The following is a 72089-nucleotide window of genomic DNA, read 5'->3' on the forward strand; positions in this document are numbered from 1 at the left end:
GCATGGCATAGGCTTGGTCCCACCAAGCCATGCCTTTATGATATTTTTTTTTCTAAGGCATTTAATTGACAATTTCTGGTATTGTCGTAATGTTTTTATAGTCATTCCCATTGAATTTTTTGACGAGACAAAAACCCATTATAGGTCTTACTATTCTAATTTCAAAAATGTAAATTTTATAGTGTTATTAGTTTATTTTCTATTTTTCCATTATTTATTAATCAAAACTATATCCTAAACGTTGAAAAGTGAGATTCACTAAAACTTTAATAACTTTTTTATTTTATAATTTTTCTTAAATTAATTTATATGTCATCAATCTACATACAATTCTTTTGATGTTAAAAAGAAAAATTGAAAAAAGTGGAATTTTGATCAAATTATGTGGTTCGTACACGAGAGGTTTTAAAATTTACCTTTATAGCCAATTAATAATTAATAATAAAAAATTATTCAATAAAGAATTAAGGAAATATAGTGTCATCAATCTTAGGTGTATTAGGTAACTCCCTTTAAAATGATTTGCAAAAATTCATTTATTTGTGTCAAATTATGGTGTCCGTACATGAGTGCGGTATGGTCCTGAAACAGGCATTTTGAAAAAGTGGTTTTTAAAGATCCACACCAAAAAAAAATCTATCATATGGGTATACAAATAAATTACATATTCAAAAACTAGATTTCGAATACTAAAAATTTTATTTCTAGATTTTTTTTATATTCAATCTCCAAATACCTCAAATTTTGACATCAATTGACAAAAAATTTCAAAAATAGGAAAAAAACTTCCACTTTTTGGCCAAAAGTGAGACCGAACTTCTTGCACTGACCCATTAAAAAAATTCTCACATTTTATGGGTGTATTTCCTTTTTGAGATTCTATTTTTGGCATATCTTTGTTAATAGAAAGTTGTATTTTTAGCTCATCAAGTCTTGAAGAAAGTTTAAGAGGTTTCAACATTGGAGTAGCTTTGAAAAGGAGGAAGTTAGGGAACTATGAACATTGGAAAAAATAATTGGAATTTTGGGAGAAGTTAGATAAAGGTGGTTTAGACCCTTATATGACTAGAATGAAGGATGCAAAGCTGAAAATTACTAAAGTGTTTATGAATGGTTGGGATAGGTGACCGATGAATCTTCTTGTGTAGCACCTCAAAATAGATATTAATATTATGGTTATGATAATGGGTCTCAATATTAAAGGTATGAATTTCTACTAAAACAAATTAGAAATTGTTGAGGAAGTAGTTAATAAATTCCCTAAGGTTGAGGATGGGGATTTGGCTAGACAGGGGGTTGTGATTGTGGCTGCTTCTTCCCTTAAAAATTTGTGGAAAGTCATTCTTAAAGCTATTATTTAGTATGTGACTTATGATGGGATGTATGATAGGGCTCACAATTATCATTTTGTCTTACTTAATCACTTTTGGCATAAAATTAGAGTTCATCTCCAATTCTACCTACTCTATTGGCTAGAATATAAGGAGAAATCCAATAAACCCATTCTTTGTGAAGGGTTCATGAGGTTAATTTTTTACTTCATTATGGATAATGTGAGTGAAACCCTCCCTTCACTTGTCCCTATTGAAAAATAAAAGTGCCCTAAAACCCCAGTTAGTACTAAACGTAAAGGAAAGAGATCGATGGCTAAGCTAGGTGATGTGAAAAGGGAGTTGGTTAAAAAAATAAGAAGAGTGTGAATTATATAGATATGGAGTTAGAATATGAAGAACCCAATGATGATAATGCCAAAAGCTTGGAAATGGAGGAGGAAGCAAAGTGTGATTTCTATGGTCAGTTAATGGAAAAAAAATTAGGCCATCAAGAACATGTCCTTCCCCTATTTATCTTCATTTTGAGGAAGTGAAGGTCAGTTTCTAGAAAAAGGAGGGGATGGGAGGTAAAAATATAGGAATTTATGAAGAAAAGGAGGAAATTAAGAATGTGGAGGGAGAGGAAGAAGAGGATAATTATGATAAAGAGGCCTCATGCCATAAATATTTTGAGAATAATGTGACATGTGATGTGTAAATTGAGACTGAGAATTCCCCTCTCAATGTGGCCTCAAAAGAGATTGAGGAGAATATGAAGAAAATAGAGAGAGTTAGTTCACTATTGCTAGTAGTGTGAGTGTGTAAGAAGTCCATGTATAACTATTGGAGAAAGACTTGAAATGTATTGATATCTAGCCTCTGTTGGGAGTGCTCTAAATGGAAAAATCAATTTCTATGTACAATTTTAGAATGGAGCAATGGAATTTCAACTCCATTAAAAAACTCAACATCAATTACATAGCCTTGAATGCAAAAATAGAGGAAATTGAGAATAAGCTTGCTAGGGAGGTATAGTCAAGTAATGATGGTAATAATGTGGAGGAAAAGATATAAGGACTTGCTAATAGAATAGAGAATTCAAAAGAAACACGTCTACTCATATGAACAATTAGTAGAAGTTGTTGGAAGCCTAATTGGAAAATATGAACCAAATTGTTAGAAATGTAGATATGTAGGTGGATAACATTATGGTTTTAGAATTGAATGAGGCTAAGGGTAAAAAAGAGATACTAGGTAAGAAGTGAACTAGATCTCTAGCACTACCAAGAAGTTGAAGGCCGAGACTAATGAAAAAATTTAAGAGGATGTTAAAGCATCTGCCCAGAAGATTAAGGAAAAGAAGGAGGAGATGGCACAGGAGCAAGCACAATGCTAAGTTGGTTTTTTTTTCCTTGATATTTAGCATTTTTGTGGTTAGTTACATAGGTTAGTAATATGGTTTTTTGGTACTAGTTCTTGTACCTATCGGTTTGCTTGTCCTGTGTTAACATTGCTAGTTGTTGCATGATGTTGGTTGTTTGATCCAACACTGCTAAACTTTAACTCTTATTTTTTAAAGACTTTTGGGGTTTTGGGTCCCCTATAAAAAACTTTCTTTAACCCTTAGTTGAAACCAATAATCCAAGAACACCATGAATTTAAAATAACATATGGAATCTTTACTATTCTATTGGAAATAACTATTCCACCATGTGCAAAAATATGAGCCAAATTGAGTTTTAAATATTAAAATTAAGGCTTACAACCAGACAACTTTGTAAACATGTAATCCTTTCTTCTTATGAATCTTGAAATTCTCAAGAGATCCAATTCCTTCAAAAAATCCAATAACATTATCACAAATTATGTGCTAAAACCTCTATATAGAGGCTCAATTACATTGAATAATCAAGTTTAATTTAAATTCAAGAAACAAGATTGGGCCATATAATACATAATTTAGGTTTTCATAACCATAGCTAAAAATATTAAATACTCACCCAATTATAATTAAAGAACATCGAATGAGCTGAGTAGAAAATTGTATTATGTTTATGTGCTAATAAGAAAATAGATTGGGCTTAACAACTACATATGCTGAAGGTATCTTGCTACAAATATTGAATGCATGGTTTAATTTGATAAATGACAAAATTATTTTCTAAAGTAAGGAACTTTAAAAAAATGTCACCTATACATTGTAAATAAGAAGTTACAAATAATAACATTTTTTTCTTTTAGCATAGTTTTGTCATTTTATCTCCCCTCAAATATTTTTCTTCTCTCTTTATTTTCCTCTTCTTTCTCTCATTTATTTTTTATTATGCAAGATTTCTTTTACACCTAGACTCTATTCCACTAATATCTTAGGGGAAACAAATTTATGTGCACACACAAACACACACACGCGCGCGCGCACACACACACACACACATGTATGTATGTATGTCGATCAATGGAAAAATGGGATAATTTTTAACTCATGTATTTTGTATTCGTTGATATCAAACTTAGTGATTTAAATAGATCATAGTGTATAAATAACTTTATATTATTCCCAAAGGTTTGAAAATTGCTCGTCATAGATCATAGTGTACATACTAGTTGTTTTCAATCTTGATGGTTCTAAAAGTATCATACATAGTTATATCATATTACCATTAATGAAAAGTACAAACACGATAATGAAAGCTAATTATCTCAAAAGTTTTGGAGTGTGAGTTTACTTATAGCTATGCTTTCCAAAACATTCTTGCTCCAAAAACTAATGAATAAAATGTGAGGAGTTAATTCTATTAATGTTTAATTTTTTTCTTTCAATGTAATGGATATTATTTCTCTCTATATTCTCTAGATATTTATACAATAATGATAATGATGATTACAAATTTGAGGATTAGTGTACCCTATAATTTCAAGCTAAAACCAAAGGCATGGAGTTCAAGAATCTTTCATAGTTTTGATGTGTTCATTCAAATGAAATAATTAGTGTGGATATGGAAATAATGACTATGGGTTCCACATTTTTGTACTAATTTATTTTTATCCATACTCTAATTTTCCTTATGGGATTGAGTTGTTGGATTTAGTAGTTTTGTTCATTTTATTTCTAGTTAATCTTGGTTGTTGTGTTTCCTCTTGTGATTTTTTCAGGTAATCTAAACTATAAGAAGGAATCCTATTGATAGAAAAAAAACTAGTAGAAATTTGAGGTGAACATACTGATCATTATAAATAAATATAGAGACAAAAAATTTCTTGGAAAAGTGTTTTTTGCCCAACTTATCGTATAGACGTGTGTGTGTGTGTGTGTGTGTGTGTGTGTGTGTGTGGGTGTGTGTAGCTTGGAAAAAGTCCTTTTGTCCTAGATTACTATATAGACTAGTGATATATGTGTGTGTGTGAAGCTATGAGAAAAATATATGACAAAGATAGTTTGTGAGAAAATAAAATGGGTAGATATAAGTCTAGACAATATAGGTACAAGTTTTTTGAAATAGGAAAGTTTTTAGCAAGTTACTATGAATAGGTTATGCTTAGATCTAAGCCTAATAGTAATTAACTTCATGCATATTTTAATGTAATATTCTCAATTCATATATTTTTTCCCGTGGTAATGATCCATCTAATAGTAAATCCTTTTGTCGTAATAATAGGAATGAACCTTTTAGGGTAGTGAGCATTCTAGCAATAATTACGCTTTTGTAAAAATCCACTTATCCAATTTACCTTAACTCATGTTATATACTTTAGGATAAAAATTCTTCTAAAAATTCTTCACAACTTTTCCCATTTTGTGTTTCTACACAAAAATCTAGTGTTCATTTGTATGTAAATTCATGTTTACATGTATTACACATTTAAAGATTTTATGCACTAGTTTTGTATTTCAAAAATTGATAAAAAAATTTAAATTGCAACTAATTCACCCCCCATCCCAATTGTTTTAGCCATCCAACACAAATTACATGCATCTTTATCTAATTTTTTTGGGTCTTGAAGAGAAATTAGGGTTATATATTTATATGACACTAAAAATTCAAATTGTGTTCACTTCATTAATTGATATTAAAAATAAGTAATACAATACCTTAAAAGTTTTGAATGAAATGATTAAAGATTTTATTTACAAGTTTTATATGTATGAAATTGGTAAAATTTTGAGGTTACATCTAATTCACTCTCCACCCCACTTGTTTGCAACATTCAACATAAATTGCATGTATATTTATGTAGTGTTTTGGAGTCTTCAGTAAAAAAATTATTTTCACTTCATTAGTTAATATCATTATTAAGTAATATAAGACATTAGAAATTTTAATGAAATGGTTTTAAAAGATTAAAAATTATATTTTGAAATGACTAACCAAAATTTTGATGTTCATTTTAAAGTTGTTCTTACATGTAATGTGTAAAATACATATCATTAGTTCTTATCATTTTTTGACTTAAAATACAATGTGTAATTAATATGTAAATCTTTTTAGATGCACATTAAAAAAAACTGGTAGAAGAATATATCTTTATAATCTTACAATGATATGACAATACACACACCCTAAATATTTGATCTTTAATTATTTAACATTATAAAATTTAATCCAAAATATTTGTAAATATACATATAATAAAAAATAAATTTCCTTTCATAGAACATACATAAGACATAACAATATTTCATCATAATGCCAACAAACATTTTGTGGATATTAAACATTATTTTTTCCTAAACTCCATTCATATCATTATATGAACTAATCAATGATTCTTTTTAAATTTATATTTTGAAAGATGGATTTCAATAGTACCTAACCATTGACATCAAAAACATTTACTTTTAAATATTTTAAAGTACTAATCTAAAGCCTTTAACTTTTTAAATACACTAATTCAGTAAAAGGCTGTTTTAATTTCACACAATATAAATGAAAACAATTTTTAACTTATAATCCTAATCATTATGTGCACTAAAAAAGATTGACATTCAAGCATTGTTCCTTTTTGGACCCACACTTACGGAAGGAAATGGCGAAAGTCCTCACTTCTTTTGGGTGACATGGAAATCAAAGCAAATACAAAAGGAAACACTTATACCAATCACAAACATGAGAAACATTCATTCTTTCAACTTTACAATTTATTATTCTTCGACCCTACATTTGTGATGGGTTTAAATTGGATAATAATAATAACCAGCTTTTTCTCTTTTCTCTGAATACTGCTTTCTCATAATCAGCTTCAATCACAACAATGATAAGATTAAATCCGAAAGCTCAATGAAAGAGCCCATTCAAAGCAAAATATTCCCCTCTAGTAATCATTCAGACCAAAAAGATAGAAGATATTCTCATAAGTTGCTACATATGCGGGGATCTCAGTTTTTTCTATGCAGTATGAAAGCAATCTATGTTGTCTTCTCTTATGAATGATGCTTTTTTATATTTTTGTATAAGAGGGTAGTGTTTTGGAAGTTGATCTAAAACAAGTATAGAGGCTCTGCTATCTGTCAAATGTAAAGAGACCAAGGAGACAAATATGAGATTTATAGACTAGCTGGACCCGGTAACCATAATAAATTTATAAACAAAAACCTAATAGACTATAAAACAATACTCAGTCTATGCCATTGTAATGTATTGTATACAGGGACCATGTCTTTTTATTGTATTGTATTGTATTGTGTAGTGGGTCTCTTACATTGTATTCAGTTGTGCATTAGGGATGTCTCATTGGATTGTATTTGTATTGGGTCTGTGTTATTGTTATCTTATTTGGTGTTGGGTATATGTCTTTGTTTGAATTTTTTATTGGGTTTATCTCTTTGAATTATATTTTGTATTGGGTCGGTCTCTTTGTATTCTAGATTGTATTGCATTTTGGGTTTGTGTCTTCTTCTTCTTATTATTATAGTATTTTGTATTGGGTTTATTTGTTTGTATTTAATTCTATATTAGGTATGCTTCTCTGTCATTGTAGGGAAATAATGATTATCATTCTGAGTATTAAGTCCATTCTATCAATTCCCAATATTTGACCATTTACTCAGTCATATTGTTGTTTTAGTCTTTTGATAAAAGTTCTTGTTGTTACTTAGGTTTGCACCCTTGTCCAAGGCCTATGTGCGAGGACAACCTAGTGAAACATGGAAACAACCTCCAAGCTGTGGGACTTGAACTGCGAGGTTGAGTCTTCGGAGAAGGCCGGCTTCCTCTTACTATCAGGGCGCACCCAACTACTCTCAAAAAGAAAAGGGGAAGAAGGAGATGCAGACAACAACTCTACCCTACCTAAACTATGGAGGTGATGCACCAAAATAGAGTGTTCAGACTCATTTCTGCCCATATATGCGCTACAAAACCAAAATAACATTCAAGAGACATACACATTCAGACTTATGTCAATCAATAACCACATACAAATCAAGGAACCAAATTGAATAACACAAGGAAAGGGAGGATTTCACTTATATATTATCTAGTAGGTCAAAAATAGATACAGTATGCAAGCCATAGATCTCAACAATACACCAATGAGACGCAAGATGGATGCGCATGCACATTGATGGCTGAAGGAGATGATACAGAATATTATACAGCTCAGAGACAAAGGGAATTTTACACTGCAGATCTGCAAGCAATAGCAAAGAAATCACAAAGAGTTGACCCTAGAAAAAGATCACAAAATTGCCTTTATAGTTTAGGCATAACTGAGGATTTTTGCATTACATTTACTTCTCACCTACTGGCATTAACTTCTCACCCTAAGAATCCAATCAAAGATCTGATTTGAAAATGGTTTGCGTACCAAAAAATATCTAATATTTCTCTGAGAGAGAGCTTGGAGAAGACAAAAACGGTGCCACAAGATTTCCTGACATAGTAGATAGATCGACTGGATGGATGGAGTGTCTTTCTACACCTGGTATTCATTTTGAGTTGGTGGCAATTAATCACATGATCAGATTCATGGTAAAACTTTGATCTCTTATCGTTCCTGGTCTCATGAATCTATCGAAGTCAAACAGTCAACCAGGCTATACAAGCCAGCTAGGCCATGCAGGCCAATGATACTCCTTATTTTTTGCCACCTTGGAAGTCCTCCTGCAGTTGACCACCTTTATTGAACTGACGGCGCGACCCTTCAAATATTAATACTAACTGTGATGGTTACACTAATTGCCAGTCATCGACCGTCAATCTCGACTGGGCCAGTGAGACATGTGTCATCAGGGCGCTATTTCGCCAACATATACATCATGCAACTTCTTCATGGCGATACAATGCCACCCGTTGATCTCTGCAGATCTGACGATCGTGAAGACTCATCATTTTTCGTACTTGCTTCTCACCCTGGGCCCCTCATACCTGGTGCCACCTCAACAACCGCACCATGCTCGAACGACACCTGGCCATCTTTAGCATACATTCCTTGGTGAGACTTGGTCCCATGAGGAAACGTGTCCACTACGCGCCAACTTGCTATTGTAAATCCTGTGCATCTTCTCCATAGTGCGATGGCGCTTGTCGTTGATCTGACTTGATCTGATGGCCATGAACAATCTACCCCTCTTTACTATGTTGGCTGCATGAAAATATGGTCCCACCGGGACACGTGGTGCCCGGGCGCTATGTTGCCAATGTTATCTCCCGAGTAGTTTCTCATAGCGCAATGGTGCCTGCCCTTGATCTTTGCAGATCTGACGGTGGAGGACTTAACCCTTGACTGCGCTGGCTGCGTTGAAGATCTGGTCCCATGACACATCTGTGTTCTGACCTGGCATATGTGGCAGTTCCTCATTGGTCCAACGAAGCACCACCCTGGCAGACTCAAGACTTGACCCCACGGAGTGACCATGTGTCGACTAAGCGCCATGTCGCTATGAGAAAATCGAGGTTAAATTCCCATAGCCCCCAACTGATGACATGTCCTCTCTCTTGCACATGGCTCCCTTTGATTCATCACCATGGCATTGGACTCCGCCAACTGGGCAGATGAGGTATGAAATGGGACCTAACCACTTGCCTAAAGCTCTCGCCGTTGATGTCTTTCGTTTCCGCGAACCTTGCCGCCGACACTAGGACTCACCATAGAAATGACCTCAGGCTAATTGGGCACTATGTCGCTATCAAAAAACTTGTGAGTTTTTCAATGGCGACATGGTGCCTTGCCGCCTTTTGGACTTTTTAGCCCGTCGTGAAGCTAATAGCCCGCCGCTAACTTTCTCGGTGACGCGACCTGCCCGCTGTCAGACCTTTCCGTCGGGCACTATGTCGCTATGAAGATTTCTCGGCCAACACGCGATAGCGACATAGTGCCAATGGTGCCGTAGAACTTTTTTGACCTGCCCCTCATTGTAACCTGTTCGCTGAATGTGGACCCACCATGGCAACATGTCATCAGGGCGCCATCTTGCTATCGTAAATATCGTGCATCTTTTTCATAGCGCGATGGCGCCATCCGTTGATCTCCTTTGATCTGACGGCAGAGAGCTTACGGGTTGCAAAAAATATGTTATAAGGTTCGAAACTTGGTATTTTCAATATTTCCATGGGTATTAAAATATTACTAATTGGCGAGGTGACCGTTGGGCGGGGTAACATTTGAATTTTGAAATTTGGCAAGGCAAACAAAATGTGGTAACATTCTAGCGACTCACATGGGATGCAAGCCTGATATGCATCAGACCAGTGCCTGCGAAAAAATCCATTGGGCTATGGAGTCAAAAAATGGATCTGGAAGGTACGAATCTGAGGACTGCAAAAACCCTAACCTTTCTGCGAGGAAAACAAAATATTGAAAACCCTAGCTCTGCCTCTGTAACCTCAAAACTGTCAAAACTTTAGAAGCTGGCAACTCAAAGAGAGAACCATGTGCATGCGCACTTATTGAAATGCAGGAAACAATAGAAAGAACTAAACTACTTATGTACATGGATTCTCAAATCTTTAGAAACAGGGCTTTAGATAGATCCCATTGACTGGAATGGGCAAAATCTTTCCATTGGGCCTGCTCAATTGAAACACGTTGGCCTGTTTGCAACTGGCAATTAGATAGGGGCCGCTCCATAGTGGGTCAAACTTGGAATGTCTTCCTGGTTTTTCTCTGTCAGAATCCCACTTTAGAACTAAATCTCCTTCTCTAAAGGTCCTAACCCTAGCCTTCTTGTCAAATCTCCTCTTCATCTGTTGTTGATGTGTCTCTAGGGTTTGCATAGCCTTGTTTCTCTTTTCTTCTAGTTCAATCAACTCTACCATTCTTACTGACATGGCACTATCCTCCATCAATTCTAGCTGATTGGCCAATTCCAAGGATGGGAATTCCAATGAAATTGGGAGTCTGGCCTCTCTACCATATACCAGCACAAAAGGTGAATTCCCAACAGATCTCTTGAGTGTTATCCTATCAACCCACAGAACAATTATTAGTTTCCTATGCCAGACCCTCTGATTGTCTTCTATTGTCCTCTTCATGATTCTGATCAGATTCTTGTTGGAAGACTCAGCCAAACCATTACCTTGGGGATAGTAATTTGATGATGTGCTCAGGTAGATATTGTGATTCATTGCCCATGCACAAATTTGGGTTCCAACAAAAGACCTAGCATTGTCCGAGATGATAGTAGAAGGAGCACCAAACCTAGATACAATTCCATCAAGGAATTCAACAACTGATGGTTCTGTGGCATCCTTCAAGGCAACTGCCTCTGTCCATCTAGTGAAACAATCAGTAGCAGCCAAAATTCATTTATGACCTGCACTAGATAGAGCATTAATGGGGCCTATAAAATCCAACCCCCACTGAGTAAAGGGTTGATCCACCTGAATAGGACGAAGGGGGAGAGCTGCAAGCCTCTATTTGCCTTAGAAGAAAGCACACTTCTCACATTTCCTCACATATCCATAACAATTATGGAACAAAGATGGCCAATAATAACCAGCCCTCATGATCTTCATGGCAGTTGTTCTTGTAGAGAAATGGCCACCATCAGGGCCATCATGAAGTTCCTTAATCATCCTCTTAGCCTGATCTTCTTCAATGCATCTCAACAGGGTCCCATTAAAATCCTTCCTGAATAGGATACCATAAATCACAACATAGGGAATGGACTGGAGTCTATATTGTCTTCTTTTAGCTCTGTCCAATCCCTGAGGGTATCCATTCCCTAATAAGACACTCTTCATATCATTTATCTAGCTCCTTGGACCATTAGCACTTCCTTCCTCCTGCTGCTCTATTATTACCATAGCAGCCTCTTCATCTGAATCCTGGCCTGATAACATTTCTTTGCATAATCCTCTTCCCCTTACTAGCTTGGTAATCTGAATATCAACATCATACTCCATTACCCTAGTGATCCATCCAGCTCTCTTTTCACTGATATCCTTGCTTAACAGGAAATCTTTTACACTGGCATTGGGCACCAAAAAATGGATCCTATTGTGGGATAAGAGGTGCTTGAATTCCTTCAAGGCTCTAATGACTACAAGGGCTTGCTTCTCTAAAAAGTTGTACTTATCTTCATATTCCTTGAGCCCTTCACTAAAGAAAGCTATGGGCTACTCCTCATCCTTGCCATTTTTTTGAGTCAAGACAACAGAGATACTTGACTCACCACCTAGAGTGTAGAGGATGATTTTTTTTTCAAAATTTGGGTTCATGAGAGCAGGGGCTGAGGCTATGACTGTCTTGATCTCTTCAAAACTCTCTTTCCCTTCCTTGGTCCATGAGAAGACCATACCTTTCTTAAGCATAGCTGTAAGAGGTTTCACCATGGTAGCAAGATTAGGAATAAACCTTCTTACAAAATTTATTCTACCAAGGAAACTTTGCAGCCCCTTCTTGTGTTTAGGAAGAGGAAGGGCAAGTATTGCCTTTGTTCTTTCTGGATCAATGGTCAACCCATCCTCAGATACAATGTGTCCCAATAGTTTTCCTTGGCTTGTAGCAAAGACACACTTGGCTGTGTTGAGGGAGACCCCAAACTCTCTACATCTTAGAAATACCTGCCTTAGATGATTAAAATGATCTTCTACATTTTTTGAATATATAGTTATATCATCAAGGTATACCAAGACAAACCTGCCAATTAATTTTTTAAAGGCCATCTCCATTGCCTTCTGAAATGTGGCACCTGCATTTGTTAGTCCAAATGGCATCTTACAATAAGAATAGGTGCCCAACTTAGTAGTAAATGCTATCTTATATCTGTCAAATTCTTTAACCAACACTTGGTTATAACCAGAGAATCCATCAAGAAAAGAGAATCTCCTTGAACCACTGACCTTAGATAGAATCTACTCCATGGAAGGGAGAGGATGGTGATCTTTAAGAGAAGCCTGATTAAGGTCTCTAAAGTGCACGCACAGTCTAATTTCTCCATTCTTCTTCCTTACAGAGACAAGGTTAGCTACCCATGATGAGTGTTTGATAGGAAATATTATATTAGCCTCTGTCAACTTGGATAGTTCTTTTCTCATTAGAGGTTCAATCTTAGGATTCACTGGCCTCTATTTTTTCCTTACTGGTTTGGCCTTATCAACTAAATCTATGGTATGCTGAAACAAACTAGGATCAAATCCTTTTAATTCATCATATGTCCAAGCAAATACATCATTAAATTCTTGACATAACTAAATGAATTTTTCTTGCTCAGTTTCAGAACATACCTTCCCCATATTCAGAGATTTTCCATCAGCAATTGTAACTAGGGCATAATCATCCTTTTCCTATAGCTAGATTCATTCCTTTGCCTCTTGTTTGATCATCAGGATTAAAGACACTTTCCAAGGTAATGAGCCCCTTGGGCAACTTGTTAGAACTGAGATGAATGACCTGATCACCATACTGATCTTGCAGTCTTGACAGGTTTCTATCTGAGAATTCTGCCTCATTCTGCAAGAAACTCACAATTTGCTCATCAGAATCAAACACCTGCCAATGAGTGTTGTTGTCAAGGATGGAAGGCCTCACTACCACCTTTATTTGTTACTTCTTCCTCTCCTCAAGATTCCCTGGTACATCATAAGCTGCACCCACTGCTGCAAGTCTATCAGCATGTCTATTTTCTTTCCTAGGAATGCTCTAAATATTAAATGCATTGAAGCCCTCAAGAAAATCCCAAACTCTGTGTTTGTAAGACTTGAGCAGGCCATTTTTGGTGATATTCTGGTTTCTCACTTGATTAACTACCAACTCACTATCTCCATATACTCTCAAGGCTTGAATTCCTCTCTTTTGGGCAAGTAAGAGACCTTGAATCAAAGATTCATACTCGGCCACATTATTAGTGTAACTGAATTGGAGCCTAAAGGAGAAGTAGTATCTTATTTGTGTAGGAGAGATCAGCATAACACCAGCCCCTAATCCATTTCTATTCCTTGAGCCATCAAAGTACATACTCCATGTTCCATTTATATCATCATTAGTCCCAACAATTTTAGGAACTTGAGTATCTTTCTCTATTATGCAATATGTACTAAGGCCTGTCTCAAGAGTCTCTGACATAGGCTCAAACTAATATGCATTTTCCCACTCATCCAAGAAGAAATCAGGAATCTCTACTATGGAAGTGGTAGGCTCATTTACTATGTCATTTTCATCCATCTCTACAATAGGGCAATTCATGTTGATGGGATTGGGGGTGTAGGATTCAGTGTGATGAAGGGCTTGAGGTTCTGCTCTAATTGAGGCATTGGCTCCATATCTAGTCTTAAATGACATATATGACCAATTAGCAGATATGAATTCACCAATTTGAGAAGTGAAGTCTCTTGAAAGACAGATAGCAAAATAGGGCTTGACTTCAGCAACAGATATGTCTTGAATCACAGTGCAACTAGGGCATGCATGTAGGGCCATCTCCACATTTTTAAGGATACCCATAGTTTTGATAGTACTACCATCTAACTGTAACACATCCCTAACAATGGGCTCATATTTCATTCCTAAAGCATCAGTAACACACCTAGGCATTACTGAGCTACTAGCCCCTGAATCTATCATGCAATTGTGGACTAATTTGTCCCCTATAATCAGAGAAACATAGAATGGAGGAGGTCTAACCTTTTTACTTGTCTCCACATCCCCTGCTGGTTGTACTAGACTTGTGGCACTCTCCATGGTAGATGGCTGATCCTTGGGTTCAATCTTCTCTAATTCTTGCTGCAACATCCTCTTCTGCATTGGTATAGTAGCAACAACATCCCACATAGAAATATTCACATTGGTCTTCTTCATTTTCTCTACCACACTAAAAGGTGTATTAGGAACTTTGGTAGAAACCTTGGGAGCTGCACCTATAAGAGGTTGAGATGGGGCAACATAAGGATCACTTGCATCTTTCTTTCTAGAATCTTTCTTTTTCTGCTGTGAAGTACTTGTTTGTTCATTTGCTACATGCGCATGAGGTGTAGTACTTGAAGTTGAGGCCTGCTTAGGAGAAGGAGGGGCAGCATGTTCCATAGCTCTCTTCTTACTTCTTGTGTTATGAGAAACAAAATCCTGGTTTACATTACAATGCTCCCCAATCTGATGATTCATGAAAGAGCAATCATCACGTCCTTGAATATATGAGGCCTCCTTGGGATGATCTTCCTTGTATGGTTGCTTTGCTGCAGGTTCTTGGTCAATTAGGGCCAAATAAGAATCTACTTTCTGGCACATGCAACAGGTATAAGAATAGTTGCAAGAAGAACAAAAATCTTGACCTTGGGCCAAGTTATTTTGAGGGACTATAGCTTTGTTCTAATTTGAGCTTGAAGTAGAGGCATGACTACTTTGCCTACCCTAATCAAAAGAGCTATTCCACTGATTAGGAGGCCTACCACCATTTGGAGCTTGATATTGCAATTGGGGAGGCTTGCCACCTTGAGCTTGTTGCCTTTCCAAGGCCACCACCTTGTTACTCATTTTTTGTATCAAGGAGAAACTATCCTCTAATCTCTTCCCTTGGTCCTTCAACTCCCTCCCCTGCTCTAGCAATTTTTTATCCAGGGTCTTCTCTCTTTTATCTGTATTCAGCACTAGACCTTGGAGCATTTCTTTGAGTTCATCGATCCCATTTGAGGATGTGGAAGCTTGAGGGACTAGAGGAAGGGCTTGTGATGTAGAAGTTGTAGGAAGAGGGGCCATTGCTGGTTAGTGGTTGGGAACATCAGGAAAGAAAGGCATAGGGGGCCTTGGAGCCAACTTTCCTCCTTGTATCAAGATGTTCTCAGCTTTTGTGGCTATCTCATAAGCATTAGGCAAGGTATCTCCTCCCATAGTTTGGATTGTAGTGGCAATATCACTATTAAAAGCTCTAAGGTAATGTAAGAAGGCATTACCAGGGGTAGGTTTCACTGTAGTAGGTATTCTATCCCATGTCTTTTGAAATCTATAGTTAAAATTGGTCATACACTCATGGGGGGCTCTTTTTATAGTAGTCAGCTGCTCTAAAAGTGACAAATGGTCACTTCTATCCTCAAAATGTTTGCATAATCCTGCTCCTAGTCCATCCTAATCAGTTATAGAACCATGAGCTAAGCCTCTATACCACTGTAATGCTTTTCCTTTTAAAGATGAGGCTAGAAGTCTGACAACAACATCATCCTCTATAATACCATGAATGTTACAAACATTTTCTACTTCTTGAATATGCTCTAAAGGGGAGATGGAAGTTTCACCAGTAAAATCAGGTATACTTTTGAGTGCAGATACTGGTATGTCATGTCTTTGGGCTAACAATAGAGGACTTCCACCATTAAAGGTGGCAAAAGCATGAACTCTTGGCTATGCCATGTAAACAAGTGTCCTGTTGATGAGTGTTGATGGCAATCTAGGCTGAGTTCGAATAGTAGGAGGAGTAGAGACAGATCTCACAGGTATATTAACTGTTATCACACCCCTAACTTGTGATAATGAAGTTCTAGTCCTCCCTCTTCTAGGATTTGAAAGAGAAAGCTCTTGATATTGAAATTTACCTCTAGAAGATGACCTTGTTTCAGCTCTAGGCATGAATCACTGTAACTTTGGCCTGGAACCAGATTTGTTGATGTTCAGAGTCACCAAGTACTTTGAAGGATCAACCTCTTAAAGGATTGAATACTGAAGCCAACACTACCTCTTCAGCATTAATCTCTGAAACTCTTTCTTCTTGACACCAGTAGACTTTAAATTTTTTTTGGAAGATGTCCCACCAAGCGTGCCAAAAACTATTGTCACTTAAGTTTGCATCGTTGTCCAAGGCCTATGCACCATGACAACCTAGTGAAACATGGAAACAACCTCCAAGCTGTGGGACTTGAACTGTGAGGTTGAGTCTCCGGAGAAGGCCGACTTCCTCTTACTATCAAGGTGCACCCAACTACTCTTGAAAGGAAAAGGGGAAGAAGGAGATGCAGACAACAACTCTACCCTACCTAAACTACAGAGGTGATGCACCAAAATAGAGTGTTCAGACTCATTTCTGCCCATATATGCACTACAAAACCAAAATAACATTCAAGAGACATACACATTCAGACTTATGTCAATCAATAACCACATACAGATCAGGGAGCCAAATTGAATAACACAAGGAAAGTGAGGATTTCACTTATATATTATCCAATAGGTCAAAAATAGATACAGTATGCAAGCCACAGATCTCAACAATACACCAATGAGAGGCAAGATGGATGCGCATGCACATTGATGGCTGAAGGAGATGATACAGAATATTATACAGCTCAGAGACAAAGAGAATTTTACACTACAGATCTGCAAGCAATAGTAGAGAAATTAGAAAGAGTCAACCCTAGAAAAAGATCCAAAAATTGCCTTTATAGTTTAGGCATAACTGAGGATTTTTGCATTACATTTACTTCTCACCTACTGGCATTAACTTCTCACCCTGGGAATCCAATCAAAGATCTAATTTGAAAATGGTTTGCGTACCAAAAAATATCTGATATTTCTCTAAGAGAGAGCCTGGAGAAGACATAAATGGTGCCACAACATTTCTTGACATAGTAGATAGATCGACTGGATGGATGGAGTGTCTTTTTGCACCTGGTATTCATTCTGAGTTGGTGGCAATTAATCACACGATCAGATTCATGGCAAAACTTTGATCTCTTATTGTTCCTGGTCTCATGAATCTGTCAAAGTCAAATAGTCAACCAAGCTATATAAGCCAGTTGGGCCATGCGAGCTAATGATACTCCTTATTTTTTGCCACCCTGGAAGTCCTCCCGCGGTTAACCACCTTTATTGAACTGACGGCGCCACCCTTCAAATATTAATACTAATTGTGACGGTTACACTAATTGCCAATCGCCGACCGTCAATCTCGACCAGGCCAATGAGACACGTGTCATCAGGGCACTATGTCACCAACATATACATCGTGCAGCTTCTATATAGAGATACAGTGAAGCCCATTGATCTCTACAGATCTGACGATCATGAAGACTCGTCATGTGTCATACTTGCTTCTTACCCTCGGCCCCTCATACCTAGTGCCACCTCAGCAACTGCACCATGCTCGAATGACACCTGGCCATCTTTAGCATACATTCCTTGGTGAGACCTAGTCCCATGAGGACACGTGTCCACCAGGCGCCAACTCGCTATTGTAAATCTCGTGCATCTTCTCCATAGCGCGATGGCGCCTACCGTCAATCTGACTTAATCTGACGGCCATGAATGATCTACCCCTCTTTATTGTACTGGTTGCATGAAAATATGGTCCCATCAGGACACGTGGCACTTGGGCGCTATGTCGCTAATGTTATCTCCTGAGTAGTTTCTCATAGTGCGATGGCGCCTGCCCTTGATCTCTACAGATCTGACTGTGGAGGACTTAACCCTTGACTACACTGGCTATGTTGAAGATCTAGTCCCACGACACACCTGTGTTCTGACCTGGCATATGTGGTGGTTCCTCATTGGTCCAATGAAGCACCACCCTGGCAGACTCAAGACTTGACCCCATGGAGTGGCCACGTGTTGACTAGGCGCCATGTCAGTATGAGAAAATTGAGGTCAAATTCCCATAGCGCCATAGCGCCCAACTGATGACATGTCCTCTCTCCTGCACATGGCTCCCTTTGATTCACCACCATGGCACCGAACTCCACCAACTAGGAAGATGAGGTATGAAATGGGACCCAACCACTTGCCTGAAGCTCTCACCGTTGATCTCTTCCATTGCCGCGAACCTTGCTGCCGACACTAGGACTCACCATAGAAATAACCTCCAGCTGACCGGGCGCTATGTCGCTATCAAAAATCTCATGAGTTTTCCAATGGTGACATGGTGCCTTGCTACCTTTTGGACTTTCCAGCCCGTCCTGAAGCTAACCGCCCACCGCTAACTTTCCTAGTGACGCGACCTGCCTGCCGTCAGCCCTTTTTGTCAGGCACTATGTCGCTATGAAGATTTCTCGACCAACACACAATAACGACATAGTGTCAACGGTGCCGCAGAAATTTTTCGACCTGCCCCTCATTGTAACCTATTCGCTGAATGTGGACCTACCATGGCAATGTGTCATCAGGGCACCATCTCGCTATCGTAAATATCATGCACTTTTCTAGAGCGCGATGGCGCCATCCATTGATCTCCTTTGATCTAACGGCAGAGAGCTTACGAGTTGCAAAAAATATGTTATAAGGTTTAGAACTTGGTATTTTCAATATTTACATGGGTATTAAAATATTACTAATTGGGGAGGTGACCGTTGGGTGGGGTAACATTTGAATTTTTAAATTTGGCGGGGCAAACAAAATGTGGTAACAGTTCTCGTGCTTAATACAGACATATTCCATTTTTTCCATTGTCATTTGTTTTTGTATGATTTGGCGAGTGATAGTTCAGGTAAGACAAAGGGGACAATGAAAAACAATGATGATAATTTTAATATTAAATTAGACATCATTACGGCCAATATAGACACATTTGCATGGTCCCAGATTTTCATATTCATCTTCATTCTACATCAATTTCTTATGTTTTAGTCTGTATAATGGTTTCTAGGGTGTATATACAAGGAAATGTCCATGCCACCCATGCGCATATTCATATAGATATCTTTGACTTAAATGTTTCTAATAGACCATAAAGAATATATAGATGGATGCAAATGACCATTCTGTTGCATGAGTGATCCAAATTTTCTTTAGTTTGATATTAAATTGATCTTGAACAATTGATTTTCAATTCTTAGTAAAGGAAAATAAAATATATTTTCAAATTGATTTAGAAAGTATAGAGTGATGATAGGTAATAATTGGAGTTAGACATTAATTTAATTTTTGAATTGAGATTTGAGTTTTTTTTTAAAATTGAGTAAAAGTGATAAATGAAAGTGAAAAGAATTACTAGGGTCCCATGTTCAAATGCAACTATGCTAGGGATTGGACCTTTGGGGTTATGAGTGGTCACTATCGAGATCTTCAAATGGATTGAGTCATAGGAGCCCCTTTTGATTGAAGAAATATCTTCTGTTCTAACTTCTAGTTTGTCTTCTAGAGTTTTGGATAGGGAAGATTCAAAGAAAGTGAATTTTTCTTTTCTTAGTTCATTGTAAGATGTGCAATGGTAGCTGTTGAATCATAGAAAGAAGAAAATGAAATTAGTGATAACTTTGGTTAATAATGTTACTCGAAATATCCTTAAGCTTGATGTTGGTGGTAAGAATCTTGGACCTGGTAAGAAATTCAAAAAGGAGACAAGAAAATTTACAAGCAAACACAACATCACAGATGGAAAATAAAAAATCATCTAGGAGATCTTCTCACCAATTTTTTAATTAAGATAATGTCTTGGAACATTAGGGTTTTGTATGCCCAACACAAGAAACATGTGATGAGGAATGTTATTAGAGACCACAAACTAGACATTGTTATGATTTGTGAAATTAAATGTCTAAAGATAAAATGGTAACACTTTCCCTATTCAAAAATGAGAAAGTGGTTGGTTGTGACTTTGAGGGTGCTTCAGGTAGTGGGGTTGTGTTTGAAAATGAACTCCTTAATCAAGGTGAGGTCATTTTTAAAAAAATAACATTATATGTATTAAGTTTACTCATGTGAAAAATGAATTCTCTTAGGTTGTTTCAAATATATATGCTACCTATACTAGAAATAATACCAGGTTCAATTTCTAGTAAAGGTTGGGAGATCTCAGCAAGTCTTTCTCTAATTAGCCTTAGATTGTTCTAGTTGATTTCAACTCTCTTCTTAATGTTAGTGATAAGATGGGAGACATTTCCCTATTCAAGGTGGATGTTGCTATGATTCAGGAAATTAAAATTTCTAAAGATAAAATGACAATTCTTTCCCTATTCAAAAATGGGAAAGTGGTTGGTTGTGACTCTAAGGTTGCTTCAGGTAGTGTGGTTGTGTACAAAAATGATTTCCTTATTCAAGGTGAGGTCATATTTTCTAAAATAAAATTATATGTATTAAGTTTACTCATGTTAAAAATAAATTCCCCTACGTCCTTTCAAATATATATGCTCGGTATACTAACAATGATAGGTTCACTTTCTAGTAAAGGTTGGGAGATCTTAGCACATCTTTCCCTAATGACCCTTGGAATTTTATGGGTGATTTCAACTCTCCTCTTAATGTAAGTGATAAGATGGGAGGAATTTCTACATACGCTCACCTTGATGGGTATTTGTATCTTATGAATTTCGTTAACCAACAAGCAATGCTAGATGTGGACCTTCTCGAGGGTTCTTTACCTACTCTAACCATACAAGGGGTAAGAACCTAATATAGGTAAGGTTGGTAAAAGATTTGTTTTTTCAAGATTTGGAATAAGGAGACATGTGGGGATATTTTCTCTCAGAAAAAGGATATCAAATTTTGGTTGGATGAAGTATAAAAGGCTATTCAAAAGGGATTTTCAAGGGATGAAGAAATAAAGAGAAGACATATCTTGTCAAGTATCATGACAAAAATACCAAAGAATACATTTTTTGACAATAAAGGTCTAGGGCCCTTTGGCTGAAGGCTAGGGACAATAACTCTAGATGAACTTCCATATGATGGCCTCTAAACATAGAAAAACTAGTAGAGTTATTGATATTTCTTTAGAGAATATTTTTTAGCTCAGATACGATATTTCTGAAGATTTTTTCAAATTTTAATTTTCTCTTCTAGCTAAAGATGACTCTCTTGGACAACGTGACCAAGTTCTTTTTTTGGATTCAATTATGCCCATTCTATATGACATCTTGAATAAATTGTGGGTTAGTATACCATCGAATGAGGAAGTTAAAAAAAAAATATTCTTGTTTGAAGGGGAGTTTAGTCTTCTAGTCCTGATGGCTTCCCTATGTTCTTCTTTCAACATTTTTTGGAGTTTGATGGGTTCAAATATCTATGTTCTAGTGAAAGAGTTCTTTAGTTCTAGGCAATTGCTTAAAGTTCTAAACACACAACACATTACATAGATTTTGGAAAAGAAAAATGTTAAAAGCATGGATGAATTTGGGCCTATTTTCTTGTGAAATCCCATCTACAAAGTTTTGACTTCGAGAATCCTATCTAGTTTTCCTATGATAATTTCTCCCCAACAAAATGGTTTTGTTCCTAGGAGACAAATTCTAGATTTTATTGTTTAAGTTCATGAAGTGATCTATTCCACATATAGTTATGAGAATCAAGGTTTTTTTTTTTTTTAATTATATTTTTTGAAGGCTTATGAGAGAGACATTTGTAATTTATTGGTTGAAATTTGGAGGAACTTCAATTTTGGGAATTGTGTTATCTTATAGTCAATCAACTAGTTAGCACTTCTTCTATTGTGGTCACCATTAATGGTTTAAGACAAGGAGACCCCTTATCTCTTAGTCTATTTTGTAGTATGGAAGAGAATCTTGGAAGGTATTTGAATATTTGTGTGGATAGTGGGAAATTGTTTTTTGAAAGTAAAGTCCACCAAGTTAATTGATGGGTGGGGGTGAATTAGTTATGCATTGGAAATAACTCTCATTTACTTTATTAATTTTGAAACATGCAAGTAATAGAAAAAAAATCATAGAAATATAACTATGCACAATAATACTAGATATGTTAGTTATACAAACCCTTGATTAGAATTGGAAAATGCTAATATAAATGATGCCTATGACAAGATGATGTACTAATATAAAATTTCCTTGTGAAATGACAGACCTGGTTAGGAGCCAATGAAATATAATTTTTACATATGAGTCACTATTAGGAGACATTAAATCCTTTTTAGAATATTCCAAACTTATTAGGAGTTGTGCCAATTCTATTAGGAGTTGAAAGAAGGACAACTAAACCCATTATTCATATAGCCTTGGATTGTTTTCACTAAAGAATATTCAAGATAACATATTTAAGTTGTGAACCAACTAAAAGAAAAATTCTTTTCCAATATAATTTCTTTGAAGGTCATTGTACATTCTCAATATCAATATCTTCTTTGATTTTAGTTAATTTTGTATTCAATCTCACATAACATAACATGCAATCTCACTGATCTCATTGTCATAGTTACAACCAAGCAATTTTTTATTTTATACAAGGTCCTAAAACAAGTATTGAGTCAACCTTGAATCTTTCTCAATTTAAAATGAATAATAAGACATATCTAAGATATTATAATAAATGTTGAATTACAATTAACACTTACCAAAATGATTTAATCAATAGTTGGCTCATACGAAACAACACATTGAACATACTTCATAATTTTGCTCAAACTCAATGTCTAATTTCACCATCTTGAAGATAGTACCTTCACATGGTTACTAACCTTCATCAAAGACCACTTAACCAAATTCCATATTTGCTAAAATATATAACCAATTTACTAGTAACCTCTTCTAAAAACCTATCTCTGAAAGACACCTTCATAAAATATTGCATAGCTCTATCATGTCTTCACTTTTTTTTGTGCACTTAACTATTCACACTATACACATCATTGAATATTTTTTGAATTGTACAAAGCCCAACTTATTGACCATTGATTACATAAATGTTTCTTACTTTGTCACTTTGGTAATCAAAGAACAGTGTATATGTTGACATCAATGACAAACATAGTCATGAGTCTAGCACATGAGAACTCAATCATCTCTCTGATAATGCTAAAATACTCCACCATAAGAATACCATTAGCATTCATGATAATAATCTCCCAATTCAACATTGATGACAACATAAGATAAAAAAAATCCAAGTACAATGAATACCAACAGTACTTATTATTTGTCATACAAGTTATAAAGAGTTATTCATGTTAAAATAACAACCATACAATACATGTCCTCAATGATCAATATGCACGAAGAAGGTTTTAATCTCCCATGTATACATAAACATTAGTATTCTCTCTTCCATTGACATCAGTCAATATCTCATGTTCATTTACATCTCTCCTAAAGTAATGATTTTTATATGTAACTCTCCCCTATTTGTTGATCTCAGATTGAGTTTGACAATTGAGTGTCAACACACTTAAGACATTTACCAAGTTCATGTCAAGATAGTAATACATGCCAAGTATAGTATGTATAGATGCTGAGTTGAAATGAGTGCTGAGTCGCTCAAGTGCTCAGTAGATAGATCATGCCAAGTGATTCAAGTGTCGAGTAAGTAGTTAATGCCAAGAAATTTAGGTGCCGAGCTTGAAATAGAACCATAGTATGTTCTGAGCATAGCTATTATCAAGTGTCGAGTAACACAAACTAGATCTAGTTGTTTGTGATGGCACAAACAACTATGTAAACCATTTTTATGCTAACTTATGGATAAATCTCAAAGCTTTGAAGATAAGAATGAATCTATTTGGATTCCCTATGCAATCAACATGCAACCAATTAGAAAATTGGAAGGGATTAAGTGGTAAAATTAATGAATCTCAAACATAGATTCATACCTAACCCTAAGCCACCAAAAATTATTTATAAGGAGAACAAAGCCCCATAATTCAGTATGTATGTATGAATCTATGAAGGTATGCACATGAGTAAAGAGTAGAAGGAAGAGAAGGGGTGAATTGATTAGAAAGCATTCAAGGTATCTTAGTAGAGTGAAAGAATTGTAGAATTAGTTTACAGAATAGAGGATCAAAGACTCAACATTGACAAAATAGATCAAAAAGGATTAAGATGGATAGAATCATGATCTGAAACCAGCAAGTTAAAGTTGTAAGTCATTAGATCAAACATTCTTCTATTACTTTCTAACATCCGTATTAGCAAAGTGAAATTATTTAGACTAAGGTTGACTTAAAATTCATTGTAAAATCCTTTAACAAGGTGAGATTTAATAGTCTCTTGTAAGCCTTTAACAGGGCAAGCCTTTCATAGGGAAAATCATGTTTTATGGTCAACTTCTTGTAACCCTAACAGGTGACACTTTATTGCTTTAGTAGTGGAGAATTGTGGGTGTCATCCCCACCCCAATTTTACCTTATCATTTGGAGGGTTTCTAGGTAATAATACAAGGTGTCAAGTGTGTGTATGCTTATATTTTTTGATGCATTTTCTTTATATTTCATTTTAGTTTATTACATGCATCTAATGAATGGTATAGGAATTTTAAGTGCCAAAGTTTGAACTTCTGATTCACCCCCCCACTCTCAGAAGTGTATGTTTCCCATTTGTAATTCCAACAATTGGTATCAGAGCTAAGTTCTCAAGAGGAGAAGCTTTACAACTTGGAGAAAAGATCTTGAAATGGAAGTTTACAAGTTGGGAAAGACCATTGAAGACCAAGAGATTGAGATACATCTCATACTACAACAACTAAATGAAGCTAGAGAAGCTTTGAACAATTCCCTAAAGAGAAGGAAAGAGATTGCTATAGCAAAAAATGACACACAATACAAAGATATTGACACCACAAAGTTATTTTTAGATGGTAACTCCAGTGAATTTGATGCAGTGATTGCAGATCTGATGGAGAAGAATAGAGCACAAGCTAAAGAGATTAGAAATCTCAATTTGGAACAAGAATCACAAGCTATACAACTGTGTGAAGTGACTGAAAAAAAGAAGAAAGCTATAGGAGACAAGGTCATGATTGAAGAAGATAAAATAATTTTGGCAAACTGATTAGAGTAAAAGTCGATAGAGCTATCCAAGATCTCAAACATGTAATTGGACAGCTTAATCCAAATGATGAATGTTCATCATGAGTTGAATGCTAAGGACATTGAAATTACCACTTTGAGGTTGTAGAATGAACAATTGCAGAATGACCTAAAAGGAGAAAAGGAATTTGTTGAAAGTTTCAACAAGCCAAATGAAGCTATCAAGTACTTTGAGAAACTACTAAAATCCCCTAGATCTAGTAAAGACACATCATGATTGGGCTACACAAGCACTGAAGAAGGAGAATCATCTAAAGCCATTGATGAAAGGAACAATAAAGGTAAGAACTCTAAACCTAATTTTCATCACTGTGGTAAGAAAGGACATATAGCTAATGTTTGTAGGAGTAAGAATACAAGTTAGAATGCTAAGCCAAAGGACATGACTCATTTTCACAAGTGCAAAAAACAAGGTCATCAGGCACATGAATGCAAAACCAGAACCATGCATGCACATAAATTTGGACACTGCTACAATTGTTAGAAGTATGGACACAAAGAAATTGAATGCAAATCCAATTCCACATGTTCATCAAGCAAGCCAACGAAGGTAAGAAGCTATGAAAACTCCTACAACTAGGATTATAATACAAGATATAGCTATCACTATTGTCAGGAATATGGACATATCCCTAAGAATTGCATTAGAACAGACTTCAATGGTAACTACAAGAGATGGTTGATTCAAACCACATGTTTTAGCTATCACAAGACTAGTATCATTAGCAAGCATTGTCCAACTAGGTCTAAGGCACCAAGTTCTAAATTTGACAAAGGAAAAGGCAAGACAGATGTTGAGCACATCAAGAATGAAATGAATAAAACATGGAAGAAGAAAGATGTTGACAATACATCAAATGGAGAAGGGATCACTTAACCCAATGGGTCAAGTGGTCACAACTCATTAAACTAAAAAAAAGGAGGTATGTGGGACTGATATTTTAAATGTTTCATCATACATTAGTTCCAAGAAATATTAGTCGTAAAAAAGATTGATTAGCATGAATAAAGATGCAAGATAATGAGGAAAGTCCAAAGCCAAATATTCAAGTTCTTACATTCCTACCAAGTATGAAAGGTCCACTTCAGATGTCGAGTAAATACTAATGTGTGCCAAGCTGACAGTAAAAGTTAGTTGGAGCTGAGTTAGCAGTAGCTACTGAGTGGAGGTAAAATCAAAGGATGCTGAGTGAAACAGAAATCACATTGACGCTGAGTTCTATAGCTATACACAACTAAGCATTTATTGCAAAGTTTTGAAAGGTATATGGTGATTTTCACCTATTTTTCATCATTACAAATTCAAAGAAAGAAGCAAGCAATGCAAAGAAGTGATCTATGAACCATTTTGAAGCATTTGCATGGATTATAGAAAAGATCAAGCACCAGTTCATCGATTTTAAAGGTATTCTTCATCTACTGAGCTACAAAATTTTATATTTGTTAAACCCTAGTTTGTCAAAATGGCATCTAGTTCTAAAACTATGAAGGATAAGGAAACTTTTGAAGTTCAATTAGTCAGCTATGAGGTTGAACAATTGGATTTTAAGGCTATACCAGAAGTAGCCTATAAGAATGACCTAGTAGGAGTGTTATCCATGATCCTGCATAAGGTTACAATGGTTCAAAATGTGAGGAACTACTATAATGGAAAATTAGGAGCCATAGGAGACATTGAAATAAGACAAGCGTATGACAAACTATGTGAAAATGGAGTCCTGAAGGAGGAATTCAAGATTGTGGAGAGAAAGGGTTTGACCTATGCCCTAGATTTTCCTACATTTTTTAAAACAGAATGGATTAAAATAGTCTTGAGCAGAATACATGATGGATTTTTTTGGTTAGAGGGTGGACCCATTAAAATTTCAAAGCAAATTATCCAAAGGGTTACTGGTTTTCCAACCCTAGATTGGCCCAAGACATTGAGAAGTGACTCCAAAGAGGCCATAGAGAAAAACATAGGTGCACAGTGGAATAAGCGTGGTATGACAATTGACACCATTATAGACCCTTTGCTTGATTTTTCATTAGATTCATATCCCACAAATTCTATCAATCAAGTAGGTTAAATAGTGTGTTGTGCATAGTAGTGGATGTTGGATATACGATTGTAAAGAAAGATCACACCTATGATCTTGTAGAACTTCAACTTCAACAGATAAATGAAAATCTTGGAGCTATTAGACGGTCAAAGAGTGCTCAATGCAAGTTTGGATCAATACTTGTATATATATTTTTCTATGAGCAAAATGAGTTTCCATCTTTTGGAAAAATAGGATAGAAGACAAATAGGTCAATTGCTATTCAATTTAATAAATATATTTTAAAAATGGGAGACAATTTTGAGTCAATTATGACAAGTTATTTTGAAGACTTTAAGAAGTCTATGAAGCAAAGGTTAAGGTTTCCTATTTCCCTAGTTGAAAAATATCATAATGACATTTTTTCCTTGTTGATATTGATTATACATATATTCAGGTTGCAGTACCTAGGGATAGATGGCTAAGGCCCATAGGCTATGAAATAAATGTGGATGAAGCCTCAACTGCCATCACTGCACTCCTTGCTGAGGAAATTGACAAAACTACTAAAATATTTGGAAATTATGATTTTGTGAAGTCAAAGGTTGAGATGGAACTAAAGACATCTACTTTGAAAAAGAAGAATAAAATGGTAAGGAAACTAAAGGCCAAGTTTGGAGAAGGTGTCAGTAATGATGAAGAAGAAGATGAAGAGGTGTAAGGTCCAAAACCTTTAGCTTTAACCCAAGGCATGGGTGAAGACCAAGAAGAAGAAGGAGTAGAGGAAGAAGAAGCCGAGGAAGCACTAGAAAAGCCAAAACCTAAAAAGACAAAGGCTGAGGCACAACCTGCAACCAAACCAAGGGCAAAGAAGGCTACCAAGCCAAGGAAAATGAAGCCAACTCCTACAAAAACAAGGGCTAGTACAAGGGCCACTACTTAGAAGCCCAAAGAGTAGGCAAAGGAGAAAACAAAAGAAACATAATAGAAGGGCCTAGTGCAAAAGAAACAAAGGAGAAAGTATGTTGCATAGCTAGAAACAAATGATGAAAAGACAAAATCAGAAGATACAAGTCAGTTTAGGGTTGCAAGTCATGCATCTAAATCTGATCTTGAGAATATTTGTGATAATATTAAAGATAATGTAGACATGAAAAGATTAAAGAAAAATGATTTAGGTAAACTTGCTAGAGAAGAGAAAAATAAGGTAGAAGAGTTAGTATATGCCATGATGTCTAAGTTCAAGAATACTCTTGAATTAGATAACACAATGCATAAGGAGTTATACACCCATAGAAAACAAGTGGCATTATTGTTTAAACCTTGAAAAGAAAATAAGGGAATTAACCCTAGCTTAAGTGATGCGTAACCTAACAAAGGGGAAAATTATCAAAGAAAATAAGAAATATGGTATCAAATTTTCACCCAAATACAAGGCATTTAGTATACTTCAAAACAATATTGAAGATGTTGTAAAGAAATCCACTCAAATGTGGAAATTGACATATGGGTTGACAACTATCAAAGTATGAGAAGAGTATCCCTTTGAGGGAAGAAATAGTGGAGAGGAGAGGAAGAAAGGAAGAGGAGCCAGAAAAAGAAAAAGAAGATACCAATGTGGAGGAGACACAAAAGGATACGTGGCCACAACTAAAAAGTAGCAAGAAGAATAGAATGTCGAAGATACACAAGTGCTAGCCATGAGCCCAACATGTGATACAAGCACACCTGTAGAAACCATAATTGTAAAGGATACTCTTGAAAAATCACCTCATAACATAAATCCATTAAATGTAGAGGATTTGAATAAAAATCCTTGACCAATCCACACTATAAGCCAGGTTGTGTGAGAATCCTATGCTGGTCAGTGTTGAAGAGTTTCAAAAGGTAGTAGCTAATATAACAAGGGATAAGGTGAATCCACAAGAACCACCTTTTGCCATCCCTTTAGCTACTAGTGCTCAACCTCTAGTGGAAACATTAGATGATATATCTACAAAGGATGACACCACTGTGAAAGTTGACATCGTTGAATGACAAACTCAGACTGCTCAAGATGAGAAGGCTTCAAAAGGACAAATAGGACATACTGAGATATCTATACCTGAAACATAAACACAAGGAGTAGGTCAAATATGAGTGATTGATCAAGACAAGAATGAAGAAAAGGACATACCAAAGAAGAAGGAGCAAGAAGCCATACAAACATTGGTAAATTTACCAACATCTAGAACCTCAACAAACGTCCTTCAAAGATTGAACACGGACGCAATACTACTTCAGATTTCAGCACCAAGCTCTAGCTCATCCAAGGTTGCCAAGGTATTTCACTATAGAGATGTAATTTTAGATGAATACACAGTGATACCAAAATATGACTAGGCAACCATGAAGCTATAGAAAATAGGAATAATGAAAGAAGCCTTATAAAAGAAGAAACAATAGGAAATAATCAAAAAAGAGTACAAACAAAGGAAATCATTACAAGATATTAAAGACATCTTTTTAGATGCATTTAGCTTGCAAACACCTAATGAATCCAAGCCAATATTAGAACAATTATTAGAAATTGTGGAATAGGTGAATAATGAAGACCGGGAAGCCAATGTAAAATTAATGGAATGGTTTGAAAGGAAATTCCAAGGGAAAGTCAATGAGAAAATATTAGGTGATATATCACTGTCACAAGTTAAATTGGCCACAAAAATTGAGTAAGTGAAGAAGGTACTTGAGAACATATTCTCATTGTACACAAAATTGTGTGATCCCACACTCTTCACATAGGAAACAAGCCATAAGATTCTAAGTCTGGAGAACAATTTGAAACTATCAAGTATGCAATTACCAAAGAATCCAGTTCAAATCAAGAAGCATTTCCATTCATTAATTCAAACACAAAGGTAACTAGCTATGTTAACAACAGAAGAGGCTAATAAAAGAGCCAAGTTCACTAACATTCAAGCCTCCGTTACCCCTCATATGGAGATACTCCACAAGGAAGTAGGCTATGCAGAGACATTGATGAAGAAAGCTCCAAATATTTCAACATTAGATGGACTAGTTCACCTTGCAACAGATATATCCATCCAAATAAAATCATTAGATGTTGCATTAGACAACTGGGATGTTTCTCTAAAGATTATAATGGAAGTCCACAACAACTTTTTGGACAAAATACACACTCAGTGTATAGACCCTTTGACATAAGTGTCAAAAGGGGGAGATAAATATGCAAGGGGGAGATTTAAAAAAATAGGAATATGCAAGGAGAGATAATAAAAACATGGAGAGCACACAAATAGGGGAAGCAAACAACAAAAGATCAGAAACTAAGCTTATATTAGATAAAGAGTATCAGTCAATATTTTTAAAGCTAAAGAGTATCAGCAAAAGACAAATCCATGGAGAACAGATTTTGGATAAAAAATAGGCACATTAACTCAGGGGGGGGTCACAAAATTTTGAGGTATATATAAGTCTATTACAAAATTTTGATTTTTTTTTTGAAGTTTTGTATATGTGCCAAGTTGTGAATGTATTATACTCGAGGATATTAGATCTATTATATATAGTTAAGTGTTTTTGACACTCATCTAAAAAGGGGAGATCATTGATCTCAGATTGGTTTTGACAATTGAGTGTCAACACACTTAAGACATTTACTAAGTTCATATTGAGCTATTAATACATGCCAAGTATAATATGTATAGATGTCGAGTTGAAATGAGTGTCGAGTCACTCAAGTGCTAAGAAGATAGACCATGCTGAGTGATTCAAGTCCTGAGTAAGTAGTTGATGTCAAACAATTCAAGTGTTGAGCCAAAAATAGAACCACGGTATGTGTTGAGCATCAATATTATCAAGTGCCAAGTAACACAAATTAGATCTAGTTATTTGTGATGGCACAAACAACTATGTAAACCATTTTTATGCTAACTAATGGATAAATCTCGAAGCTTTGAATATAAGGATGAATCTATTTGGATTCCCTATGCATTCAACATGCAACCAATCAAAAAATTGGAAGGGATTAAGTGAAAAAATGAATGAATCTTAGCCATAGGTTCATACCTAACCCTAAGCCACCAAAAATTCTTCATAAGGAAGATGAAGCCCCATAATTTAGTATGTATATATGAATGTATGAAGGTATGCATGTGAGTGAAGAGTAGAAGGAAGAGAAGAGGTGAATTGATCAGAAAGAATTCAAGGTGACTTAGTAGAGTGAAAGAATTGAAGAAATTGTTTACAGAACAAAGGATCAAAGACTCAACATTGACAAATTAGATTAGAAAGGATTAAGATGGACAAAATGGTGATATGAAGGTAGCAAGTTAAAGTTGTAAGTCATCAAATCAAACATTCTACTGTTACTTTCTAACAACTGTATCAATAGAGTGAAATCCTTTAGACTAAGGTTGACTTAACAGTCATTCTAAAATCCTTTAATAGGGTGACATTTCATGTGAATGTTCTAAAGTCATTTAACTAGGCACACTTCTAATAGGTTGTTAAAATCCTTTAACAAGACGAGATTTAATAGTCTCTTGTAACCCTTAAACAAGGTAGGGCTTTCACAGGGTAGATCATGTTTTATGGTCAACTTATTGTAAGCCTAAAAGGTGACACTTTACTGCTATAGTAGTGAAGAATTATGGGTGTCATCCCCACCCCAATTTTACCTTCTCATTTGGAGGGTTTTTGGTTAATCATATTAGGTGTCAAGTGTGTGTATGCTTATAGTTTTTGATGCATTTGCTTTACATTTCATTTCAATTTATTACATGCATCTAATAAATGGTATAAGAATTTGAAGTGTTGAAGTTTGAACTTTTGATTCACCGGCTGCCCCCTATCCCCCCCCCCCTCCTCAGAAGTATTTTTTTCCCATTTGTAATTCCAACACCATTATCATTAATGACAAAGGAATCATTGTATCAATTCTCCAATGTTAATCATCTCTAGTTCAATTTACAAAGTCTCAACAAGGTGTCTAAAGACACTATTAAATACCAATAACAAGATTCCATAATAATTCATCTCAAATGTAGATACTCCCCCATTAGTGAAGCATCAAGCATCCAATCCAGACAAAAGAATAGTGCTCTAGTTACATATTAGACTAATGTAATCTCTACATTAACTACTCTAAACTAGGCTAGGGTAGGACCCCAAGCATATCTCTTAAGTATTTAAATATATCCTTAGCCAAATGTTTTGTAAATATGTCTTTTATATCTATTCCTTTATGCTAAAAAATTCCAGTCTTAGTCTTTATCTATTACTGCTTCCCTCAGAAAGTGATACATAACTGAAATTCACTTTTTCTTTCAATGTAAAATTGGATTATTTTACATGTTCATTGTACTTGTGTTATCACATTGAATGATAATATACTTAGTAAACTCAATCCAATGTTCTTTAGTATCCGCTTCATTTAAATAATTTAATAAAAATTATTTGTTGTTGCTACATATATTGCCTCTATTGTACTCTAAAAAATGAAATTCTATCTCTTTCTCAGCCAAGAAACTAATCTTCCTACCAAGAAGAACATTCAACCACTGGTGATCTTTCTATCATCTTAAATTCCTGCCATATCAGCATTACTACATGAACACAATATGAAATCATGTGATCTATTATAATATAAACTATAATTAGAAGTTCATTTCAAATTTCTAAAAATTCTTTTTATTATTGCAAATTGTGTCCTTTTAGGATATATTTGAAATCTTGCCACAATTCCAACTACATTAGTTCTATTAGGTCTAGTATGTGTCAAATACTATAACCCACCAATCATAGATTTGTACTTTGTTTATTTTGCACTAGGGGGACTCATCTTTTCTAGATAACTTACATCCAATAATCATGTGTTCCTATAGGTCTACAACTTTCCAATCAAATTATTTTCAATGTAAAACTCTTGGAGTATGAAAATGTCATCTTTATTTTGTACAATCTGCAATCCCATGACGTATCTCATCTCTCTATCATACTCATCTCAAACTATTTCTTCATTTCTTATGAAAATGGTTTGCTAGCCTCATTATTACCTCTAAAAATAATGTCATCTACAAATACTACAAAAATCAGCAAATCATCTTCATTCTTCCTTAAAAATTGCTAGCAACATTACCTTTCCCAAATTCTAAATTATTCAATTGTTTATCCAATCTTGCATACCAAACTCTAGGTTCTTGTTTCAAACCATACAATACTTTCTTCACTATGAAAACCATATCTTTTTGTTCTAATAAAGGAAAACTATCAGGTTATTCAATGTATACCTCCTCTTCAAGTTTAACATTCAAAAAAATTTAGAGATTCCTACTTCTTCAATGTATATCTCTTTGTTCAACATTTGGTAAATTTTGAAGTTTTTATTAGCTACATATGCCAAAAATATTCTTTCTACTTCTAATCTAGCAATAGGTGCAATTTTTTTTTATCAAAATAGATTCCCTCTTGCTACATATCCTTTACAAACTAGTCTTTCTTTGTTTCTCACAATTTCACCTTGTCCATTCATCTTGTTTCTAAATAACCACTTAATTCCAATAACATTATTACCTTTAGGTCTAGAAACTGATTCCAAAGTCTTGTTCTTTTCAATATGAACTTATTCTTCTTTCACAAATTATTTTTTTTTTCCAAAATTTTTCTTTATAAGCTTCATCAAAATTCTTAGGTTCAACATGAGATAATCTATTCCATAGGGTGATTCTTTGCAATAAGCATGTTAGGTCTCACTTGTTGAATTTTGATTTATTCTCTAGGTTTAGATCATAGTTCTCTATGTTCCTCTCTTTATAGTTTAGTTCTCAAATCAGTGTTAGTTTCATAAAATAATTCCTCCTCAACATTCTAATTATTAGTCCTTTGATTAGTCTCTCCATTAGAATTAGAATCATGTAGCCTTTCTTGAATTCTAAACTTTTCATCAGCTCTCACATTAGCACTTTCAACAATGGCCTTTAATCTATGATAAACTTCTATATGCTTTACTCTTCAATGAATATCCAAGAAATATTCCTTCATCACTTCTAGAATCAAATTTTCCAATAACATCATCTCTCTTAATATAACACTTACTTCTAAAGATTCTAAAGTATTTCATAGTAGGTGTATGTCCAAACCAAATTTTATAAGGTGTCTTAGTAGTGCCTTGTCTACTCTATACTATAAAAGAAGCCAAATGTCTAAATCATGCCTCTAGGTCTATACTAAAGAAATGCTTAGCTCATCAATTAAGACAAGATCTCTCTTTACTTCATCAATACTTTGCTTCATAGTTAGATGAGAATTCTGAATATTCTAGATTGCAAAATTAACAATCTACCAACTTCCTATCTCCAGATACCATTAGAGCTTAAGGCCTCATAATCTTTCTAGGTGGCTTTAGCAAATAGATTTAATCATAAATTGGCTAGTTGGAAAGAGAAATACTCAACTAGGTTGGTAAACTATAACTTATAAAATCTACTCTTCAAAACCTCCCTATGCATGCTATTAATTTGTTTAGAATTCCTAGTAATTTTGTGCAAGCTACTGAAAAAATTAAAAGAAATTGCATGTGGTCATGAATGAAAGTTAAAAAAGACTAGCATTAGTGATTTTGGATTATGTTTGTTTAGCTAAATCCATGGACAATTGAGGGTTCATTCCATCAGATTGATTAATGTTTCTCTCCTAGCAAAACAAATCTAGTGTATTTTTTAAGATAATAAAGAATGAAACAAGATTGTAAAGGGTAAATATATATATATACCACCTAAATGTTTGGGTGGTTTCTTGAATGAAGTTATTTTTTCAAGCAGTCAAGTTTCTAGAACAACATCTAGTAGGAAAAGGAAACTATCAAATTATAAACCATAGGGAAAGTTGGCAATGGAAGGAACATTGGCTTTTAGCAGTACAAATGGATTTTTGTGATCCCTATCTCACCATGTGAGAATTTTTCCCCTTTCAAAAAGAGATGTATTCACATTTTTGGCTCTATTGTGTATGAATATTGTTGTAAAAAGAACTCAATTAACCTTTTTTAGGTTGACCCTATGCTCTCCTAGGTGATGATCACTCTCAACTCTCTAGTCACTAGAAGATCTAAAGTTGAGCAACTCATTTGGAAAGGTAATGCAAGTGATAGGTTCTCAATGAGATTAGTATTCATAGCCCTGCAAGCTTCTAACTTAAAATTCCCTATTTTGGGTCACTATTTGGAACATGTATCTAATCCAAAAGATCAACAATTTTCATTGGCTTGTGTCATAGGACAAAATCCAAACCTTTGATAACTTGACCAAAAGAGGTATGTGTTTAACATATAGATATTTTCTTCATAAAGAGGACTTTTATGAATTGAAAAAATCTCTAATGAACTTTATTAATTCTAAAACATGTAAGTAATATGAGAAACAACCATATGAATATAACAATGCACAACAACACTAGATATGTTAACTTGGAAAACCCTTGATCAGAGGGAAAACCTTGGTGGGAATGATGCCCACAAGATGATATACAAATATTAAAGTTTCTATTAAAAGGATAGAATTTGAATTGTTATTATAAGATTCCAACATTTTTAGGAGTTGTGTTGAATATGTTAGGAGTTCAAAGGAGGACAATTGAGGGTACAATTGAAATAGCCTCATACTTTCTTCAGTAAAAAATCTTAAGGATAACATATCCAAGTTCTAAAATGACTAAACAATAGCTTCATTTCCAATATAGTTCCTTTTAAGCTTAAAGTACATCCTATACATCAATCTCTACTCTAATCTTAGCCAAATTTGCATTCAAGCTCCCATAACATAACATGTAATCTCATCGATCTTCTTGTCACACTTACAACCAAGCAAACAAACTTTTAATTATACCAAATCCTAAAATAAGCATTGAATCATACTTGAGGATTTCTCAATTCACAATGAATAATAGGACATCTCTAATATATTACAATACATGTTATATTACAAGTAAAACTTTCCAAAATGATTTTACCAAAACATCAGCTCACAGGAAATAACATGATGAATAAACTTCACAAGTAGGATCAAAATGAATATCTAATTTCTTAATCTTGATCATTGAATATTCAAATTTTTACTAACCTTCCTCTAACTTCACTTAACCAAATTCTATCTCTTCTAAAGATATAGCCAATTTTCCAATACCTGTTGATCTCAAATTGGTTTTAACAATTGAGTGTCAACACACTTAAGACATTTACTTAGTTTGTGTCAAACTAGTAATACATGCCAAATATAATATGTGAATACAAGACCATGCCAAGTTGCAATGAGTGTTGAGTCACTCATGTGCCCAATTACTCAAGTGTCGAGCAGATGTACCATACTAAGTGATTCAAGTGTCAAGTAAACAATAGATGCCAAGTAGTTCAAGTACTGAGTTAGAATCAGAATTACATTATGTGCCAAGCATTAGTAACTTCCAGTGTCAAGAAACACAGATTGGACATATTGTTTGTAATTGCACAAACAACTATGTAAATTATTTTTCAGCCAACCAAAGGATAGAATATGATCTTTTGAACATAAGGAGAAATTTGTATATGGATTCCCTATACAAGTACATGCAGCCAATTAGAAAATAGCAAGGATTAAGCAGAAAAAAGGGTGAATCTCAATCAAAGATTCCTACACAACACTAAGTCTTCTAGTCTTCTTAATTAGGATGAAACCCTAAACTTCATATGAGTGTGTAAGGAATTGAAGGAGAAGAATAGAGAAGTTTTCATGTGAAAACAAAGCATTCATGGAGACTTAGAAGTTATAGAGAGCGAATTGTAGAATCATTTGTCAGAGGTGAACAAGAATAGAATGATATAACAATTATCACATCAAATCAGGAAGGATCAAGAAGAACACTATACGAATTTGGTCTTTAATCAAGCAACTAGAGCCAATCACAAGATCTATGCTACAGCGTCCTAATGAGTAATTTTAGTTAAATCTCCTAGGTGGAGTAGTCCTAATAAATAGTTGTAAATCCTTTAACAAGGTGGCATTCCAAGTGAATGACCAGAAGTCCTTTAGCTAGGCACACTTCTAATAGGGTGTTGAAATCCTCTAACAAGATGGGACTTAATAGTCCTTGTAAGCCTTTAACAGGGTAGGCCTTTTGTAGTGTAGATCATGTTTCCTAATCAAACCATTGTAACCTTAATTGGCTACACTTTAGTGCTGCAATATTGAAGATTTGTGGGTGTCATCCCCACCCCAGTTTTACCTTCTCTTTGGATGGTTTCTTGGTAATCATATTTGGTGTCAAATGTGTGATTGCTTATATGTTTGCATGATTTAGATGTATGTGCTTTACATGTTATTTCATTTTATCTATTGAATGTATTAGATGGATAAGTTGTGAAAAGTTGTATGAGTTCATGTTTTAACTACTAATTCATCCCTCCCCCGCCGCCGCCCCCCCCCCCCTCTTAGAAGTTTACCTTTCCTACTTGTAATTCCAACAATTGGTATCAGAGGTAAGTTCTCAAAACAAGAAGCTTTGCAACTTAGAGGAAAGATCTTGAAATGGAAATCTACAAGTTGTGAAAGACCATTGATAACCATGAGATCAAAATACATCTTATACTACATCAACTGAATGAAGCTAGAGATGCTTTGAAGAGTTCCCTAAAGAGAAGGAAAGAGATTGCTATAGTAGAAAACAACACACAATACAAAGAAATTGACACCACAAAGCTATTTGCAGATGGTAACTCAAGTGAATTTGATGCAAAAATTGTAGATCTAATGGAAAAGAATAGAGCACAAGCTGAAGAAATCAAAAATCTCAAGTTGGAGCAAGAATCACAAGCTATAATACTGTGTGAAGTGACTAAACAAAAGAAGAAAGCTATAGAAGACAAGGCCATGATTGAAGAAGAAAAAATAATTTGGTAAAATAGATTGGAAGAAAAGTCAATAGAGTTATCTAGGATTTTAAACATGCAATTGGATACCTTAAGCCAAATGATGAATGCTTATCATGAGTTGAATGTCAAGGACATTGAGATAACTACATTGAAGTTGCAGAATGAACAATTGCAAAATGACCTAAAAAGAGAAAAGGAATTTACTAAAAGTTTCAACAAGCCAAATAAAGCCATCATGTACATTGAGCAATTACTGAAATCCACTAGATCCAATAGAGATACATTAGTATTGGGCTACACAAGCACTGAAGAAGGAGAATCATCCAAGGCTACTGAGGAAAGGAACAATAGAGGTAAGAACTCCAAACCTACTTGTCATAATTGTGGTAAGTAAAAAGAGCATACCTCTAATTTGTGCAGGAGCAAGAATACAAATTAGAATGCTAAGCCTAAGAACATGACTCATTGTCACAAGTGCAACAAATAAGGTCATCAAGCACATGAATGCAAAATCAAAACCATGCATGCACCAAGATTTGAAGGATATTGCTATAACTGTCAGAAGTATGGACATAGAGCCTTTGAATGCAAATCCAAGTCCACATGGTCATCAAGCAAGCCAACAAAAGTAAGAAGCCATGAAAACTCTTATAATTGAGATTAAAACACAAGATATAGCTATCACTATTGTCAATGATATGGACATGTACCTAAAAATTGCATTAGGACTCACTTCAGTGGTAACTACAAAAGATGGTTGAGTCAAACCACATGTTTTAGCTATCACAAGACTAGTCACATCAGTAAGCATTTTCCAACTAGGTCCAAGGCACCAAGTTGTGAATTTGATAAAGGTAAAGGCAAGGCAAATGTTGAACATATCAAGAATAAGATGAATAAGACATGGAAGAAGAAGGATGCTAGCAGTACATCAAATGGAGAAGGGATCACACCTCATCAAACTAACCAATTAAAAGGTATGTGGGACTAATATTTAAGTGTTGTATCATACATCTGTTCCAAAAGGAGTTAGCACTCAAAAATATAGATTATCTTGAATAAAGATGCAAGAAGTTATAGAAAATTCAAGATAAATCTTCAAGTTTTCATCTTGTTTCCAAGCATGAAAAGTCTTTTATGTATGCTGAGTGAAATACTAGTTAATGTTGAGCTACCAGGTTAACTAGTTGATTCTAAGCCTGTAGTAGCTGTTGAGTGAGGGAAGTCTCTATAGATGCCAAGTAAAAAAAAAATCATGTTGATGCCAAGTTTACAACTGTACAAGTACCAAGCATTAAATGTGAAGTTTTTGAGAAGAATAAGGTTTATTTACACCTATTTTTTGTCATTACGAATTCAAGAAAGAGCAAGTAGAGTGAAGAGGCAATTCACAATCTAGTTTGAAGAGTTTACAAACATCCTAGTGATGATCAAGCACCAATTCATCAAATTTTTGAGGTATTCTTCATAAACTAAGTTATGCAATTTAAAATTTGTAAAACCCTAGCTTGTCAAATGGCATCTAGCTCAAGGAATGTAGAGGGACAAGAAGTTTTGAATGTTTAATTAGTTAGCAATGAAGTAAAGTAGCCAGAATTTAGAGAAATTACAGACGTTGCATCTAAACAAGATCAATTAGGTGCATTATCCATGATTCAACATAAGGTCATAACGTTCCAAGATGTAAGAAAATAATACAACTACAAAGTAGGAGGTATAGGTGATATGGAAATAAGGCAAGCTTATGATAAGTTGTGTGAAAATAGTATTTTGAAGGAAGAATTTAAGATTGTAGAGAGAAAGGGTTTGACCCATGCCCTAGATTTTCCCATGATGTTCAAAATAGAATGGACCAAGATAGTGTTAAGAAGGATACACAATGGATTTCTATGGTTGGAAGGAGGACCAATCAAGATTTCAAAAAGATTTGTTCATGGGTGACTGGTTTTCTAACCCTAGATCAGTCAAAGACCCTACAAAGTGACTCAAAAGAGGTAATAGAGAAGAACACAAGTGCAAAATGGAATAAGTGTGAAATGACAATAGATACCATCATAGACCCACTTCTTGATTTTTCACTTAGGGTTATTTGTCATAATTTTTATTAGTCAAGTAGGTTAAACAATGTCCCCTATATTATTGTAGATGTGGGTTGTAAAATTATAAAGAGGGATCATACCTATGCTCTAGCTAAACTACAATTGCAACCAATAAATGAGAACCTAGGCGCCATTAGAAAAACCAAGAGTGCACAGTGTAAGTTTGGAGCAATCCTAATTTTCATATTTTTCTATGTTCAAAACACATTCCCATCCTTTTGCAAGGCAATTTTGAAGACAAATAGATAATTCATTGTACAAATCAATGAGTATATTGAGTAGATCGGTGAGAACTTTGAAACAATTATGACAGGCTATTTTGAAGACTTCAAGAAGTCTATGAAGCAGAGAATGAGGATACCTGTCTCCTTAGTTGAATAATACTACAATGACATATGTTTTCTTGTTGATATTGACTATACATGTGTAAAGGCAGTAGTACCTAGGGTAAGATGGTTAAGACCTCTAGGATATGAGATCACTGTTGATGAAGCCTCAACTGCCATCATTGCACTCTTAGTAGAAGAGATTGATAAAAGTGTTAAGATATTTGGTAATTATGATGTTATGAAATCCAAAGTTCAAATGGAGTTGAAGACAACCTCCACATTGAAGAAGAAGGAGAAATTGGTAAAGAAAACAAAGGCCAAATTTGGTGAAGGCGTAGGTGGAGAAGAAGAAGATGATGAAGAGGATGAAGAGGAAGAATAGGAACAAACTCAAGAACCTCTTACATTAACCCAAGGATTGGGAGAAGATAAGGATAAAGAAGAGGTAGAAGGTTTCAAGGAAGCACTAGAATAGGTAAAACCAAAGAAGAGAAAGGCCAAAGCATAGCTTGTGGCAAAGACAAAGGCTAAAAAGATTGCTAAGCCAAGCCAAGAAAATCCTACAACACCAAAAACTAGGGCAAGCACATGGGCCACCACACAAAAGTCCTAAGAAAAAGCTAAGAAAAAGGCCAAGACTACAAAACAAGAAGAGTTAAAGTAGAAGAAGAAAAGGAGAAAATACATTGAACAACTAGAAACTGATGATGAAAGGACAAAATCTGAAGATACAAGCTAGTTTAGAGTGGTAAGTCATGCACCAAAATCTGATGTTGAAAAATATTTGTGAGAATGTTAAGAATAATGCAGATTTGATAGATTTGAAAAATATTAATTTTTGGAAACTTGGTAGAGAAGAAAAAATTTGATTGAGGAACCAATATATGCAATGATGTCTAAATTCAAGAACACTCCACTTGAATTAGATAATAGAATGCCTAAGGATTTATATACTATTGTTGAAAATAAGTTGCATTATTGTTTAAACCTAGAGAAACAAATCAAAGATTCCACGTTAGCCCAAGTAATACAAAAATTGACAAAAGGATGAATTTTCAAAGAAAATAAGTAATATGGTGGAAGGTTTGCACAAAAATATAGGGCACTTAGCATCCTTCAAAACAATATTGAAGATGTTGTCAAGAAATCCACTCAAATGTGGAAATTGATCTATGGGTTGAAAATTGTTAAATAAGGAGAAGAAGATCCATTTCAAGGTAGAAACAATGGTAATGAAGATGAGGAAAAGGAGAAAGAAACTGAAAAAGATAACATTGTTGTGGAGGAGATATAAAAGGAAAAAGACGACATGGCTACAGCTGAAGAGCAACAGGAAGAATAGAGTGTGCAAGACACACAAATGCCTAGTATAAGCCCTCCACATGACACAAGCATGCCTAAAAAAGCTATAACTATTAAGGATGTTCTTGATAACTCAACTTAGAACATCAACTTCTTAATTGTAGAAGATCTAAAGAAGATTTTTGACCAATCCACACTACAAGATAGATTGTGTGAAAATCTAGTATTGGTCAGTTTTGATGAACTTCAGAAGGTAGTAGGTGACATCAAAAGGGATAATGTGAACACATAAGAACCATATTATCCCATCCCTTCAACTACTTGTGCTCAACCTTTAATATGAACATTAGTAGACACATCCACAAAGGTTGACACAACTATTAAAGTTGATTTAAATGAATAACGACAAACTACAATGGAAGAGAAAGAAACAACAAATGATCAACCTAATGCACAAACACAAAGTGCAAGTTAGACCATTATAATTGATCATAGTAGATCTAAAGAAAGTAAGGACATACCAAAGGAGAAGGAACAAGAGGTCATTCAAGTATTGGTAACATTACCAACATCTAACACTCCTAAAATGGTCTTTTAGGAGCTAAGCACCGAAGTTGTACCAATACAAGTCTTAGCACTAGGCTCAAGTTCATCCAAGGTTGCCAAGGTAATTCACTATGGAGATGTAACTCTAGATGAAGAAATAGTGATACCTAAGTATGATTATGCAACCATAACATTAGACAGATATGCATAATGCAACAAGCTTTGGAAAAGAAGAAAAATTAGGAAATACTTAAAAAAGAGTATAGAAAGAGGCAAGCATTACAAGAAATCAAAGACATCTTCTTAGATGCATTCATCTTGCCAACAGCTGAAGAATCAAAGCCACTATTGGAACAGTTATTAGAAATTGTGGAATCGGTGAACAAAGAAGAGTAGGACACTAATGCCAAAATTTTTGAATGGCTTGAAAGGAAATTTCAAGAAAAATTAAATGAAAACATATCTGGTGACATAGCACTGACACATGTTGAATTGGCTACAAAAATTAAGAAAGTGAAGAAGGTACTTGAGAACATATTCTTATTGTATACCAAATTGTGTGATCCCACACTATTCACTCAAGAAACAAGCCATAGAGTTATGAGTCTGGAGATAAATTTGAAAGTCTTAGGCATGCAATTACCTCAATACCCAGCTCAGAGTGAGAAACATTTTCACTCATTACTTTATTCACAAAGTCAAATAGCTATGTTAACATTAGAAGAGGCTAATATAAGAGCCAAGTTGATTAATATCCAAGCCTCCCTTACCCCCCATATGGAGATACCCCATAAAGAACTAGGATATGTAGAAACATTATTGAAGAAAGATCCTAATCTTTCTACATTAGATGGACTAGTTCACCTTGCAACAGAGATAGCAATCCAAATAAAGTCACTAGATCTTGTGTGTGACAATTGGGATGTTGCTCTAAGAATAATTATGGAAGCCCACAAATTCTTTCTGGACAAATACACTCTAGCTATATAGACCCTTTGACATAAGTGTCAAAAAGGGGAAGATAAATAAGCAAGGGAGAGATAAAAGAATAAAAAGGGGAGATACAAGTGAATGAAAAAGGGAAAATAAACCAAACAGGGAGAAAATAGGGAAAGGAATAGATAAAGAAAGAAGAGAATACTAAAAGGGGCAGCTAAATCAATTTTTGACCATAGTGATATACATTTTGAAGAATACAGATACAGAGACAGACACAAAGCAAAGCACATATCAGATGACAGAGCATCAATTGAAAATACATTGAAGACAAAGAGTATCAACAAGAGACAAATCTAATCAAAATGGAGAACATATTTTTGATACAGATTAGGCACATTAACTCAGGTGGAGTTACAAAATTTTGAGTTATATAGTCTGTTACAAAATTTTGCAATTTTGAAGTTTTTTATGTAAGCTGAGTTGTGAATATGATTATACTTGAGAAGGTTAGATTTATTATGTACAGTTAAGTGCTTTTGACACTCATGTCAAAGGGGGAGATTGTTGATCTCAAATTGGTTTTGACAATTGAGTGTCAACACACTTAAGACATTTACTTAGTTTATGCCAAACTAGTAATACATGCCAAGTATAATATGCAAATACAAGACCATGCCAAGTTGCAATGAGGGCCAAGTCACTCATTTTCTAAGTTACTCAAGTGCCAAGTAAACAATAGATGTCTATCAATTCAAGTGCCAAGTCAGAATCAGAATTACAATATGTGTTGAGCATTAATAACTTCAAGTGCCAAGCAACAAAAATTGGACATACTTATTTGTGATTGCACAAACAACTATGTAAACTATTTTAGCCAACCAAAGGATAGAATATGATCTGTTGAAGATATGGATGAATTTGTATGTAGATTCCCTATGCAATTACATGAAGCCAATTAGAAAATAGGGAGGATTAAGTGGTAAAAAGGGTGAATCTCAATTGTAGATTCACACCTAACCCTAAGTATTCTAGTCTTCTTAAGGAGGACAAAACCCTAAACTTCATATGAGTGTGTAAGGAATTGAAGGAGAAGAAGAGAGAAGTTTGCATGTAAAAATAGAGCATTCATGGAGACTTAGAAGTTATAGAGAGTGAATTGCAGAATCAGTTGGAGGAGAACAAGAATAGAAGGATACAACAATTGTCACATCAGATTATGAATGATTAGGAAGAACACTGTACATATTTGATCTTTAATCAGGAAACCAAAGCCAATCACAAGATCTATGCTAAAACATCCTAACAAGTGATTTTAGTTAAATCTCCTAGGCAGAGTAGTAGAAATAGAATGTTGTAAATCTTTTAATAGGGTAGCATTCCAAGTGAATCAAAATAAGTCCTTTAGCCAGGTACACTTCTAATAGGGTGTTGAAATCATCTATCAAGGTGGGACTTAATAGTCCTTGTAAGCCTTTAACAGGGTAGGCCTTTCATAGGGAAAATCATGTTTCATGATCAAACCATTGTTACCTTGATTGGCTCTAGTTTATTGCTATAGTAGTGAAGATTTGTGGGTGTCATCCCTACCCAAGTTTTACCTTCTCTTTGGAGGATTTCTAGGTAATCATATCTAGTGTCAAATGTGTGATTTCTTATATATTTGCATGATTTAGATGTATGTGCTTTACATGTTACTTTAGTTTATCTATTGAATGCATGAGATGGATGAGTGGTGAAAATTTCTATTGGTTCATGTTTTAACTCTTGATTCAAACCCCACCCCCACTCTCAGAAGTTTACCTTTCCTACTTGTAATTCCAATAGTACCCACTTTCTAGAAAATCTCTCTAAAATCTACCTCCATTGAACATCACATAACTCTAGCATGTCTTCACATTTCATTTTTCATAAATAAACATAGATACTATACACACCACTAAATATTTTCCTAAGTATGCAGAACCAAATCATAGATGATTAACCATACCAAACTTTTCTTTCACTATAACTCAGGTAATCTTCATGCATAGCAGTGTCTATGTTGACATTAATGGAAAACCCAATCTTTAGTGAACTACATAAGAACTTAATAATCTCTATAAAATTTTTATCATACTCCCCCATAGGAATACCAGTAACATTCATGCTAACAAATTGTGGGTTTAAAACCTTCTTTGGATAACTTGGTCTATTCACATGAGAACTTTTTTGATGATAGGGTGATGATGGGAGTAGCCACTATAATGGAAGGAAAATATTTTAAAGCATGCCTCCAAGTATATACTAAGGCAATGTCTTAGCTCATCAATTGGGAGAAGAGCTCTCTTTACTTCATCAATACTTCGATTTATAGACAAGCAAGGAATGTAAGTATTATGGTTGCAAACTTAACAATCTTCCAACTTTGTGTAGACACCTAAATTTGTCCAAAACTCATTTCCTTACCAAATTAAATAAATATTTATTATTTATTTAATTCCGCTACCTTTAATTAAATAAATTTACATTTATTTAATTATGTTCACCTTTCCTTGATTTAAATAAACTAAGGTTTATCTAAATCCTAGCCTTTCCTTGATTTAAATAAACTAAGGTTTATTTTAATCCTAGCCCATTCCCTTTACTTAAGTACTTCATTTACTTAATTAATCTTTTCTTAATCCCACTTGGATTTAAATATTACATTTAATCCTATTAAAGCACATGGCTCCTACCTTTAACCCTAGCCTAACCTCACTATCCTAACTAACCTACCCACTCCCTTAATCATGCTTGCTTTGCATAATCACCTTGCTAATCACCTTTTAATCCTAAGTGTGTGGTCACACATGTATGAGGAATCTTCACACATGTGTGAGAGATGTTCACACTTTCCTAATCCCTCATGTCTTCCACGCCTCTTGCACACTTGTCCTCTTGCATGAGAGTCAAGGTGTCTCACACATGTGTGAGAAGCCATGCCTTCTCACACCTCTTGCACATTTGTCCTCTTGCATGAGATTTTAAGGTGTCTCACACATGTGTGAGAAGCCATGCCTTCTCACACCTCTTGCACACTTGTCCTCTTAAATGAGAATCAAGTTGTCTCACACATGTCTGAGAAGTCATGCTTCTCACACCTCATGGATCATGTCACCATCAAAGGTTTGTCACACATGTGTGAGAATATTGCCCCCTTTGAATGGTCAAAACCCTAATCCATGTGGAGTCTACTTGGCCTCCACCTCATTGACACCTCATCAATCTTGAGAGATCCTAGTCCTTCATCTTTCCTTCAATCTTAGCCTTTCGTTGCATCCTTTTTCCTATAAAATGAGAGCCCTCTCCTCATTTTCACAAGCACCATCTACCTCATTGTTATGCTGCTGAAATTGTGAGCAACCACATCCCATGAGCAAGGAAATCATCTACACTTGATGGTTTTGTGAGGTTTGCATTAGTGTTATTTTGAATGGTTTTATGCTCTTTTTTTGTTTCATGTTTCTTATTTACATGTTTATCTTGCATATTTTGAGGTTTGCATAATCATGTAGGAATATGCATTAGTTGCTTAGTGTTATTCTGTTGATTACATTTTTATGCAATACATTTTGGCACACTCGGTGGGATCCACTTCACAGGTTCGAACTAACGATCTAATGTGTTTTTGAGTGTTTTGTGAGCTTGGAGGTTAAGGAAGCATTTGGAGATCAAGTTTCATGAGGAGCCTCTAATCGAGCCATAAAGGCCATCATCACGTTTGAAGTGCATAAGGAAAGTTTTTTGACATAAAACATTATATATTTTACTTATTGCTCTATTTTTAAGTTATGGAGGTACATACACATTGAATATACTCCTCGTTATTAGAAAAAAAAATAGTCCTTCTTTGTTGGTAAATAAATAGGTTAAAAAAAATTGGGGGGTTTACTTTATTTTTACGTTATTCTATTTAGGTTTTAAAAAAAAAAAAAAAAAAAACAGGTGGGGGTGGGGGGGTTTACATGTTTATTTTAAGTATATATATTTTAGTGAAAATTTAATTTAAATATATATATATATATATATATATATATATATAATTATTAACAAGTTTTGTTTTAGCCGTGAGCGGCACAACCACCACCTACAAGTGTTGCAGCCGCTGTCGCGGCCCCCTCTGCAATTCTCCCTTGCAACCGAGCCACCTCCGCTACCCAGTGCCTCCACTCCCCCTTCTCCCTCGATGCCACTTCCCACGGTCCCTCTACCGTCATGCTTTCTACCCCGCCGCCCGTGCTCCTCTCCACCTCTGCCCGTAGCCTATTCCACTACGCCATCATAGTGACCTCCCTTCCTCTCCACCACCCTCGCTCTGGAAACTCCTTGCAAACCCTTGCCACCAGCTACAGTAGTCCAAACCCACCATCAGTCGGCCACATTTCTTACACGACACCTACCAAAAACCTTCCACTACTGCAACCGCCAACCACCTCCCTCTGACCCTGCCTCCCTTCTAGATTTTCTCCCACCTCTGCCTATGACTAACCCCATACTCTGCCACCTCCTTGCATTTTTCTACCGTTGTGCTCAACCCGACGCAACTGGCCACAGCTTTGCTCCCCGTTCGCCCATCCTCTACCAAATGCTTTGCTCCCCACTAACCACCACCTACTTTTCCCTTCCCTACGTTGACCCCATTGCAACCTGTAGCCTTTGCTGCTACTAAAAACCTCCTCCCCATGGCCTTTGCCGCTGCTACAATCTCTGTTGCACTACTCGGCCACAACCCCTCCTTTCCTCCCCCGCCCTTCTCAAACCCTCATTCCGCCATTCCACCACCCACCCTAAACCCCCTTGCCTCCGCTTAAATTGTCTCACTCTGCGCATTTTTTATTTATTTTTTAATATTTTTTTTGAGATATCATTTGAACGTATCCATTTTAAACTTCTTTTTAATTTTATCCACATTTCAATTCCTTTTTTTTTTCAAAATTTCATATCATTTTTCATTTAAAAAAAAACACACACAAAAGAAAAAACAAAAATTTATTCCCTTTGCCATTTTTTAAAAATCTTGATGTGCTCCTAACCATCAAATTTTTGCTCACAGGTTGCTGATGTCATCACTGCATCAGCAGTCCACATGCCCTTCTAAGCCATAAGGAGTAGCCTTTGGTTTTTTGCTCATAACTTGAGCATATAGTCTCTGTTTTTGAAAAATGAAATATCGCTGGAAAGATGATTCTAAGCTCATTGTCATGGTGCTAGTTTTATGAGATTTTGATGCTATTTATATCTCTATTTTATCTTTCAAAAATCAAACTTTATGCTAACCTTCTCATTGTAGGGTTGTTTCACGTTTGTCCTACATTTTTGCTGCCCTAACTTGTTGTTTTGTAGGGATATTTTGTCACTAACCATATTTCTTGCAGATTTTTGCTTTAAATTTATTTGAGAATGAACTTGTATGCTTAAACACTCATCTTTGAATGAATGGTTAAATGCTAAAACAATCAAATTCAATCTTGAATGCCTTAAGGGTATTGACATGCTTATTTAGGATAGAAAACATTTGGGCTTGGTGCTTAAAAAAAATTCACACACTCTTGAATGCCTTAAGGAAATGGACATGTATGCTTAGGTTAGCAAACATTTGGAATTGATGCTTAAAATGGACTCACATAATCTTGAATGCCTTAAGGAAAATTGATTTCATTTTCAGCAATCTTGCTTATGAACACGATCGATTTACTTTCTTGTTGACGAACTCGCACTTTTTATTTATGTTGATGATGATTTCAAGTTGGAAAGAACATTGTATTCTTTAAACACATGAGTCTTCAAGTAGATTATGAAACCTAAAGCTTCATTGAAAAAGAACAAGTGTCTCTTAAACCCCGAGGCCACTTACGTATTCTCTCCCCTTACACCTTCGGATGATCTTGGGTGCACAAGAAATAAGTGATCTTTTTTTTCTTTTTTTAGGAGGCCTGCTTGGGGATTTCATCACCCCTTGGGATGACCTCAACTCCAGTGTTTTGGCAGAGTATAACAATTGGGAGGTGAATCGAAAGACACCTCTCTTTGAAGTAAAATATTGTCACTCTTGGGTAAGCCCCAAATAACTTTATAGCTTTGGGAAGTGGAGGAGATTTGGGTTACTGTCTCCGCTTGGCTGTGTGGTAGTATTTTCTTTCATCTATAGATTTGGGCCTCACATACCTTGTATATATTGAGGACACCCTCTATTTGATCCTTGTACATCCTAGTTGAAACCTTATAGGATTGTTGGTGTGTTTGACATTCTTGAGTGTTTGAAACACAGTTGCCTTGTACATATTTCCTTGTTTGATTTTGCATCCTAAACCTAAAAACCCAAAAACATCATAAAACATAAAAATCCAAAAAAAAAATTAAAAAATTTCAAAAACAAAAAAAACAAGTCTTAGTTCAAGTCCTCTTAGTCAAGCTATCCACATCAATTCCACATCATCAAAGTCATTGCCATTATACATCTCTTTTCTTCATCATTCAAACCATTCCTTGATCATCGCTCTTTGTCCACATCATTTCTTTTTCTTCCTAATCAGTCAATCTACTTCCTAATCTTCATCCTAGTCATGCTTCATCATCATCCAGCTTCAATTTCCTTTACCAATTTCATAATGCATTCTTAATTCAATTGTCCACATCATCATCCTTCTAATCCAATCCCTTGTCAAATTCATTCCTTTCTAATCAATTCTTAATTCAATCCATTTACATCTTCACCCATAATCAATCTTTCTAATTTCATTCATATTTCCTTCTAATTCAACTTTTCATCAAATCTTCTACTTTGGACAAAGGAGCATTATCATCAACATTGGACTTTCATTCAAATCTCACATTCACTTGTTTGCAATATCATAGGGTTTTTATCAAATCAAATCAAACCCTCGCCCAATCAATATCAAATCAAATCAACATCAAATCAAATCATATCAAGTCCAATTCAATTTAAATCAAATCAACACAAAGTCCAAAATTTCTCCTAGTTCTAAGTTCATATCTCATCCATCATCAAATCTTTCATCACTCTTTGTCTAACATCTATGGATCTAAGTTGGCTTAATCAAATGGTTGACGATCTTCAAAGACAATATGGAGTTATACATCCCGTTCAACCTACATATCAAATTCATCCTGAAAACTTCATATCCAACTCTAATCCATCTCATGTTCATTATTCTTCTGCCTTTGACAAGGAAAATCCACCTCATTATCCCTCACCTACATACGATTCCATTCATAGCCCACATAATTCCTCAAACACAAATGATCTTGCCAAGAAAATTGAGGAACTAAAGAATACAATCCTAAGCATAGCAAATCCATAGAAAAAGGCCACCTTCTTTGTGATGTGTCCTTCATTTTCTAGTCCTCATGTCCCATTCAACCCCAACCCTCCATGAAATCCCCTACCCATAGCTCAACCTTCACATAATCCTAATCCTCCAAAAACATCATCCCCACCTCGTAAGGGGTTTTTCACATCACTCTTGGCAAAGTGTAAAAAACAAAATGAAGAGAGCCAACCACCCAAAGTTCTTCCTCCAAAGCATGTCACTATAGATCCGAGCATTTCTCCATTCCATCCTTCTCTTATCCCTCAAGATGCATTTATCCCCCTTAGTCTATCTCATGATCCCCTTCCTGATCAAGATCAAGGAATTCCATGTGTCATACACCTTACTACTTCCATTCCATCTCAAGAGTTAGCCTCCATAGATCCTCCCCTTTATGTAGAAGTTCCTTCCACTCCATCCACTAATACCCCTCCATGTCAAGATCAAATCACTCCATCTCATGATTCTATTCCATCTCATGATCCACTCGTTCCACTACATGATCCTCTTTCAAGTCAAGATCAAAGCACCCCTTCATTTGCATTTCCTAACACCATTCCATCTCACGATCCTATTCTCCCTCATAATCCCCCTTGCGATCCTACTCCACCACATGATCCTATCACACCTATTCACTCCACTCATGAACCCCATATACCTAGACTCGCATCTTGTATTAAAAATGATAAACATCCCCTTGAATAAATAATGTGTCAAGATGTTTGTATGCCTTCCACAATTCCTTCTTCCAAACCTAAAGCTTCCCATCATTCACCTTCAAAATCCATTTTGGGACTTTATATCCATATCCCCATTCCTTCCTCACTTCCATCCATCTTAGGTCCCTATGTTCCACATCCAAACCCTTCATCCCTTCCTTCCATTTTGGGTCCTTACATACATCCATCCACCATATTCATGTCTTCCACTTTATCCCCTCATGGTTCTAGTCAAGATCAACAAAGGCACACATCCTTGACTTCCTTACAATGTTCACCATCCATAAGCTCTCCATCCCATTTTCCTCATGCACCCATATCATGTCCAATGGACGCAAATTGGATGCCAAAGAAAAAGCGGATAAAGCTAAAAATCCACAAAAATCAAAGAATCAACATGTCCCCTCAAAACAACATGTCTAAGAAAAGAAAAATCTGATCCAAAGCAAAATCAAAAGGCTAGAAAGGCTAAAAATCAAAAATGTAAAAATTATGTGGATTCCAAAGCTACTTATTGTAGCAATGAATCTCAAAGAAAGATTCAACATGACATCCAATCTTGCTAATCCAAAGGCTTCCCTCATTCATAATCCATCCAAGCTTTTGTTTTCCACATCCATTTTGGGTCCTTATATACCCAAATCAACCATCTTGAATCCATCATATTCTTCCTCAATTTTGGGTCCCTATATCCCAAAATCCACACTTTCCCCTGCATATCCTCCATAATTTCCTCCTTTTCATCACCCTTCAAGGTGTGTGTCAATGATGATCTTTTTGCCTCCTTCATCCACTCATTCATAAGTCTTCCAACCTAGCCTCCATCAACCATGTCTTCCTACCACCCACTCCATCCCCTTACTCCAAAATTTCTCATAGGCCATTGTCCTCCATTCCCCTATCCACTTCATCTTTCTTTTCACTATCCTACCAACATCTATGAGAAAATAGTAAAAATTTCTTGAAAATAAAAAAGAAAGAGACATAGATATCAAGGGATCCCATCCATATATCTAGATGCTTGAGTCCTCCCTTCATTCTCCTATCATGTATCCATTGCCTTCCAATTCCACTTATCCCTCCATTCACTTTTCCTCTTCCACTCACACTCTACACTGGGGGCAAGCTCCATCCATACCACTTTTCCTTCCATATCTTCCATCCTTCCATCTACAATTCATTATCCTTTTCCATCTTTGATCTTGACTTTTACTCTCCTTTCATCCACCCATATGCTCACTTTCCATATCCCTTGCGCATCCTTCATCCATTCTCCTAAATACTTCCATCTTCCTTTCCCATCTTTGATCTTGACATGTTGTCCATATCTTGCATCCCACAGTCCTTGCCATGTTCATCCATTTTCCATGCATACTACTAGATACTTCCACCCTTCTTTCATATGTCCTTGATCTTGGTTATCCCATACCTTTCCTCCACTTCATATCACACTTTTTATCCATATCATCATCCCCTTTTTCATACCCTCCCTCCCATATGCCTTATTCATTCCACTTTTATACCCATGTTCATGATCAATACTAGAGGCACAATAACAAAAGGTTTATACATGCTTTGGAAGAAGAAATGCCTTCTCTTCCTCCACATGCTAGCCTTTGTACCACCTTTCCATTTTCATGCCTCCTTTGCCACCATATTTCCTTCCATTTTCCTATGCTTGGTATGGGGCATTTGGACTCCTTTGAAACATAGTCCTTGGTTTCTCTCTTTTTGATACCATATCATTTGGCCCCTCATATCCTTTCACCATCCCTTTCGTCCACCAACTCCCATTTCTTTTCCTCCATTTACCATGCCTTGGTTCTCCCTTGTCATTGGTCCCAATCCATTCTATTTCACATTCATTCAATCAATTCATTTCTATCCATTCTATGCATTCGTTCATATCACATTCAATCTAAGTCTTCCAACTCACTTCAATCAAATTCATTCTTCAATCAATTTTCCCTTCTACTAATCCTTTCCAATCAACTCAATTCTACTTTCATCATTCTTCATCCTATCAATATCTATTCTTCCAATCTCATCCACATTCATTCTTCTATCCGCCATAAAATCAAAAATAAATAAAAAGTCTCACTATGCAATCAATACTAATTCAATCAATCTAATCTTGCACTCTTGTACATTAATCCTTAATCAATTCATCAATTTGACCCAATTAGCTAATAATCCATTAACCATATTCAAAAATTATCATGGGATGAATCCTTCCCAATCCTTGGATGTGCATTACGCTTAGCATTAGCTTTGTCATCCTTAATCAATCATCATCAATCAGTCCATTCATGGTTTTTCAGCTTGATTAGGGGAAATTTTTTGCTTTGCTTTTGGTTTTTCATGCATAATTGCTTGTTACTTGTTTGCATTAGTATTTTTTGCATTTATCATGGTCTTTGCATCCTATTGTCCCAGGAATCATGGTCTTCCATATCATGGTTTCATAAGTCATATGGTTGTACTAGACCCCTATTTTCATGTACTTGACACATTGTTATCTTGGTTCCTCATACCTTGGTGCATAGTGTTGAGTACAATATCAAACTTAGGTTGTTCACACCATTGCAGCATAGCTTTATCACTCCTTTCATTTTCTCCTCCCTTCTATCTCCCTATCCATTTTGAGAGAACATTTGTGTTCTCCTAACCTGCATGTCCTCTCGAGGGGGCATACCCTTTCACCCTCGTCATCCTTCCTCAACCTTCCCGAACTGGGGCATCATGCTACTACTCTTATACTCCTAGCCACTATATTTTATTCTTCTTTGATATAACATTACTAATGCTATATCAAAGAGGGGCAAAATGTAGACACCTAAATTTTTCCAAAACCCATTTCCTTACGAAATTAAATAAATATTTATTATTCATTTAATTCCCCTACCTTTAATTAAATAAATTTACATTTATTTAATTATGTTCATCTTTCCTTGATTTAAATAAACTAAGGTTTATCTAAATCCTAGCCTTTCCTTGATTTAAATAAACTAAGGTTTATTTAAATCCTAACTCGTTCCCTTTAATTAAGTAGTTCATTTACTTAATTAATCCTTTCCTAATCCCACTTGGAATTAAATATTACATTTAATCCTATTTGACCACATGGCTCCTACCTTTAACCCTAGCCTAACCTCACTATCCTAACTAACCCACCTTTCTAAACTACCCACTTTTTTAATCATGCTTACTTTGCATAATCACCTTGCTAATCACCTTTTAATCCTAAGTGTGTGCTCACACATGTGTGAGGAATCCTCACACATGTGTGAGAGATGTTCACACTTTCCTCATCCCTCATGTCTTCCATGCCTCTTGCACACTTGTCCTCTTGCATGAGAGTCAAGGTGTCTCACACATGTGTGAGAAGCCATGCCTTCTCACACCTCTTACACACTTGTCCTCTTGCATGAGAGTCAAGGTGTCTCACACATTTGTGAGAAGCCATGCCTTCTCACACCTCTTACACACTTGTCCTCTTGCATGAGAATCAAGTAGTCTCACACATGATCCATCAGAGGTTGCTCACACATGTGTGAGCATATTGCCCCCTTTGAATGGTCAAAATCTTAATCCATGTGGAGTCTACTTGGCCTCCACCTCATTGACACCTCATCAATCCTAAAAGATCCTAGCCCTTCATCTTTCCTTGAATCTCAGCCGTCCATGGTATCCTTTTTCCTATAAAAGGAGAGCCCTCTCCTCATTTTCACAAGCACCATCTACCTCATTGTTATGCTGCTGAAATTGTGAGCAACCACATCCTATGAGCAAGGAAATCATCTACACTTGATGGTTTTTTGAGGTTTGCATTGGTGTTATTTTCAATGGTTTTATGCTCTTTTTTTGTTTCATGTTGCTTATTTACATGTTTATCTTGCATATTTTGAGGCTTGCATAATCATGTAGGAATATACATTAGTTGCTTAGTGTTATTCTGTTGATTACATTTGTATGCAATACACTTTGTATATTGAGTTACCATTAGGTTTTAAGCCCTTAGACTCCTTCTACATGTCTTTGATTGATAAATTTAATCATAAATTGGCTAGTTGGAAAGGAACATTACTCAACCAGGATGGTAAACTATAGCTTATCAAATCTACTCTTCAAAACCTTGTAGTGTGTTCTATGAGTTTTTTTAGAACACTTCATAAGTTTGCAGAAGCTATTAAAAAATTCAAATCAATTTCATATGGTCTTGAGTGCAAGTTATAAAAAAATTGGCATTAGTGGCTTGGGTAAATTTTGTTTTGCTAAATCCAATGGGTTAGGGTTTGACAGATCTTGAACAAGATAAGAATAAAAAATTATATATAGAAACAAAAGAAGAATACTCAAAGAACACAGATAACACACATATTTAATATGGTTCACCCAAATCTGGGCAATGTCCACCTACACAACCTATAACCTTTCTATTATCCAATAAAAACATACATCAATATTACAATGCATTATGCATCTCAACTACTTATATCGATGTTTTAGGGAAACCTCTAAAATTGACCATAATGTTGTCACTATAAGAAGTTGCCACAACATAAACACCCACTACATAATCAATTAGTACAATATCAACAATCTCCCACTTGAACCCTGATCGGGCTCTATACCATACAATCTCCCACTTGGAGACTAAAACCAAATGACAATGTTATATGTCAAACTCCCATTGGATAAAAGAATTTGATGTGTATTACCTCCACAATCATTAATCAAGAAGACCAATAGAAGTTGAGTAAGAAACCAACTTCTCCTTGAAGACTGCCTTCATGAACATGTCTATAGGATTTTCACTTCTGTGAATCTTTTCAAGCCGCAATTGGCCATTCTCCAAAACAAGCCTTATAAAATGATACCTAAGTTTTATGTTCTTTGTACTTAACTAAATAATAATAATTCTTTGCAAGATGAATGCCACTCTATCTACCATAGTATAATGGGAAATCTTCCTTCTTCTAACCCAATTCCTCCAGAAAACATTGTAACCAAACGATCTCTTTGCTAGCTTCCATAGCAGCTACATACTTAACTTTAGTGGTTGAAAGTGCATTAATCTTCTACAGTCTAGAAATCCAACTAAATATAGTACCTCTGACAATGAAAATATACCTTATAGTACTCCTCCTTATATCAACATCTCTTGCTAGATCAGAGTCAACAAATCCACTCAAATTGTAACTGGATCCTATGAAACATAATACCATTGTAGTCATACCTTTCAAATATCAAAGAATCCATTTGACAACTTTCTAATGTTCCATATGCAGATTGATCATATACTTGCTGAAAACTCTCACTGCATGAGAAATATCTAGTTGTGTGCATACCATTGCATGCATCAGACTGCCAATAGATGATGAATATAGGATGTTATACATTTTATCTACCTCTTTCTATGCCTTTGGGCACATTTCCTTAATCAATTTGAAATGACTAGCCAAAGGTGTACTGACTACTTTTGCATCCTGCATATTAAATCTTTTCAACACCTTCTTTATATACTCACTTTGGGAAAAATTCAAGGCTTTATTTTTCATGTCCCTTGTAATCATCATACCAAGGATTTTCTTGGTAGTACCCAAATCCTTCATAGAAAATGACCTTGGTAATTTTTGTTTAAGTTCATTTACTTGTTGCATATTAAACCAAGCAACAAGCATGTCATCAACATAGAGTAACAGGATAATGTAACTCCCATTTTCCAATCTCTTAAAATATACATAGTGATCAGGATGGCATCTATGGTACCCTTGTTTAGCCATGAAACTATCAAATTTTAAAATACCATTTTCAAGGTTTCTTCTTTAGGGCATACAAACTATTCCTTAACTTGCATGCCAAATTCTCCTTACCCTTGACCTCATATCCCTTTGGTTACTGCATGTAAATTTCTTCCTCCAAATCTCCATGGAGAAAAGTTATCTTGACATCTAGTTGTTCATGATGAAAGTCCTATGTAGCCACAAGACTTAGTATAGTTCTATTTGAAGTCATTCTTACAATAGGGGAGAATATTTCATCAAAATCTATACCCTTTTTCTATGTAAAACCCTTTACCACAAGTCTAGCCTCATAGCTTTTATTTCCTTTGTCTTCCTCCTTCAGCCTATAAGCACATCTTTTATCCAAGGCTCTTTTTCCTTTAGGTAGAGGGACTAAGTCTCAATTCTTATTTTTCAATGGGTCCATCTCCTCTTTCATGCCCAACTTCCACTATTGTTTGGCATCCAACTACATTGCTTCTTCATATTCTTTTGGTTCACAAGAATTAGTCAATAAAATGGAATACAAAGAAGGAGAAAACCTTTTAGAAGGTGTGATTGACCCTGTAGAATGTCTAACACTTATAGGAGTTTATGGGATAACCTATTCTTTTTGAGCATCAAGTACCAATGGCTTGTCATTTTTAGGAGTCTCATCCAACAGAACATATTCTTGTTTGACCTTTTCATGCTTCTTTTCCTACAACTATTCTTTATGAATGACCTTCTCATTAAATATAATATCTCTACTTATGATTATTTTAATATTTCAAAATCCCATAAGTAATTTAACCATAGTCATCTACTCCATATATAATGAATGTACATTTTAGAGATTTAGCATCAAGCTTGGTTCTATTTTCTTTATCAATATGGACAAAAGATTCATAACCAAAAGTTTTCAAAAATACATATTTTAACTTTTTTCCAATCCATGCTTCCTCTGGAATACCACCATCCAAAGGGGTTGAAGGTCTTCTATTTATCAAATAGATAGTAGGGTAAAAGTACAAAGCTATGTCACCTTTCAAGCTAACTTATCAGAATGGCTAAATTTGAGTATTTCTATTTAAAAATCATTTTTTTCCAAACATATGATCTAAACAAATTCATTCTAGCTAAGTTATATATGGTCTCACACTTTTCCAATTGGAAATGTCCATTAAATGCATGTTTTATACTAGTTTGTATCCAATTACTAAAGAAATACAATTATTTCAGAAAATTGGTGTTTCAATAACTCTTACTATTTTTTATGATATTTTTTGAATAGCATATAAACACCATTTTATAGAGCTCAGAGTTAAGAATATTCTCATATAGAGTTTATAGTGTTTTAATTAGATATAGAATATTGCAATTAAAAATTCTACAAGCACATATTTTAACACTCGAAAAGATGTCAATTTGGAGAAAGGAAAAAATATTAAATCATATTAAAAAAAAAAAAAATTTATATGACATTCTAGAGGAGAGAGTCCTCTTTGAGAATGTATAATTTTTCTCCTAGTTAGAATAAAAAATGTGGTGGGAGATGAAAACTATCGATGTTAGGTGTGTTAAAATTTGAATCATTACAAAAGAGAAAACATAGGTCTAAAGATGATTTTTATTTTTGATTGTTCTAGCTATATATGTTATCTATAACATAGTCTAAGATCAAAGGGAATAAGTGTATTGCCATCTAATTTTTTGGTGGGAACTAGACCCTTAATTTTCATCATTTTTCAGTAGCCAAATAATTATCTAATAAAATTAGGAAAATATATCAATTCTTATTTCAAATAATTATTAAAAATTTTAATCGTAAACTTCATCCATTTATACACATTTCATTAGTTTACTTCATTTTCAAATTCAAAATAATAATACCAATTTTATGTAATTAAAGGTGAATAGTTATACTTTTGTTATCCTTTTCCTTTAGAAAAGGGTGACACAAGTTTTTGCTTTTACCCAACAATGTTTACAACATCTTCCCATAAATGAAGGGGCATACCAACATGCAATCTCATGCTCCTTGCACATTCCATGATTTTCCTATTCATTCTTTTCGATACCCCATTTTCTTGTGAACTTGCTAGAACTATCTTCTACCTTTGAATTCCATTAATAGAATAGTAATCTTCAAAGGTTGTGCTACAATAATCACCTCCATTATTAGATATGAGACACTTCAACTTCTTTCATGTCTCATTCCCAACCAAAGCATTCCATTTCTTAAATGTTTCAAAAACATTAGATTTTTTTTTTAGGAAACACACAAGCTATGTTTTCCTGGTTGAAACATCTATAAAAATAACATAATAATGAGAGGAAACAAGAGGATACCCGAGCTAATCCCCATACATCTGAGAAATCTGATTCTTTTCTATTTTTTGTAAACACAATTTTCATAGAACTCTAAATCAATATTTTTCAATCCAAGCAATATATTTTTAGAGTGAAGGATTTTCATCCCTTTCTCACTCATGTTCCCAAGCCTATGGTGCCATATTTTTTAATATGTTCTTGCAACATCTATATTAGCTTTTCTTGCATTAACAATATCAGTAGTTGCTAAGATAGAATAACTATTACTAGTACATAGATATAATGTGCCTACCTTCACACCTTTAGCTTCTACTAATGAGCCTTTAGTGACCTTCTAGATATTTTCTAAAAACATGACTATGCATCCTTCACTACCCAATTGTCCATTAGAAATTAAATTTCTTCTTAAATTAGGGACATGCTTACCTCCTGCAGTATCTAGTCTTTTTCATTTGGCAACTTGGTCTTTATTTTTCCTTTCCCAACAATAGGACAGGGCTCATCATCACCCAAATATACTTGTCCAAAATCACCTTGAATAGAATCTTCAAAATATTTTCTAGGGTGTGTAGCATGGAATGAAACCCCAGAATCTATTACCCATGAATTATTAACATTATCCAAACATAAGATTAAAGCATATTGTAAAGCATTATTTGCAACATTAGCTTCCTTATTGTCATCTTCATTTTTATCTCCTTGTTTGTTTTTTCAAGACCAACAGTCTTTCTTTATGTAACTAGGATTTCCATAGTAGCAAAAATCTTTCTTTTCTTTAGATTGAGAACATCATTTCTTTGAATTCCCTTGTGATTTTTCATACAAAGGGCCTTTTCCTTTTTCCCTTGTACTCCATTTATTCTCCATGTTTAAGGTGGAACTTGATGAGGTTGAAGTTTCACTTGTTCTTTTCCATTGCATTTCCTCTCTTAGGATAACACCAACAACTTCATCAAATTTTGAAGTATTTAAACTAGAGATAGAGTTACATACAACCATGACCAAGCTATTCCATCTTTCTATAAAAGAACATAATATTAAGAGAGCCCTAACCTTTTCATCAAATGAAATTCATATGGATGAAAATTGACTGGTAATTGTGTTGAATTCATTTAAATTGTTCGATATAGATCCTCCCCCACCCATTTTGATATTAAACAAACACTTTATAATAAATACCTTATTCAAGGCTGAGGGTTTCTTGTATAATATAGCCAATGTCTCCATTAGCTCTACTATCATTTTTTCCTTTCAAATGTTGAATGCTATAGATGGGTAAGTGCACCAAGTTGTCATGCCAAAAGGAGGGTATAAGCGGACACCTTTTTTCTCAAATCAACAATTTTTGAACTTCAACAAGAATTTGAAGATAGTTACGCTCAAATTTTTAAGATATGACAAAAAAAAAGTATTAATCCTTTGAATCTAGTTTCTAAACTACTAATTTTTCTTCAAAATGATTTAGTTTTAGGTCCTCAAAAAAGGGGACCATAGAAAGTGGTACTATTTATTCCAAAAAAACATAACACAGTACAAAGTGTGGCCCCCCTTAAATTTTAACTTTTCTTTTGAAATTCTTTACTCACTTTGGTCAAAAGTTACTTAACACTATGTAGTTTATCCTAGATTTTGCAGGTAATTTTATAATGTGTATTTTTTTTAATGAATTTTTTAACTAGACACATCCCAAAAATGTGAAATATTTATGTGCTCCCCCTATAAATGATTGAATTCTAATCTAAAATCAAAACTTCTTTTTTTCAGAGTGTGTAGAATGGAGTCTAGTTTCTAAAAAACTAAGTTGTTGCAAAAGTCAATGAACGAGCTAAAATCTACAGCCCAATTAGTACATGTTGGTTTTTGATAGAAAATGGACATACATTCAAAAGAAATTATAGATGAAAGGCTTGAAATAGTTCAAATTAAAAATGAATTATATGGTTATATAGCTAACATAGAGACCTACAATGTCATGTAACCTTATCTTATCGATGCTCAACCATGAGGAATCTTGAAGGAGAGCACACAATAAAAATCAATCATTGTTTGTATGTTTGCAGCAAAACACATCTCAAACTAGTTTATAGACTCCAAACCTTTCGGTTGGATCTCCAAGGAAAAAATAAGCCTTAGGCTTGGTTTAATGTAAAGCTTTGAATAGAACCTACGCCCTATAGTGCACATGTGCTATTTAAAGCTTTTTGAATTTGGGTCTAAATAGCGTGTGCATGCTAAAGTGTATACACACTATTGAGACTTAAATAGTGTGTAGAGAGGGAAGAAGAGATGCAAAGCAAGAGCAAGAGAGAGAGGGGGGGATGTCTATGTGAGAAAGAGAGAGAGAGAGATAGAGAAAAAGTAGGGAATGAGAGAGAGGGGAGAGAGAGTAGGAGATGGGAGAGAGAGGAAGTGAGAGAGAGTAGGGGTGGTAAAGAGAGTACAAGATGGGAGAGAGATGAAGTGTGAGAGAGAGTAGGGGTGGCAAAGAGAGAGTATAGGATGGGAGAGAGAGATTGAGAGTAGGGGATGGGAGAGAGAGGAAGTGTGGGAGAGTGAGTAGGGGTGGCAGAGATAGTAAAGGATGGGAGAGAGAGATTGAGAGTAGGGGTTGGGGGAGAGAGGAAGTCTAAGAGAGTGAGTAGGGGTGGTAGAGAGAGTACGAGATGGTAGAGAGAGAGAGTAGGTAGTGGGAGAGGGAGTGAGAGAAGGAGAGAGAGAGGAGGAGGATGAGAGTGTGTGTGAGAGAGAGTAGGGCATGGGAGAGAGTGTGAGAGAGAGTAGGGGTGGAAGAGAGATAAAGTACACGATGGGAGAGGGGAGAGAGAGTATGGGATGGGTGAGAGAGAGAGATAGTAGGTGGTGGAAGAGGGAGTGGGAGAGGAAGAGAGAGAGGGAGGGATGGGAGTGTGTGTGAGAGATCTAGAGAGTAGCGGATGAGAGATGAGAGAGAGAGGGGGCATGAGAGTGTGTGGTGTGAAAAAGAGAGAGTAGGAGATGGGAGAGCGGGAGAGAGAGAGATTAGGGGATGAGAGAGAGAGTAAGCAGTTGGAGAGGGAGAGAGAGGGGGGGGAATGAGAATGTCTACAAGAGAGAGAGAGAGAGATTAAGGGATGAGAGAGAGGAAGTGTGAGAGAGAGCATGGGTGGTAGAGAGAGTACAAGATGGGAGAGAGATATTGAGAGTAGGAGATGGGGGAGAGAGTGAGTAGGTAGCGGGAGACAGAGTGGAAGAGGGAGAGTGAGAGTGAGGAGGATGGGAGTGCATGTGTTTGAAAGAGAGAGAGTAGGGAATGGGAGAGGGGGGAGAGAGAGTAGGTAGTGGGAGAGGGAGTAGGAGAGGGAGAGAGAGGGAGGATGGAAATGTTTGTAAGAGAGAGAGAGAGAGAGAGAGAGAGAGAGAGAGTAGGGGGTGGTAGAGAGATAGTAGAGGGAGAGAGTGAGAGTGAGAGAGAGAGAGTGAGTGAGAGTGAGAGTGAGAGTGAGAGAGAGTAGGCAGTGGGAGAGGGAGTGGGAGAGGGAGAGAAAGTGAGAGACAGAGTAGGGGATGGGAGAGGAGAGAGAGGGGGGATGGGTGTGTGTATGAAAGAGAGAGAGTAGGGAATAGGAGAGGGGAGAGAGAGATAAAGAGAGACTAGATGATGGGAGAGAAAGAGAGTAGGCAGTGGGAGAGGGAGTGGGAGAGGGAGAGAGGGGGGATGGGAGTGTGTGTAAGAGAGAGAGTAGGGGATGGGAGAGAGTGTGAGAGTGTGAGAGAGAGTGAGGGTAGTGTATGGGAGAGAGAGAGATAGTAGGAATTGGGAGAGGGAGTGGGACAGAGAGAGAGGGGGGATGGGAGTGTGTGTGAGAGATCTAGAGAGTAGGGGATGGGAAAGGAGAGAGAGAGGTGGGATGAGAGTGTGTATCTATGAAAGAGAGAGTTTAGGGGATGGGAGAGGGGAGAGAGAGAGAGTAGAAGATGAGGGGAGATACTAGGTGATGGGAGGAGTGGGAGAGGAGAGAGAGAGAGAGAGAGAGAGAGAGAGAGAGAGAGAGAGAGAGAGAGAGAGAGAGAGAAGGGGAATGGGAATGTGTGTAAGAGAGACAGAGCAAGGGATGGGAGAGAGTGTGAGAGTGAGTAGGGGGTGGTAGAGAGAGCTCATATGGGATGGGAGGGAGAGAGAAAGAGAGAGAGAGAGAGAGAGAGAGAGAGAGAGAGAGAGAGAGAGAGAGAGAGAGAGAGAGAGTAGGGGATGGGAGAGAGAGAGTGAGAGTAGGGGATGGGAGAGAGAGAGAGTAGAGAGGGAGAGAGAGTACTTGAGAGAGAGAGAGATAGTAGGTGGTGGGAGAGGGAGTGGGAGAGGGAGGGAGAGAGGGGCGATGGAAATGTGTGTGAAAAATCTAGAGAGGAAGGGATGGGAGAGGAGAGAGAGGGTGGGATGGGAGTGTGTGTGTGTGTGTCTGTGAAAGAGAGAGTAGGGGATGTGGGAGAGAGAGTAGATGGTGGGAGAGGGAGAGAGAGAGGGGGAATGGGAACGTGTGTAAGAGAGAGAGTAGGGGATGGGAGAGAGTGTGAGAGAGAGTAGCGGGTGGTAGAGAGAGCTTGTATAGGATAGGAGAGAGAGAGTGTGTGAGTAGTGGATGAGAGAGAGTGTGAGAGAGAGTAGGCAATGGGGAAGAGAGAGTGAAAGGGATGGGAGAGAGAGAGTAGATAGGGAGAGAGAGAGAGATAGTAGACAGTGGGAGAGGGAGTGGGAAAGAGAGAGAGAGGGGGGATGGGAGTGTGTGTGTGTCTATGAAAGAGAGAGAGTAGGGGATGTGGGAGAGAGAGTAGGCAGTGGGAGAAGGAGTAGGAGAGGGAGAGAGAGAGTGGGAATGAGAAAGTGTGTAAGAGAGAGAGTAGGGGATGGGAGAGAGTGTGAGAGTGTGAGAGATAGTAGGAGGTGGTAGAGAGAGAGAGTACAAGATGGGAGAGAGAGAGAGTGAGAGTAGGGGATGGGAGAGAGTGTGAGAGAGAGTAGGGGATGGGAGAGAGTGTGAGAAAGAGAGTTGGGAATGGGAGAGAGAGTAAGAGTAGGGGATGGGAGAGAGAGAGTAAAGAGGGAGAGAGAGTGGTAGAGAGAATAGGTGGTGGGAGTAGCAATGGGAGAGGGAGAGAGAGAGGGGGAATGGGAGTGTGTGTGAGAGATCTAGAGAGTATGGCATGGGAGAGGGGAGAGAGAGGGGGATGGGAGTGTGTATCTATAAAAGAGAGAGTTTAGAGGATGGGAGAGGGGAGAGAGAGAGTAGCCAGAGAGAGAGAGAGAGAGAGAGAGAGAGTAGTGAATGGGAGAGAAAGACTAGGTGGTGGGAGAAGGAGTGGAAGAGGAAGAGAGGGGGGATGGGAGTGTGTGTAAGAGAGAGAGTAGGGGATGGGAGAGAGTGTGAGAGAGTGAGAGAGAGTAGGGGGTGGTAGAGAGAGAGAACATGATGGGAGAGAGAGAGAGAGAGTGAGAGCATGGGATGAGAGATAGTGTGAGAGAAAGTAGGGGGATGGAAGAGAGAGTGAGAGTAGGGGATGGGAGAGAGAGAGCAGAGAGAGAGAGATAGCAGGCATTGGGAGAGGGAGTGGGAGAGGGAGAGAGAGGGGGAATGGGAGTTTGTATAAGAGAGAGAGTAGGGGGTGGCAGAGAGAGAGAATGGGATGGGAGAGAGAGAGTGAGAGTAGGGGATGGGAGAGAGTGTGAGAGAGAGTAGGGAGATGGGAGAGAGAGTGAAAGTAGGGAATGGGAGAGAGAGAGTAGAGAGGGAGAGAGAGAGATAGTAGGCAGTGGGAGAGAGAGTGGGAGAGGGGGAGAGAGAGGGGGTATGGGAGTGTGTGTGAGAGATCTAGATAGTAGGAGATGGGAGAGGAGGGTGAGAGAGAGTAGGCAGTGGGAGAGGGGGAGAGAGAGAGAGAGAGAGAGAGAGAGAGAGAGAGAGTAGGCAATGGGAGAGAGAGAGAGAGAGTAGGGGATGGGAAAGGGGAGAGAGAGTAGGGAGAGAGGGAGAGAGTGAGAGAGAGACACTAGGGGATGGGAGGGAGAGAGTAGCCTGAGAGAGAGAGAGAGAAGGGGGATGGGAGTGTGTGAGATAGAGAGTAGGGGATGGGAGAGGAGAGAGGGTGAGAGAGAGTAGGTAGTGGGAGAGGGAGAGTGAGAGAGTAGGGGATGGAAGAGGAGAGAGAGTAGGGATGGGAGAGGAGAGCGAGAGAGTGAGAGAGAGTAGGGGATGGGAGAGAGAGAGTGAGAGAGAGTAAGCGATGGGAGAGGGAGTAGGAGAGGAAGAGTGAGAGAGAGTAGGTGATGGGAGAAGGAGTGAGAGAGAGAGAGAGAGAGAGAGAGAGAGAGAGAGTGAGAGTAGGGGATAGAAGAGGAGAGAGACTGAGAGAGTAGGGAATAGGAGAGGAGAGAGAGAGTAGGGAGGGAGAGCGAGTAGGGGATGGGGGATGGTGGGATAGGGAGAGATGTTTTTTGACATAGGGCGTATGCACTATAGTGCATATACACTATGTCAAATCACCAAAAAATGGTCACAAAGCAAGTTTGGGTCCCATTTCATCCATTCTCTACTTTTTGTTTGTTGTGCATTCTGTTGTTTCAATAGAAAAAATAGGTTTCAAGCTGTTGGAAGTTAGCAAACACTATTTCAAGACTTTTTGAAGCTAGCAAACACCAAATTCAATCATTGGATATGCTATTTGAAGGTTTTTTGAATATTCTTTCTATAGAAAAGATTAGTGCAATCCTTTTTAAATATTGTTTGTTGATATATAGATACAAATTTGATTATAGTTTGACATGTTGTTTAATATATAGTGAATTCATTAAAATTTATATGTCTAAATGAAATTTTATTTCAAAATGGTTAGAAATTTGGCAAGTTGTTTGATATATATTGTGTATTCATTGAATTAATTATAATTTTTATATGTAGTTGAATAATTTGTAATTTACACATTGTATGTAATTCAGATGTTTGAATAATTTGACATTTAAAAATCATCATCATGCTAAGGAAGAAACCAAAAACTCAAACAAATGAAGATACTGAGAGAGATTTGGAAATTAAAAGAGATAAAATGAAACTACTATGTGAACAAAGAAAATTTCAAAGCAATAATGAAGAATTGACTTTTGAAGAGGATCAAGAACCACCGATACAAAAAAAAAGAGAGGAAGAATTAGAAAGATAAAGATAATGAATGAGACTATTACTCTTAAGAAGACAATTGAATTGTGAAGCTACACCATCTTCACATGTTGGAGTCATATCATCCTCTCATATTGAAGAGACGCTAATTTGTAGATCTGATGATGTACACACTCTATCATGTCATGTTCAAGGTACAACATCAACATATCAAGTAGGTGATATTCTTTTGCATCTTATTGCCAAGGCACATCACCTTTGGTTCAAGGTATGCAATACACTCAACCTTATATTGATGTTCAAAATGCTGTGGGAATGAAAGAGATTATAAAACCTTCTACAATTCATTTTAGAAGACAAAAATATTTGATTGATATTGATACTAACATTTTGAAACCAATGCCTCACAAGATTAGCAAGTGTACTTGTCAAAGAAAAGTTAATCGTATATGGAGATTATTTTTTGAAGAATTAAATATTATAGGTCAATGCCAATTATTTTCTAAAATGATGAGAAATTTGAAATTTAGGCCTATCATGAAGATTCTTGGGCTAAGAACGATGGATGATTCAAATGAAAAAAGTATTGTAAAGAATCTAATGAGTGCTTATGACAAAGTGGGTTCTAAATCACACACCAAAGATAGTAATATCACAAGATGAGTACTTACATCAACAATAGTAAGTACCCAAATGAAGAAAGCTCAACTCATGAGAAAGATAAGAAAAACATTGAAAATTGGTAGAGGTACTCTAAGGAGAGCCATGCTAAGGTGTGAGAGATTGGAAGATCCAACAAAAAATGAGTTATGGACATTTAGCAGTAGTCTACTGCAAAAGGATAAATAAATTAGTGAAGCTTTGAAATCATTGATCAATTTTTTTTGAAAAAATAACACATTTGTTTCCCCTAATCAAAGAGATGTTGTAAGGAGGATTGGTAGCCAAAATTAAGACCCACATGCGAAACATTTTTTGGACTCAACTGAGAGACAATTTTTTGCAAAATTTATTGGTATGTATCCTCAAATTTGAATAAGTGAAAGATTTTTTGAGATGGGTAAACCCTTTTATGTGAAGATAAATCATACACACACAACTTGTTGTCGTAGGATACATATTGAATTTTCTAACCATTTTGATGTTTTTAGGCATATATGTGTGTTTTTGTATTCTGAGTTTGTTTTGTAGGATTGTGACATGGATGAGCCACCAAGATCTTCAAGAGAATTCATATCCAACATTTTATGTGAAATAGGGGATAGCCAACAATTTTACAAGTCATCATGCTTGGATGGTACATGCTTATTTTGTGGTTCTTTGCAACTTTTATCAACTTGTCAACATATGGATAGTACACATGTAATTTAAAATGAAATAGTAGATTACAAAAAATTTAAGATAGTGACATATGCTCTAAAAGATGGGAAATAGGGTAAAATATGTGATTTAGTCATTAAAAAGATTCTAGTGTATGAGTTCATGAAGATTTTTTATGAAAAGATTTTTTACGAGTATGCAAGGCATACACACAGAGCTCGATAGCTAAATTTGCAATTCAAGTTGTGCAAGGATACATTTCCACTGGATACCATTGTTTTAGTTATAGACTTCGTAGGGAACTACACACTAAAACCACAAAATGAGGTGCAAGAAAACTATTATACTTCTCAATAGGTTTCCATATTTTTTTACATAGCATTCATGCATTCACCTACAAGTATAGAGGATGATAGGAAGATTTTGAGGGAGTACCATTTTTACATTAGTGATGATCGATCACATTCTATGAAGTTTGTACATGGTTATTTTCAACTATTTTATGGAGATTTGGCTAATAGGGGCATAAAATATTGTTAGCACATTATTTGGTCAGACAATTGTGCATCTCAATTCAAGAATGCACAGATGTTCTATTAGTTGAGCAGGATGCATAGGTTGTGTAGAATTTAATATATGTAGAATTTCATAGAGGTTGGTCATGGAAAAGGAGAGCACAATGGTTCAAGAACATGCATCAAAAGAGCCTTAGCTCATGAAGAACTAAAGTAAAAAGATGAAGCAACATTGACAGATGAAAAATTCATCATCTAATGGTGTAATGCTACAATGGGTCTAGGTAAGGAAGGTGAGTCTATAGTTCGTAGATTTTTTTGGTTGATAGATAATACTAACATTGCACCATATGAAGATTTTTGCACACTAATAGGATCCAGTTAGTTGCACTCTTTTAGAAGCTTTGATGAAGGTTCATGGAGTATCCACACATGAAAAATGGCATGCTATTGTCCATCATGTGTAGAGGAAAATTGGGATGATTGTGAGTCAATTGAATGGGTGGAAAAATGAAATAAACAAGTTTTGGACCCAATTGACACCTATCATCCCCCACAAGCATTAGAAATGGTAGAGATGGATTCATCTATTGACTTTGACCACTTGTCTGGTCTAGTGCAACCTGGCAATATATATATATATATATCTTTGTAATTTAAATATTTAAGTTTATAACTTTTACCTAAGTATTTTTGGAATTAATGACCACATTTTGTACATTTGTCACTACAAGCCATGTTTTTATTGTTATTGCACTTGAAGACATTAAAGAAGGGATAGATTATTATTTGTGTTGTTGTGTCCAAACCAAACAAAAAATGGATCACTCGATTATAGATGGTGAAGGTTTAGAGTACCATGTTGGTGTGGTGGTTGTAACCAGCACATGGCTTAGATGATGTTCTATGAAGAACCATCACTTGTGGTTATTCAAGGATTGGCAAAAAAAGAGGAAGATTCTTCATTATTCAAACCTTGTTGTCGCATCAAATGTCCAATTGATAAAATATGGTGGAAAACCACATAATACAATTCTTTGAAAAGTTCATGACTTAGACCATGAGGCAGTACTCAAGACATTAAAATGTAGGGCAGATCCAGTTGGCTCATTAGATTGAATAGGGAGAGAGGGAGAGAGGGATAAAGTGATCAATTAGATCCAAATACAATGTTGTAACCTCTCCCCCAAGATTGTCCACATGACAAGGTGGGTATTTTTATTATGTGTAAGTGATGAGATAAGTTTAAATCATAAATTTTATGTTTTGATTTGCTTAGAATTTAGATACATTATTTGACTTATATTGGATTCTTTAATAGGACCCACTTTCACATTAGTCATTTGAATAAGTGAAAGTTTAGAATTTGTTGTTTAGATCAAAATGTAATGAAAGGACATGAAAATTTTTAGAATGTGAATGCTTTGTGATGTAAATTCATGATTGTGTGCATGTAACCAGAAACTTCAAACTAGCGAAAGAAAGGATACAATGGGAGAATTTTCCAAGACTCATCAAGCCATTAAGTAAGCTACTTGATAATTTCTAGAAGCTCAACCAAATAATTCTTTATATTTGGAACATCATTACCAATGATGATATTATGACCAACATGCTTTTATCTTTTATTTGTTTTGTCATCTGTAGTTATTTTAGATAAACTCCAAAACAAATTTATATCCAAATCATAAACTTATAAAACCCATTTTATAAATTTTTTAGATGTTGTCTATTTGGAAGCATTAAGACCAAAGTGTATGATCTTTGGTTCACTCCTAGTCACAAGATTCAAGCTTTTAGCATATGTATAGGTTTGGGGGTCTAATCCTTTAAGGATGACCATAGGTTGTTATGTTTGTTTGCTCTTAGTCTGAAGATTGCAAGGTTGTGATTGTGTTGAAGAATCCACACCCTTAAGGATAATCATAGGTGGTTCATCAATGTTTTATTTGTAGCCTTCATTTTTCCCTTTATCTAGACATAATCATGTTTATGTTCTCACAGGTTGGCTTAATCTTATGTAGTTGATGTTTGCATCATATTTTTCTTCCTAGAACTTTCTTCTTTTGCATCATATTTTTCTTCCTAGAACTTTCTTCTTGTTCATGCTTGGGTACTTGGGTTCATTGAAAACCTTATGATCAGTACTACCCAAAAGACTTAAGTAAAAAATCACACTTTTAGATACCCTTTTTCAAGTTCTCTCAAACCCCAAAGTTGTAAAGATTGAATCCACTCCAGCATATCATAACCCTAACTAAGTCCACAAGCCTAATTCACTACGTTAGGCTTGGGTTTCAAAGCAAGAGGTTAGGAATGGGTGCATAGAATAGAAACACAACTTCTAGAGAATTCTACTAACTCATAAAAGGATAATTTGTTTGATCACCAAGTCCTTAAAGCCTCTCCATCTCTTTACCTAATCTGGTCTCCTTAAAACTGGTCAAATACATGGTGATATTTGACCTAGGGCTTCCTCCCAAAATTCAATGCCTTCCATTCCTATTCTAAAACTACAAAAATCTTATAGTAAAAATCCCTAACTTGCCTCATACAAGTGGAGAAGAAATTCCACCCATGGATCAACAAGTTAGGGTCATTTAAATTCTAAAACCCTAAAATTGAGGGTTTCTCAAACCAATAAGCTTATAAATTCAATTACTTTTGAAAGAAAAAGGATGAAAACTTCAAACCACTGCCAAAATCCTTGAGACACTTAGCATCAACTTTTAGATTAGAAAGGTCATCATCCACCCCTTATTCTTCTATAATGTACTTGCAAAATGTCAAGAAATTACACTGAAATAGGTATATTTTATTAATTTGAAAAAAAGTTTATAATTGAATCTTCCCTCTTTATCCATTTTTGAATGTCTCAAGCCTAAATAGGTTGTTTCCAACTATTCTACTCAACCATCAAATGGTTTGAGCTGTTGGGAATCCTAAACCAAAAAGTTGCTTAGCAAATTGTAAAAGTTGTTGACAACTTTTAAGTAACTTTTGCTGCTATAGCAAGAAATGTTGAATTCAAGCTTGATTAACACTTAGAAACCTTGTTAGGCTTCCAAACCCTTAAGACACAGCTAGAAAAATATTAAATGACTAGCATATCATCCATTAAGACCAAATGATCTCCAAGGTTTATAAACACACCAAGGGGTCTTGTGTCCTTAACAAAATGGATGGGTCATAGGGAGATCATGAGATCTATCCCTTGACCTTATTACAAACATATTGATGAATTAAAGTGAGGTGCTCTACACCATAATTTTTAGTCTTATGACCTTTATTCCTATCATAGATGCAATAGTGATTGTCATTCTAAAATTTAGGCTTAACCTTGGGTTCATAAGGTTTATAGTTATATGGTAGTGTAATGATCTT

This window comes from Cupressus sempervirens, chromosome 3, assembly GCF_028749045.1.
Source record: "Cupressus sempervirens isolate cs-2001-9-10 chromosome 3, ASM2874904v1, whole genome shotgun sequence".
NCBI classification, from domain to species: Eukaryota; Viridiplantae; Streptophyta; class Pinopsida; order Cupressales; family Cupressaceae; genus Cupressus; species Cupressus sempervirens.